Source organism: Cupressus sempervirens, chromosome 11 (genome assembly GCF_028749045.1).
Source record: "Cupressus sempervirens isolate cs-2001-9-10 chromosome 11, ASM2874904v1, whole genome shotgun sequence".
Classification (NCBI taxonomy): Eukaryota; Viridiplantae; Streptophyta; class Pinopsida; order Cupressales; family Cupressaceae; genus Cupressus; species Cupressus sempervirens.
The window spans coordinates 617,083,370-617,155,458 of NC_143128.1; positions in this window are offsets into that span (position 1 = coordinate 617,083,370).

Here is a 72,089-nt window from a genome sequence, read left to right on the forward strand (position 1 = left end):
GAGATGGGTGAAAAATGAACAACTACATTGGAGTATATGGCTAAACATTAGTCTTTTATGAAAAGATGGTTCAACAAGAGAGCCACGATTAAATCATTTAGGATTTATGACCTTGTTCTACTCTAAGAAAAGGCGAAAGAAAAGCCAAGAAACTATACCAAGTTTCAATGTTTGTGGATAGGTCATTATAAAATCATAGAAATTTTGGGAGAAAACACTTTTAGGCTCAATTCATTATAGGGGGAGTTTCTTCCCTTGTCCATAAATGGGTAGTTTTTGAAGCATTATTTTGAAGCCTAAAAGACAAAAAAAAAAAACAAAAAAAAAAAATTAGTTAGATTTTATTTCTGCATTTAGCATAGATTTTTATTCCTACAAGTGTGTTTATTTTATGCAAGTGTGATTTCTTTCATGTTGCATATTTGCTTTTAGCCGTGTGTTTCTTTTTAGAGTTGTGTCAATCCTTGGGGGGGTAAGGTGTACTTGAGATTTTCTCTTAAGATTTCACTAACTGATCATTAGTTTCAATTTTAGGAAGAGGTATTTCTTAGTCAAAACATTTTGGATGATTGTGTGCCTTATATCAATTGAGCAATGAACATTTCTTGTGGAAATAGGTGATCGTCAGTCTGGAAATTAGAAGCCTAGACCAACAAGTTCTCAACACTATGCAAATTTAAAAATTTGACTATTTTAGGTGTTATTTAATTAAAGTGAAAATGACGAGAGATGATCCAAGATTCAACTAGTTCAAATAGGAGGGGTCTCCTTGAAAGGTTACTAAGGTCATTATTTGGCGTGAGAGTTTCTAAAAGTTCTAAAAGAGGAATGCAAGGGATGTACAAAAGAGATCAAATTCAAGAAATGACACTGATGTCCTAAATACATAGTCTAAGCATAGTCAAGTTACAAAAAAAGAAGAAGAAGAAGAAGAGAAAATGCGGTGTTAAGACTGAAGGATTCTAAAGATCCAAAATGGCAAAAGATACCTTGTCAAAACAAAGTATCTTGTCTTCCAAGTATTGTTTTAACAAAAGTAACATTTTGAATGACAAGGAGCAATTATTTAAATGACCAAAAAAATTAAAAGAACTTGGCATCCTGCCAAGAGCCCTTGAACTGATTCTCTCATCTGGTGAACCAATTGATTGATGAAAAGCCTTTGTGGAGATTCTGAATGAATGAGTTGGAGGAGTGGAAGATTATGTCAAGTTGTTGGAAACTCTAATAGACAACATCCTGAGGAATTAAAGGGAATGAATACATAATGCACACACTAAGTTTGAAGGTTTCAAATTCTAAGATTTTGGTTGCTAAGTCACCCAAAAGATGCTTGAGGTGTTTGAAGTTTGGTTGGTGTTTGACACATGTTGGAGGGGGTGTTTGCTAATGAAGAAATACCTTGGTCATTTCTTCCTTTTTTTGGGGCTATTTGTTGTGGTGTCCAGAACACACATCCCATTCCTCACTAGGAATGGGGGACCCCCTACTTTTTTCAACAACTCCCAAACTCACAATTCGAGACTTAGGATAAAATTGTTAAAGTTAAAGTCTTAGAGTTGTAAAAAATTGGAAAAACACAAAAATATTAGAAAAATTTGGAAAAACACAAAAAAATTAGAAATTTTGAAAAAAAAAACAAAAAATACAAAAATAAATAAATAAAATCATAATAATAATGCACATAACTCCACGCGCACAGGCATAGTGTGCACTGAGGTGCTCCGTGGGGGATTATGAAACCCCCAAGTTCCCCCAAACCCTTTGCACATTGTTTCATTTTCATTGCAAGAAGTGTTGAAGCCACCAAGGTAAAATACCACATAACACCCGCACCATTAATATACATCATGTGGTGGTGCTAACATAGTGCTTGCACCATTAATATACACCTGCACGGTGGTGCTAACACTGTGCCTGCACCATTAGTATCCCTTGTGTGGCAGTGCTAACACTGCACCCATGCCATTAACCATCTCAAGCGAGATGGTGCTAACACTGCACCCACACTAGTCCTGATGCATATATGTATTACACTACATACATGGTGTTATGGTGCTTTGCGCCCATAGCCGTGCATCATGACACACACCCACAACTTGCCACCACTACATGGCTTCCATAAGTGCAAGCTCACTCAATCATATCCTAGCCTCCATGCCATAATAACAAAACTTGTGGCCCAGACCTAGTGCAGCTTGCATGTGGCATGCAGCCTGTGCCCAACTCAAGAAGTTTCCCACATGCATATCCACATGGGTGTGCCATAAAGTGGTGCCACTGCTAGCCCTCTCATACCTCAGTGCCACATCAAACCCTAATCAACCATTGCGCACCTCCTAGTCACACTGTGTGGTGTGCTCTTCAATACCCCACACATTTCTTTCATATATATATATTTTAATGAATTGATTTAATTTAAAAAATAATAATAATTAAAAAATATTTTTAAAAAAAATGAAAAGGGATAAAATAAAAATAAATAAATAAATAAAATGCCCAAATAGAATTTTTTTTTCATAGCTTCTACATTGTCTTTGGACTAATAACATTTTTTTTCTCATGACGTGTAGGTGATCAAATGGCATCCACATCTAGAGTAGCACCCAAATTTGTAGTCTTCAAATTCCAAGGCGTACCCTCAAAGTGAAGATTTCATGATGAACACAGAGATCAGAGATACTGACCTTGAACACACAAACTTAGGAGGATTCTTGAGAATTTGCAACAAGCCAATAGAGAGGTCAGCCATGATGTCTGCATTGATCCATTCCAGATTGGTGAATGCAATGTCACATCCCATGTTAGTACAATTAGCTAAACTAATCATGGCCTTATCAAAACATTTTGGTCCTGATGAAAGAATAGTCAAGAGTGTAACTGGAGAGGTTGTGTTGGACCTACGATTTGACAATATTGAGAAGGTCTTCCATCTCCTAAAAGTGGATCAGTTCATCAGATTTTCTTATGAAGCAATTGAGAGGTGGTATAGGGAACACTAGCAGGAGACCATAGACATCATACAATCTTCTTATCTCATTGAGAAGCCTTTGAAGGGAAAGATAATAGGAAAAGTGGATATGACCAGAGGATACATGAAGAAGGATATCAGGTACTCCATTATTCTCCTGAGCAAAGTCATGGGCTTACCCACAGTGGGTCACCTCAGTACATTTATGGTCAAGCTTATTGAGACCATCAGACAGGAAAAAATACCACTAGATTGGGCCATCACACTAAGTGAAAATTTGTGTGAGCAGTTGAGGATAGTAAAGGACAAGAAGAGGTTTTACATGACTTATCACATGGTACACCTGCTTGTAGCAAGGGCAAAAAACTATCCCAATTTGTACAGGAAAGGTAGTATGTAGGACCCCAATGCTTGGCCATACATAGTCTATCCCTAGTTGGTGAAGAAGAAGCTCTTAGCGCAAAGTAAGGAATACAAAATAGTGAATGATGCATTCATCTTTGTGATCATTTGATTCATTGAGGGAGACTATGGGAAGAGGTTATTCAATGAATCCAAAACAAAGGTCGCAACTCTCAGAACCTACTTCATACAATTCTAGATGTTCACATATCTATGGGTAGCCAATGCATCCATCAATCGTAGGAAGTTCCCAAGATACCCAAGTGATGTACTCATACTGTTGGAGATTTCCTAGCAAATTGAGTTTGCCTATGAGAAGATAAAGAGGCAATGGAGCCCTTATTGGGCATGGCCAGTTGTCATAGGACCATATCAGGTGAAGAGAAAATAGGATATTTCATCCTTCGAATGGGAGTGGGAGAACTATCCTCTTGAAGAATACAACTCTCCCTGGCCATATTTTGACAATGTTGGGAAAGTGGAGAGTTTGGAAGGAACAAACTTCCATCACGAGGATGCTATTGAAGATCATTGGATGAATGCCACAAATGACTACAATGTCCACATTAGGGACTATTGTAGGATGACTTTATATCTAGCAGAAAAGGCTCGCTAGTTGAACATCCTTGATGAGATAAGGCAACAAGATTCTAAGGAGATACTGGACCCCTTGTTCAATGTAGAAAAAATTGGTGAAAGGCCTATTTTGAATGTAAAAGTTGATAGGGAGGAGGCCAATGATATTAATCATCAAGCAAGGCATGTCATCAAAATGATGAAGGATTAGATCAAGAAACCTTTTTCACTTGATCCAATTCCTGATACTGTAATCTTCCATGCACATGCTCACCTAGAAAGAGGTAGAGGAAGGAAAGTAAGAATTCCTACCTTCATAGCTTAGTCTCTTATTAGGCCAGAAATAATATACCATCTTGATCACCTAGTTGGATATTATCACTATCCTAAAAGGAAGGGAAAGAACAAAAGAAAGAAGACCTCTCCTTAGAGGATTTAGATAGAACAGGTGCCTCCCCAGTGGTAGGAATAGAATCCATAAAGGTCTCAAGATACTAGAGCTATCCAAGTCCAGGATGAATCATAGTTGCCTCTTAATGTGTCTTCTCAACTAGAAGAGGAAGAGATTCTGCAAGTCTCCATTCCTCCTACGCAAGATGAGCCAACTTCTCCTTCTACCTCCAAGAAAAAAAAGAAGAGGATTAAGATTTAGATAAAAAAAAGACAAAGGATTAGTAGAAGATTAGTGCCTAATCCATCTATTCTTGAAAGTATTCTGGAGGGAGAAAAAGAGGAGGAAGAAGAAGAATTAGAAAGGAAGAGGAACAAGTGCCCCTATAGGGAAGTACTCAGTTAGCTAGAGCCACAGAGTTGCAAAGGAGAAAGGGTTCCACGGGTACCCTGCCATCCACTCAAGTACAACCCTTAGAGCTCTCCTCTTTAGAAGATGAGGTACAACAATGGGTAAATGAGAAGAGTGAAGAAAGTGATGATGTTTTCTCAATGTAAGATTTTGATGTCATGCCCATAGGTACAGAGTTGATCAAGGATAAGATCACAGATACCCCTACAAGTGAACCTCAGCAAGAAGACTAGATGCAAAAGCCACCAGATACATAGGCTCCTTATTTGACTCCTCCATCTCCACCATGAGTTATAGTGGTAGAATAGGGCTCGGTGACTCCTCCACCTTAGAGTTTGGGGGAAGAACAAGTTCATAAGGAGTCATTATCAGAGGAGAGACCAAAATAAATGGCAATCAGTGAAGTGGCAAAAGGAAAAATGGTCAAATATTCTCAACCACTTTCCCATGACATCGAGGTTTAGGCTAGAGGGTCTACTGAGACTAAGGCTATGGAAGAAGAACCCTCCCAATAGGAGACAACACCTAGTAGTAGCCACAAAGGGAAGGAAGTAGTAGAACATACCCTGTCGTCATCAAGAGCCAGGTCCTTAGAACGACACATCCCTAGATGCATCCAGAAGGAGATAATGAGGAGTACTAAGTTTCAATTCCATGCTTCAGAGGAAGACATTTATGACATTACAGAGATCTTGAACAAACTTGAGTCTCCATCACATGAGATAGCACCATTGGTGTTTGTCACCACCATATAGAACCATGATTTATTTGTACAAGTGGCTCTCCCTCCTAAAGGCACAAATGAAGATGGCCTTAGCCTTGAAGACTATGAGTTAAAGGATGTTCTATTGGGAAGGCCTACATGGGATTTGACTTGACAAATGATGACTATGGGATTCAAAGAGGTCCTCACATACATGGAACAAGAGGAGATTGAACTCCAAGTACTTCAAAGGCAAGTTGAGATCCTAAAGGGATATCTAGCTGAAGTTATTGGTCCTCTTTATCCTGAACACCCTGAGCAAGCTTTAAACACTGTACTTAGAAAAGGGGGAGGTGTACAAGTTGACCCATTTTTGAAGGCTTATCAAGAGTGGTGTGAAATTTTTGAGGAGAACGATGTTACAATTATCACAGGGAATTTGAAGTTATTACATGCTACGTAGGGGAACATGAATAAGATCATAGCAATCTTGAGGTAGGACTTCAGTATAATTGATGAGGTACATTCATGGAGTAAGGATTTTTAGAATCTACAAGCCATTAAAGGCCAAAGATATTGGGTTTTGATTGATGTATATACAAGAGAAGAATTGGATTTGATTAATGATTGGATAGAGAAAATAGTGGATAGTAATAAAGTAATGGAGACATTACATGAGGAGATTCATCGGCTTAAGGACCAAGCCCAAGAGTGAATTTTGGAAGTAGAGAGACACTACAATGATGAATGCTTGAAGATTATGAACAAGAGAAGTTGTTACCTATAGAGATAGTAGTGGAGAATTTCAAGAAGAATTTTGTAGAGGTTATTGATGATGAGGACATCTGACAAGCCTTTAGGATAGAAGAAGCCTTGTTGGAATTGGATACCAAACTTAGAGATTTTGTAGAGACTTGAGTTGGGGTGGACAACTATAAACAAAAGGTCAAGGATAAATATGAGGCTTTTGATCTTCTAGATGAAACTAAGATAACTGAGATGATAGAGAAATTCAAGGGAAAACATTCAAACATAGCTTTGGGATGAAGAAGAACAAAACCTAGATGCCAGAATTTCAATTTTGAAACTTAGTAAAATTTTGAGATTTTGACCCTCTTGAGGTCTACAACTCCACAGCTCTATAGGAGGGTAGGTCCCAAGGTACATAGATCTGTATCTCCAAAATTTCGATGTACGCTGAAAGAAAACTACTAGTTCCAAAAATAGTGCTTTCCATGCAATGGGAATGTATTTTGATGGTAGTTTAACTTTGACACATGCCTAGTAAAGGACTAGCTTCTATTTTTGGCACCTCCAGATGCTCCTACTTCGATTGAAGGCTTCCTCCTACATTTTCTCTCATGCCTTCTTTTTTTTTGACATGTAAAGGGCACATGCATCCAATTAATGAATAAAATATTGATGGAATCCCTCTAAGCACAAGATTAATTGTTAATCTGTATATATTTAGTTTGTTTTAATGTTTTAAAAGCATTTTATTGCATGAAGATATCTCTCACTCTCAACACAAATTGAGGAGATGATTTCTTATAAATACCCCATTGTAAAATGTAACAAGGGTCACCATTATTATGAAATAAAATTATGCTTTTGGCGCTCGCATTTGGAGTGTAGTGATTCTTGCCTAACTGTGTTATTATTTTGTGAATTTTATTCATGAAATTGTGATTGAGCCAAAGGTTTATTGTGTTGTTTCTGGTTGTGCAATCTTTTAGTTCTAGTGTTTGCTATAGATTTATGAATTCCACTGACATATCAAGCTTGAGAAGAGAACGTTAAATTGTGTCTGCATAGGTTTTTGTCTCACATGAGCACACTTTCTATGGCCTTGCGATTTGATGAAGAGTGAAATATCATATGATTATTAAAATTTCTCACTGATGATTGCATTAGTGGATTCTAGGAAGCATTGCTCCTATTTTCATTGGTTTCCTACCGATTTCTTCAAAAGTTTAACTCATAACGTGTTGTTTTTTGTAGCTTATGTCCATTTAGGATTTCAATTTCATGTTATTTGATTTCTATTTTGTTATTTTCTTTGCTAACACCTTGTTAGAATAGGAACTCATTTTAGTTGCACTGTTAAAATTGCATTCATTAAAAAACTAGAAAATACAAAAATATTTTTCTTTTGTGTGTGATTATGAGACAAAAAATAGATTTACTTCATTTTGAGATCATAATAGAACTAGTAAAGGCCTCCTTGTGAACAATCACATTTATCTTCAACTAAGTAGATTTTGGTACGTCACAAGACAAACACTAAACCTTGGAGTTGATCCCAAAAGATTAGCTTTTCAAGAGAGAAATTGTGCAATTTATTCTTACCATTGACCTCATGCAAAATGACTGCCCAACATAACTGATTCACCACTCCCCTCTCAATTACTTCTCTTATATTTTCAATAATATCTATGTCATTAGGTAACTCAACTTCATAAGCATTACCACTATCAAACTTCTTCATGATTTTACAAGGTTCAAACTTCTTCATCTTTAAAAATACTATTTGTTCCAACAAGAAACATTCCTTTCTTAAAATGAACCATCACCTCATCACCAACCTCAAAAATATGATTTTCTTCTAGAATCATCAACATTCTCCTAATACTTCAGATTACTTTCTTCTAATCTTAATTTTACTTCTTCATGTAAAGACTTCATAAAATTAGAAAAATATTCTCCTGCAACACTTCTCTTCTTGTCACCATCAAAATCCCTTAAATTTGATATCCCTTTAGGCTGCATTCCAATAATAATCACAAAAGGTGTTTTTCATGTACTCCCATTTACAGAACTGTTATATGAAAACTCATCTTGTGCTAATACTAGCTCCCAATTACTTGGCTTGTCTCCAACTAAACATCTTAACAAATTACCCAAGCTTCTATTCATAACCTCTATTTGTCCATCTATCTGTGGATGGAAAGTAGAACTAAACTTCAACTCAGTACCCATCTTCTTTTAAAAAGTGTTCCAAATAACCAAAAAACTTACTATCTCTATTAGCAATAATACTTTTTTGTAATCCATGCAATCTAACAATCTCTTTGAAGAAAATTTCAGCAACATTCTCACCATTGATGTCTTCTTATAAGGTATGAAATGAGTAATCTTAGAAAATCTATCCACAACAACAAATATAGAATCATACCCTTTCACTATCTTAAGCAATCCAAGAACAAAATTCATACTGATGTCACTCCAAGGTTTATCAAGAACATAAATAGGTGTATACAAACCAATATTTTGACTTACTCCTTTTGCAACTCAACACACTCCATAATTCTTTAGAAACTTCTAAACATCCTTATGCATTTTAGGCCAATAATACTTATCCTTTAGCAAACTCAATGTCTTATCAATTCCAAAATGTCCAACAAATCCATCACTAGGCTTTTTCTTGATCAAATTTATTCTCATAGAACTTTTAGGAATACAAATTTGAATACCTTTAAACAATATACCTTCTTGAATAAAATTTTCATCAAATTTACTTGGTCATTCTATCAAACTAGGTGCTTTGCACTCTCTCCACATCTTAGAAAAATTAGGATCAATATCATACAACTCCTTTATCTCATCAAAACCAAGAACTTCAACCTTCATCTCGGTCAACAAAGAACATATTCTACTCAGTGTATCATCAACTCAATTAGTGACTCCACTCTTATGGTTAATCATAAATGCAAAACTTTTTAAGTACTCAAACCACTTCATATGTCTCTAATTCAACTTATGTTGGCTTTCCAAATGTTGTAAGCCTTTATGATCAATATACAACAAAAACTTCTTAGGAATCAAATAATCTCTCCACTTCTCCAAGGCTTCAACAATAACATGAAACTCTTGATTATACACAAAATACTTCCTTTTAGCATCATTTAATTTCTCACTAAAGAAAGAAACAAGTTTACCTTCTTAACTTAATACAACTTCTACTACATGACCTCTTGCATCACATTCAACTTGAAATACCTTATTGAAATCATGCAAAGCCAATAGATGCAAATCAACAACCTTTTGTTTCAAAGTCTCAAAACTATTATCAGCTCCATGTGTCCACTTGAATTCCTTTTTATCTCCTCTCATTGTCTCAGTCATAGCATTACAAACTGAACTAAAATTCCTTATAAACTTCCTATAAAAAACTAGCCAAACCATGAAATGATCTTACCTCACCCACATTCTCTGGTGCAAGTTACTCCAAAATTTCTTTAACCTTCTTAGGATCCATCTTCAAACCATCAAATAAAATCAAGAATCCCAAATACACAATCTCCTTTGCATAAGAGAATATTTCTATAGATTAATCATCAAATTTTCCTTCTTCAATCTCTACAATATTTGTCTAACATGCTCAAGATGTTCTTTCTTAGTCTTAATGAATATCAAAATATCATCCAAATAAATAATCACAAACTTACCCAAGAATCTTTTGAGAACCTCATTTATCAACCTTGTGAAAGTACTAGGTGCATTAGTCAAACCAAAAAGCATAACCAACCATTCATATAAACCATCTTTTGTCTTGAAAGAAGTCTTCCATTCATCACCTTCTCTCATTCTGATCTAATGATAGCCACTCTTCAAATCAATTTTGGTAAAATACTTTACTCCACTCAAACAATCCATTATGTCATCCATCCTTGACATAGGAAACCTATATTTCATCATGATCTTGTTAATAGCTCTAGAATCGATACACATGATCCATTCTCCATTCTTCTTAGGTGCTAATATAACAGGTACAACACATGGTCTCAAACTTTCTCTAATCAAATATTTCTACAAAAAATCACATACTTTTCTATTAAGTTCTTCATTTTTACTAGGTGTCAATCTATATGGTGCTTTATTCGACACACTAGTTCTAGGAATTAGCTACATGCAATGACTTATAGTTCTCATTAGAGGTAAACCATCAGGTTTGTCATCTACAACAATATCCTTATACTCATTCAATAATTTTGTAATTTCCACTGGCACTCATTTAATACTGCCAGTTTCTGTTGTCACTCAGTTATCACTACCTTCTGTCACTCAGTTGATACTAACTGACTCTCGTTTAACACTATTTTATGATGCTCAACTACTATTGGCACACCTCAGTCTCTTAGGAATTATGAAAAAATAGACTTCATTCTTCTTCATTTTCTTTTCAAATTACTTCCCATTAACCATGCAAATGTTTACAATAGTACAATTAACCTCATATGGACTTTCAATTAAAGGCATCAATATTTTCTTTTTCCCATTCACCCAAAGAGTATATTGATTCAATCTTTCATCATGTCTAGCATATCTATCATATTGAAAAAGTCTTCTCAATAGAATATGACAACATTCCATAGGCATAATTTTTAGAATATATAGTCGATTGATATGACTAAGAGGGGGAGGGGGATGAATTAGTTATCCAACTAATATCACAAATAACAACTTTAAAAAATATTAACCATATGAGTAATGTTTATTGAAACCACAACAAAATACTCATATACAATAACACCAGATATGTTAACTAGGGAAACCCTTCATCAGAGGGAAAACCCTAGTGGGGATGGTACCCATAAGATGATGTACTAATATAATTATTCCTTATTAGAGGATAGACCTTGTTAAGAGTCTATTACAAAATTTAGTACATATGAGTCCCTATTAGGAGACTTTGAATCCTTGTTAGAAGATTCCAACCCTATTAGGAGTTATGGAAGATAGCTAGACCCACTGCTCAAATAAATTCAAGGTTAAGATCAATAAACCCACTATCCAAATGATCTCTATATTATTCTTTGCAAAATAATAGAACTAAATTGTACTTCCTTCCTCTATCTCTATCCTATCAACCAGACTTCTACTCCTAATCTTGCAACCAGATCACAAACTTTGCATCCAATAATCCCTTGGATTGCTTACATGCATTCAATCAATACTCTTCTCCTTTTCACATGTCACAAATACAATGCACAATGGATACTTGATACACAAAATTTCCTTTTACAATCAAGGAAACCATGTTTACTTTATATCATATCTTCATAATAATTCCTTGAGTCCACCTTAAGGCTTTTCCACTTAATTAAATTAGATATATAAATTACAATTACAATAGCACTGTCAGCTCACAATCTGTACAAAACTTTACACATGTGACTCCAGGTCTTACACACTCATTGACATCATTACCTCATTTTCTTGAGTCAATAATTGACTGCACATCACCTTAATATATCTTGGCTAAAAGATATAATGAAAACATCATAAACCACTGAAAAAATGCTTTGTTTCTACATTTCTCATGGTAAATTAAACATAACTCCCATACATCTTTGACTCAGACTTCATCCTCTTGACCACGTCATCAGGACACACTCAAGAGCATGTCCTAAAATAAACATCACCTAACTCTTAATTAGTTATGTTGTACCATAAGTTCTTAGACTGCTAATCTTCTACTCTCTACAAAAACCATACTATGTTGTCATCAATGACAAAGAGAGTCATGAATGCAATATGTCAATGTTCTCCAATGCTTAGGATACTCTTCCAAAGTAGTATCATCAACATTCATGCTAACAATTTCCCCCTTTGGCATTCATGGAAACATAGATGAAAAACTTCTAAGTTCCAAGAATACCAAACTAAACTCTGTTGTTGTTGTTGCTCCTCATCTTCTTTAGGATCAGAAATAGTTGTTCATAGTGAACAACTTACAATACTTTCTGGCTGCATATCTCCCTCATAAAGATATTTTACTATACCCTTACACTTGCTTTTGTAAACTTACAGGAAGCTTTCTATAACTCTCTCCCATTGCTATTTTAACAACTGCTTCTCTCCCAATTTCTTAGGAAATGTTTTTCATCTACACTTTCTCCCCCATTGACATCAATGTCAAAGGTGTCAAACTCAATACCAACTGTTACTTACCAAATGCTAACCTGCTACTCCAAGTTGTTAACTAGCTTGAGTGTCCAAAGACACTATTCATTACCAAATATCAAATAGAAAAAGCCTTTAATGACTCAGTACATACAAGATACCTCATCATATAGGAAGCATCATCATATAGTCCAGTAAAATAATAGTGCTCTATACCACTAGACTGATGCATTGTCTACATCAACTATTCAAAAGTAGGAAAGGGCATAACCCCAAGCATACCTTTCAAGTAATCAAAAGTATCTTTAGGAAAATTCTTCATAAAGACACCTACAATCTGATCCTTAGTACTTACATACTCTAATATGATCTCCTTTTCTATTACCTTTTCTCTCAACACATGATACTTAATAGATATATGATTTTTCTTAGAATGCAAGACATGATTCTTAGACATACTCACTATAATTGTGTTATCAAAGAAAATGATAATAGGTTATTTGATCTCAATTCTGATGTTCTTCAATATTTTCTTCATCCACATAACCTAATTATAGTTGTTTTCTATTGCAATATATTCTATCTTAGTAGTACTATGTGAAATACAATCTTGCTTCTTGTTTAATGAAGAAACTAATCTTCCTCTAAGAAAGAATGCTCCACCATTGGTGATCTTTCTATCATCCATGATGCTTTCTCAATCAACATCAGTAAATGCAGACAAAGTGAAATTATTTGATCTATCATACCAAATTCTATAGTTAGATGTCCCTTTTAGATATCTAAATATTCTCTTTACTGATGCAAAATGATATTCTTGAGGATCATCTTGGAATCTAGGTACAATCATGACTACATTTTCTATATATGTTCTAGTGTGAGTCAGATACTGCAAACCTCCAATCATTGATCTATACTTATTCTGCTCCACTATAGGTGTTTCATCTTTGTTGGATAACGTGTGACGAGTTATCATAGGTTTGTAACTTTCCAAACTAGACCTTTTCAAAAAATCTTTTAGGTACTTAGTTTGTAAAATGAATATAGCATAATTGTTCTACACAATCTATAATCCTAGGAAAAACTTCATTTCTCCTATCACTCTCATTTCAAATTCATTCTTCATCTTGTCAACAAATTTATCACTAACATCATCATTGCCTCCAAAAATGATGTCATCAATAAATATTATAATGATTAATAGACCATCTTCAATTTATTTTAGATACAAGTTACTATCTACCATACCTTTAGCAAATCCAAGCTTTTACAAGTAACTATCCAACCTTGCATACTAGGTTCTTGGTGCTTGCTTGAGACCATTAAGAGATTTCTTCAATCTACATACCGTGTCCTTATCTTTTGATAAAAGAAATCCTTTAGGCTTCTCAATATAAACCTCCTCTTCTAATTCTCCATTTAGAAATATTGATTTAACATCCATCTAATATACCTTGAACTTGTTGTTTTCTACATATGCCAAGAAAATCCTTACTACTTCCATTCTTGCTACAAGTGCATATGTTGTTGGAAATGATTTAAAATCTCATGAATGAAGAGTAATGGAACTAGTAAAGAATGTTTTCAATCATTTTTTTGTCATTGATGTCAAACTTGCTACTTGCAGGAATGAGAATTTCTTTAGTAATCCAAATATTATCAATTGGTTGATTGACAAAGAGGTGGCAATCAAAAAGATGTAACTAAAGTACCTAGAGAAAGGTTGAAGTTATGATGTTATAATGAAGTATAAGGATCAGCTAAAGCCAATGATGAAATAGTGTATTGATGACATACTCTAAGACAAAGAGGATGGACACACCAAGACATATCAAAGATGCAAGGATTAACTAAATCCTAGTTAGTGCCGAATAGATTCTCAGTTGAAGCTAAGAAAGTTCAACTTAGTCTGTGCCAAGTGATCTTTAGGTGCTGAGCAATCTTTAGGTGTTGAGTGAAGATCAAGTGCCGAGTTATTTTCAAGTGCCCAACAGTCTTTAGGTGCCGAGCAAGAAATAGGTGCCGAGCAAAGATATAGGTGCTGAGCAAGATACAAGTGCCGAGTAACATAGAAGAAGCTGAGCTTTAGTAAACCAATAATGCTGAGTTGCTGCATTATTTTGAAAATTGAAGATTCACCAAATCTAAGCTAACATGGTAGTTATCTAGAATTTTGTGAATCAGATAAAAGATAAGAATAATGAGCTTGTGGCATAGAACACTATGTTAAACATTTTTGGTGAATACAATTAGATCCTAGACAAAGTTTCTAGATAAGAGCAAGATATGGGACAAATACATGTATCCTACCTAATCTATTGAAACCCTAAAGTTGGAAAGGGAAAGTTGAGCAGGAAAGGTATCCTAGATTTCTATTTAAGAAGTCATAAGGTCACGAAGCAAAAGAGATGGTCAAGCATGAAAGCATGAAGTGCTAAAGAAGGTGCTAGGGTGGAAGAGAGCATAGATACTCTACTTCGATAGGTGACCATAGATATGATTGCATTGGTATGATGAGTAAGAAGACTCAAGGTGATGAAGCTTGACATGACAATCTGATAGATCTGAAGTGATTAAAGCCAAGCAAAGGATTGAATTGAAGTGTGATCTATAATCTGCAAGATATGTTGTAAGTTGTATCAGATCAAAAGTCATTATTGTTACTCTATAGCAATTGTAACAGTTAAAATAAATCCTATGGACTTAGGTTGGTTTAATAGCCATGCTGTAAATCCTTTAATAGGGTGACATTCCAAGTGAATGTTCCAAAGTCCTTTAACCAGGCCCATTCCTAACAGTATGGTGAAATCCTCTAACAAGGTCACATTTAACAATGGGTTGTAGCCTTTAATAGGGCAGGCCTTTAATAGGGCATACCATCAGAAGTGGTTGAAATCAATTGTGTAGTTATTTTGTGGGTATCATCCCCACTCCAATTTTACCTTCTTATTCCTAGAGGATTTCTGGGTTATCAAATCCTTAGTGTTATGGTGTGATGCATGTTTACTTTTCATGTTTGTTTAATGTTCAATTGCATGCATGATGATTTTAGTTATGTGCCATTAAGGATTTGTAGAAAAGTTTCATTGCACATCATTAGACCTTGAATAACTCATTCACCCCCCCTGCTCTCAGTTATTCTAAAGAATTATAACAATTGGTATCAGAGCCTTGCTGCTGACTTAGTTTAAAGGGACTAGAAGCAGAAAAGATCAAAATGCCTAAGAGAGAAGTTCCCAAGCTCAACAAAGACAACTTTGTTGCATGGCAAAGCTTGATGAAGATACATCTTGGATCCATAGGAGATTATGCCCAAAATTCAATTGTTACTGAACATGTTGATCCAACTGGTACTCTTACTATAGAAAATTTGAAAAACAAATAGGAGCACAATTAGAAAATGCTAAAAATTGCTTCTGCACTCAACTATGCTGAATTTGATGATATCAAAGGATGTGACACTGCATTCAAGATGTGGAAAGCCCTATCAGACATTTATGGAGTAGATCAGAATGTCCAAAGAGCAAAAAGAGAAAGCCTCAGAGGAAAGTTTGATGATATGAAAATGGAGGAAAGTGAAAATGCTTCTCAGTATGCCACTAGAATAAAGGAAGTGGTAAGTGCAATAAGATTTTTGAGTGGTCAATTAGATGATGATACTATTAACAGTAAGTTCTTAAGAACCTTGCTCCCTATCTATGCTATTAGAGTATTAGTTATACAAGAGCTACGATGTGTGCCAGGAAAAAATCTAAGTTTTGAAGGTATAGTGGGTAGACTCACTGCATTTGAGTTATCTAACTTTGACAACTACATACTTGAGAATGTTGAATCTGCTTTCAAGGCCAAGCTATCACTGAAGGATTTTGAACAGGTGAAATCAAAGAAGGGAAGAAAGATGAAATATGTATCCAATGATAGTAGCACTCATGAGGAAGAGGTGGAACAATTGGAAGCATTTCTATCTAGAAGATTTCATAGAGGCAAAGGAAAATTCAAAGGTAAGATGCCTATCATTTTTTTTAATTGCAATGAAGTAGGACATATTGTTGCAAGGTGTACATAGAAAAAGGAATACAAGGAAGGCAACAAATACAAGTATAGAAGAGAAGAGAAAGATTACAAAGACAAAGGCAAGAAGTGTTATATTGTTGAAGAGGATTCTGATGATAATGATGATGAAGTTGTTTATATGGCCATGAAGGACCAATCTGATGAAGAAGAGCCTACAACACTGGTAACATGCATGAACAAGAATGACAGATCGATCATAGACAGTGGATGTTCACATCACATGATAGGAGACAAAGGTAAGTTTGTTAACTTTACTTAGTATGATGGAAATAGTGTTAGATTTGGTAATGATGCTCCATGTCAAATCAAAGGAAAAGGTTCCATTAAGCTTACAGAGAAAATTTCATGTGATAATGCATACTATGTTGAAGGACTAAACTACAATTTGCTAAGTGTCTCACAGTTAGGCAATGTAGGGTGCAAAGTAGAATTTGGAAATAAAACTATAAAAATCTATGATATTGATGGTAAATTGATAGGAAAAGGAGATCAAACAAGAAGTAATCTATTTTATCTTGATATGGAAAATGCTTCTTGTCTTGTTGCAAAATTTGATGATGTGTGGTTATGGCATAGAAGGCTATGTCATGTCAACTTTGATAATCTGGTCAATATCAGTAAAATGAAGAAAGTCAGAGGTTTACCTAAACTAAAGAAGCCTGACAATATCATGTGCAAACAATGTCAGCTAGGAAAGATGACCAAGTCAAGTTTCAAGAGTAAAAACTATACATCTAAAGAAGTACTTGAGTTAGTCCATACTAACTTATGTGGTCCAATAGAAGCAAAAAGCTACAAAGGGGATAAATATATAATTTTGTTTGTTGATGACTATTCCAAGATAATTATTGTTATGTTCTTAAAGTAAAAATTTGATGCTTTTCAAATGTTTAAGTGGTATGTGGCTAGAGTTGAAAAGGAAACAGGAAAGAGTTTGAAATTCCTGAGATCAGACAGAGGTGGTGAATTCACATCAAATAAATTTGAGACATTTTGCAATGACAAAGGAATCAAGAGACAAACACCAACTCTTAGAACTCCCCCACAGAATGGAATTGCTGAGAGAAGAAATAGATCTTTGATTGATTGTGCCAGAACATTAATGATGGAAAAGACTACTGCTCTAAAATATTGGAGATAAGTTGTAAGTGTGGTTGTTCATACACTGAACCAAGTCCAAGTCAAGAAAGGTACAAGTGCAACACCTTTTGAATTATGGTATGGTCACTCACCCAATGTAAAGCATTGCAAAGTATTTGGTTGTAAATAATTCATCCTTAAAGATGCTAGAAATGGAAAATTTGATGCAAAAAGTGATGAAGGCATATTCCTTGGTTACTCCACTAGAAGTAAAGCATATAAGTGTTTAAATTCTAACACTGACAAAATTGTGGAAAGTGAAAATGTAAACTTTGATGAGCATGCAGATGTCCAAGTTGAAAAACCAAAGAGAATGGATGACTACAGAACCTTTGTGTATTCTTATGAAGGAATGCTTGTTGACGAGGATGTTATCAATCAAATTGGGATTCAACAACAAGTTTCAGTTTTAGCCAAGTCACAACCAGTAAATGTTGAGCTACATTCAGAAGCCGAGTTGCAGAATGAAGGAAATGCATATTCTGACTCTAAAGTCAGTACACATGAAAGAGATATAGAACTACCTCGCAACGAAGTGCATAGTGACCCTAAACCTGAAAGATCAAACATGGAAAGAAGGACAGAACCAAGATTATCCAACTATGTGAAGAGACATCACCCTGCTGAACAGATAATTGGTGACAAAGATGCAAGGCCAATGACAAGGAATAGACTAAGAAATGAATCATGTATGTTAAGAAAATTTGAACCTAAAATAGTATATGATGCATTACAAGATGGTGACTGGTATAAAGCTATGGAAGAAGAGATTGATCAAATAAAGAATAAAAAAACCTGGAGTTTAGTTCTTAGACCAGTTGACAAGAATGTGATTGGTACCAAGTGGGTATTCAGAAACAAGCTAGATGAGAATGGTGAGATTACTAGAAACAAAGCCAGACTAGTATGTAAGGGTTATGCTCAAGAAGAAGGATTAGACTATGGGAAAATATTTTCCCCTATTGCGAGAATGGAAGGAGTAAGAACTTTACTTGCATATGCTACATATAAAGGTTTTAAAGTCTATCAGATGGATGTAAAGTCTTCTTTTCTAAATGGTATATTGGAAGAGGAAGTCTATATTGAACAACCAGAGGGATTTGTTGATGAGAACAATAGGGATATTGTTTGTAAACTACATAAAGCACTCTATCATTTGAAACAAGCACCTAGAGCATGGTATGAGAGACTTCACAAGTATCTAGTGCAAATAGGATTTGAAAGAACTGATGATAATAGCAACAAGTACATCAAATCAGAAGAAGGTAGTGATATTATTGTATTTGAAATCTTTGTGGATGACATAGTGTTTGGAGGAAAGGAAGTGCTTTGCAAAAGTTTTGCTGACAAAATGAAACATAAGTTTGAGAAGTCTATGTTTGGAGAAATCAAATTTTTTGTTAGTTGCAAGTACATCAACTAAAATATGGCATATTTATGACACAATCAAAGTACATCAAAGAGATACTTAAAATATTTGGATTCAAAGACTCCAAACCAATCAGCACAACAATGGCAATAGGACATAAGCTATCCAAAAATGATGTATCAGCTGAAGTTAATCAAAAAATGTATAGATCCATGATTGGAAAACTACAATATGTTGTACATAGAAGACTAGACATAGCACTAGCAGTCAGAATAGTGGCTAGATTTTTTGCTAATCCTAAAGAAAATCATCTCATAGCAGTAAAAAGAATAATGAGGTATCTCAAAGGAACTGATGATTTTGGCCTATATTATAAAAAGAATGAAAAGTTTGAGCTCAATGCATACACAGATGTAGATTGGGGAGGCAACATTGATGATAGGAAAAACACAAGTGGAGGAGCATTATTTTTAGGTAATAGACTAGCTATTTGGACTAGCAAGAAACAAACATGCACATCTCAGTCCACTGCAGAATTAGAATATGTGGCAGTAGTAGTCAATTGCACAAACATTGTGTGGCTCACACATCTATTGAAAGGAATGAAAGAAGAGGTAACGAAACCTATGATATTGTATTGTGATAATAAAAGTGCTATAAACATATCTAAGAATCCAGTAATGCATGCAAAAACCAAGCATATTGCAATCAAGTATCACTATGTCAGAGAATTGGTAGAAGACAAACAAGTAAAGATGGAGTGCATTCACACAAAGGAACAACTATAGATATCTTAAACAAACCATTGCCCAGGAATGCTTATGAATATCTTAGAGGCAAGTTGGGGGTAATGCCCCCAACTCAAGCAGTTTAAAGCAACCAAGAAGCTGCCCTGCATCAATAAGAAAAAATCATTGAAATATCAGAAGAATTATGTAGAGGATGACAATAAGAGTAGGAACTCCAAATCAGTCACAAGCATGGTGATAGAGGGAGAAAATATGAGATGCAAAGCTATATTTTGCATGTTAAAGATGCTACATCTTTGGCATTTATGTCAAAGAGGGAGATATATGCAAAAAATTGATCAATACAAAGCAATAGGGAGATATATATGAAAGAGGGTGATTGATGAGAAACTGAAAGGTAAAGATATGAAGATATATGAGATCAATAGTAAGGATGTAGTAGTCAAGAGGGAGAAGCAAAAAGTAGCAAAAAATGTATATAATTTTGGTGGTAACTCAGTTGATCAATTGATCAATTTGGTTTGCCATCAATGCCAAAGAGGGAGATTGTTGGAAATGATTGAAAAGCTCATGAATGAAGAGTAATGGAACTGTTAAAGAATATTTTCAATCATTTTTTTGTCATTGATGTCAAACTTGCTACTTGTAGGAATGACAATTGCTTTAGTAATCCAAATACTATCAATTAGTTGATTGACAAAGAGGTGGCAATCAAAAAAATGTAACTAGAGTACCTAGAGAAAGGTTGAAGTTATGATGTTGTAATGAAGTATAAGGATCAGCTAAAGCCATTGATGAAATAGTGTATTGATGACATACTCTAAGACATAGAGGATGGAGACACCAAGAAATATCAAAGATGCAAGGATTAACTAAATCCTAGTTAGTGCCGAACAGATTCTTAGTTGAAGCTGAGCAAGTTCAACTTAGTGTGTGCCGAGTGATCTTCAGGTGTCAAGCATTCTTCAGGTGCCAAGTGAAGATCAAGTGCCGAGTGATTTTCAAGTGCCCAACAGTCTTCAGGTGCCGAGCAAGAAACAAGTGCTAAGTAAAGATACAGGTGCCGACCAAGATACAAGTGTTGAGTAACACAGAAGAAGCCAAGCATCAGTAAACCAATAATGCTGAGTTGCTGCATTATTTTGAAAATCAAAGATTTGCCAGATTTGAGCCGACATGGTAGTTATCTAGAATTTTGTGAATTAGATAGAAGATAAGAATAATGAGCTGGTGGCATAGAACACTATGTAAAATGTTTTTGGTGAATACAATTGGATTTTAGATGAAGTTTCTAGATAAGAGCAAGATATGGGAAAAATACATTGTATCCTACCTAATCTATTGAAACCCTAAAGTTGGAAAGGGAAAATTGAGTAGGAAAGGTATCCCAAATTTCTATTTAAGAAGTCATAAGGTCACGAAGCAAAAGAGATGGTCAAGCATGAAAGCATGAAGTGCTGAAGAAGGTGCTAGGGTGGAAGAGAGCATAGATACTTTGCTTCGATAGGTGACCATAGATATGATTGCATTGGTATGATGAGTAAGAAGACTCAAGGTGATGAAGCTTGAGGTGACAAGCTGACAGGTCTAAAGTGATTAAAGCCAAGCAAATGATTGAACTGAAGTGTGATCTATAATCTACAAGATATGTTGTAAGTTGTATCAGATCAAAAGTCATTATTGTTACTCTTTAGCAATTGTAATAGTTAAAATAAATCCTATGGACTTAGGTTGGTTTAATAGCCATGTTGTAAATCCTTTAACAGGGTGACATTCCAAGTGAATGTTTCAAAGTCCTTTAACTAGGCCCATTCCTAATAGTATGGTGAAATCCTCTAACAAGATCACATTTAACAATGTGTTGTAGCCTTTAATAGGGAAAGCTTTTAATAGGGCAAGCCTTTAACAGGCCAGACCATCAGAAGTGGTTAAAATCAATTGCGCAGTTATTTTGTGGGTATCATTCCCACTCCAGCTTTACCTTCTTATTCCTAGAGGGTTTCTAGGTTATCAAATCCTTAGTGTTATGGTGCGATGCATGTTTACTTTTCATGTTTTATTAATGTTCAATTGCATGCATGATGATTTCATTTATGTGCCATTAAGAATTTGTAGAAAAGTTTCATTAGACATCATTGGACCTTGAATAACTGATTCACCCCCCCCCCTTTTCAATTATTATAAAAAATTATAACATATGTCTCCTCATAATGAATGTCTTCTTGCTATGAATAACCTTTACAAACAAGTCTGGCTTTGTTTCTCACAACTTCTCCTTTCTTGTTCATCTTATTCCTAAAAACCCATTTAGTTCTTATCCCATGTATCATTCTTTATTATCTAATCCAATTCTTCCTTCATTTCTTGGGTCCAATGATTATCTTTGACTACTTCATCTATGTACTCAGGTTCAACTTTAGATATCAAGCATATCTCCTCATTTACTTTATTTCTTGTCATATTGCCTTTGTCTTTACTTCCAATTATCTACTTAGGTGGGTGATTCCTTGGTAGATTTTTATTAGAAGTAGGAGTTGACATTTCAACTCTTATCTCTTCTCTAGGTTTAGATCTCTATTCTCCTCTATGCTCAAAAGTTAGCACATCACTCTGCAAGTCATTGTTAGTCTTAAACAAAACTTCAACATTTTGTATAACAATTCTAGAGTTATCCATTTTTTCATCTGAATTATAATCTACCATCTCTTCTTTGGTTCCAAACTTCTCATCAATCCTGACATTTGTACATTCAAATATTGTCTTATTTCTATAGTTGAAACATCTATAAGCCTTACTTTTCAAAGAGTATCCAAGAAACATACCTTCATCACTTCCTGGATCAAACTTGGCAATGTCATTGTCTCTCTTAATATAACATTTTCAGAATAATGTTATTTGGAAATGTTATTTGAGAATAATGTTTCTAAGAATTCTCAAATAACATTTCTCTAGCTACTTCTGCTATAGATTTATTTCCTTTGTCAGCAATCCCTTTTTACATAGGTTTCCTAGGTGTATATAGTTGTCTTTTGATTCTAGTTTCTTCACAGAATATATTAAATTCTCTAGAGGTGAATTCTCCTCCTATATCAGATCTCAAACACTTAATCTTGACATCAGATTCATTCTCAACTCTATTCTTAAATATCTTAAACTTCTCAAAAGCTTCAAATTTCTCTTTAAGAAATGCTACCCACATCATTCTAGTAAAATCATCAATAGAAATCATAAAATACCTTTCATCGTAGAATCCTCTAGTTCTTGTAGAACCACTTAGATCTATATAAACAATCTCCAATTTCTCTTTGGTAGAGAACTTCTTGCTAGAAAAAGACACTTTCCTCTGCTTAGCAAAAATACATTCCTTGCATACAATGTTAGTAGGGTTAACAATCTTAGGAAGATCTCTCACTGCAAATGTACTACTAACCTTCATAATATTATCAAAGTTTATATGACAAAATATTCTATGCCATAACCAATTGTTATCAACTTTTTCTACCAAACATGTCATCCTAGTAGGATTCAACTGAAATACACTACCTCTAGATCTAGTGCTAATTCCAATCATCTTACCATCTCTATCTTTGATAGAGTAGGTCTTCTAAGTAAACTGCAATTGATAACCTTTATCCACTAATTGTCCAATAAATGATAAGTTATGCTTCAATCCAGTAGCAAAATAGACATCATTAGTGTTATTTTTACCATCAAGAGTAATGGATCCAATTCCTGTTATATGATAGGTTATATTGTTACCAACTCTAACAATACCTCCATCATGATTCTTGAACTTAATAAACTTATTCATATAACCAGTCATGTGATGTGAACAAACACTATCTATTATCCAATCAAATTTCTTTTCTACTTGGGTAACTAGAGCTCTTTCTTCTCTAATTTATCTATCAAGATCATCTTCCTTGATAGCTACAAATCCTAATTCATCATCACTATCACTTTGACCTTTCTCATCAGATTCTTCATCTTCATTTGCATACAAATAATTTCCATCTCTATCTCTTCTAGGGTTAAACCTTCCCTTATACTTCTTTTCTCTTTTAGGGCATTTAGATGCATAATGACCAAATTCATTACAAGTCCAACATTTATATACTTTCCTACCATCTTTTTATCTTCTCACCACAAGGGCTATTCCTTTCGAGCAATCTTCTTGTCCTCATCAGCTTTGCCACTGCCAACAAATCTCCATGGGTGCTTTCACTTCTTGTAAAATTAGGTTGAATGTTTAGGAACTAAAGGGTGTTTTGACTCTTGCAAGTTCACTAGACTATCTTAGATCTTCTTCTACCAATTCTAATCTTCCAAGTAATATTTCCTTAGTGAGCTCCTTAGTACAAGGCATCACTAGATAAATCATCTATGCTATTGGCTTGAAAGGTGGTGTCAAACTTTTCAAGATCTTCCAAATGTCTTCATATTCTTTCTTAGTTCCACCATGAGACCAAATACTTGCAACCATTTTTGATACTCTAATAATATAACTTCTTATAGATTCATCTTCCATCATTCTAGCATCTTGAAATGCACATATCCAATTTTATAATCTCAATCTTTTTGCATGATCACCACCTTCACAAGTAGATTCTAATGCTTTCTAAATTTCATGAGATGTAGCAAATGAATTTACCTAACTATACTCATTCTTTGGAATAGAAATTGGTAGGGATTCCCTTTCTCTCATGTTATACATGAATATATCTCTCTCTTCTTCATTGTAACTTTCAAGATTTTCTTCTTTAATGATTATCTTCAAACTTTTTGTTAAGAATTAATATCTTGGACCCATGCACAATAAATGAGTCTTCATCTTCTCCTTCCAACTATCATAGTTGGGCCCATAAAATCTAGGGCTATCCTTCCTAAAAATATTCACCATCAATCTCCTAAAGTTATTAAGCTTATCCTTTAAGGAATTGAAGCTCTTATACCAATTGTTAGAATATATAGTCCACTGATATAACTGGGTGCGGGGGAGGTGGTGAATTAGTTATCTAACTAGTATCACAAATAAAAATCTTAACCATATGAGTAATGTAAACTAAAACCACAACAAGATACTCATACACAATAAAATTAGATATGTTAACTAGGGAAACCCTTGATCAGAGGGAAAAATCTAGTGGGGAGGGTACCCATAAGATGATGTACTAATATAAATATTCCTTGTTAGAGGATAGACCCTATTAGGAGTCTATTACAACATTCAATACATATGAATCCTTGTTAGGAGACTTTGAATCCCTATTAGGAAATTCCAACCCTATTAGGAGTTGTGGAAGACAACTAGAGCCACTACCCAAACAACTTCAAGTTTAAGACCAATGAACTCATTGTCCAAATGATCTATATAATATTCCTTGATGAATAATAGATCTAAATTTTACTTCCTTCCTCTATATCTATCCTATCAACCAAACTTCTTCTCCTACTAATCTTGTAACTAGATCAAAAAATATGCATCTAATAATCCATTGGATTGCTTACACCCATTCAATCAATACTCTTCTCCTTTTTTTCACTTCACAAATACAATACACAATAGATATTTGATACACATAATGGCCTTTTAAAATCAAGGAAAAAATCTTTCCTTTATACCATATCTTCATAATAATTCCTTGAGTCAGCCTTTAGGCTTTCCCAGTTAATTAAAGTTAGATATATAATAAATTACAATTACAATAGCACTATCAGCTCACAGTCTACACAAAACTTTACACGTGTGACTCTAGGTCTTGTGCACTTGCTAAAATCATCACCTAACTTTAATTATTCATTGGTTGATTGCACAATACCTCATTATATCTTGGCTAAAAGATATAATGCAAACATCAGAAATTGCCAAACAGATGCTCTATTTCTATGCTGCTCATAGTAAATCAAACATAAATACCATACATCTTTGACTTAAACTCCATCCTCTTGACCATGTCATTAGGAAACACTTAGGAACATGTTATTAACTATGCATCACCTAACCCTTAATTAGTTACTGTAGACCATAATATCTCAGACTGCTATTCTTTCAATCTCTACAAAAACCATACTATGTTGTCATCAATGACAAACACTATCATGAATGCAATATTTCAATGTTCTCCAATGCTCAAGATAATCCTCCAAATTAGTATCATTAAAATTCATGCTAATAATAATATCACACATAACTTCATCAAAATAATGTCCAATCTTGAACTTTAGAATACATTTTTCACTTACCAATATTTTATACTCATCTTTGATCCATGAAACATGATAAGATTTAGGATGCTCCAACCTCTACAAATGAAATTTTGTAACCAATTATTTTGATGTAAAATTTGTATAACTTCCACTATCAATGATCACCTTGAAATATTTTCTAGCCATCTTACATCTGGTCTTGAAAAGACTTCTCCTTAAGATAGGTTCCTCATCACTTCCCTTATTACATAAGGTTCTTCTTACCATCATATTTCCTCCAACCTTAGGTCCACTTGGTGAACCCTTAGTGTCTCCTTGAATCACATCATTTATGTTACCTTTCTTTCTTTCATAAGATCTACACTTAAAAATATCTATACCCTTCTTCACCACATCTTAAAAAATAAAAATGAAAACCACCTCTAGAATAAGAATTACCTCTTCCTCGGTAAGAACCAATACCTCCTTGGTAAGACACCACCTTTCCACTTGGTCTTGATTTTATCTATTACCAATATGGTTAGATATATGTCTTTGATGATTTCCATTTATGGAAACATACATTCAACATTTCATTTATGCTTTTAGAGATAGAAAATTTTCTAAGTATTAGACAGTTTGCAGCAACACAGAGTAACAAATCTTAAGAGTACATAAGATGCATAGAGAGTTAGCTTATGTGTAGTTGAGGAAAGGTTTGTGACACTATTATGATGATGTGTACTAGTGTCCATGTGTGTACAAATAGTATGACACAGGTTATAATAAGATCAATAGTGTGGGTATTTAATAGTGCAAAACATAGCACAATAGTAAACAAAGTTGTACGACTTTAGCAATTATTTTGTTTATAAAATAATTACTAAGTTATGTTGAGCTAACTATGTGGATATTATTCCATAAGTTATTTTATACTATGTCAAGCATGTGATGACATGAAGGCTGACAGTGCAAAGTTTTGTGATTGTGCAAGGTATAAGTAAAGATCTTATCTTGTGTGGATAAGGGGGAAGTTGCCTGATTAGATGTGTCATGCAAACTATTGTGAGAACTATCTATGATCCTTATGTGATGTGAAATCTAATGTAAGATTAGAGCAAGTGTGAGATACAATAGAAAAATAAGTATTGTATGTATACCTATCTTATGAAGGAATTGAATTGTATAATTTCATGTTAGGGAAGTGGGCTCTTCTTGCGTATATTATAATTGTTCTACCAACTCTTAACAATGTTGTAGAAACTTCTAATAAGGTTGATGCTTCTAAAAAAGCCTAGTCCTTTGTACTTCATAGACTCCTAACATGATCAATATCATTAATAGGATCCTATTGTTTAGTAAATCATCTAGTGGGTATCATCCCCACCAGGGTTTTCTCTTGGCTAAGGTTTCCTTATTTAACAAACAATGGTGTTATGAGTTCTCTATGTTCACGGTTATATTTACTATTCAACGTTGTTGGTTTACTTTCATATGCAAGTTATAAAGTAATTAACAATATTCAGTTGTGGGAAAAAATTTGTAAAATATTGACTCACCCCCCCCCACCCCTGCCCTCTCAATATTATATATTTATAAAAATTGGTATTAGAGCATAGTTACTTTAAAGAGTCTTGAAAGCTTAAGTAAGATCCTAGTGAATATGGAACAATTGAAGAAGAATCTTGAAGAAGCCCTTGAATAGATTGACCTTCATATTGAAGAGAGAGATAACTTAAAAGATGGATCTACAAATATGCAAAAGTTTACATTGGAAAAATAAAAGATGAAATTGATGATCTTAAATCTAGAAAAAATAATTTTGAACAAGTCAATGATAAATATGATACATAAAATCTCAAGAAAGAGAATGAGATCTTCAAACATGAGTTGAAAATTATTGAACTAAAGTTGAGTCTTAAGATTAATGACAACAAGAGTTAACCTGATCTAAAATATGAGAATGTAGACCTTAGATCCTAGTTAATTGAAGTGACATATAAATTAGATTCTATTAAGATAGCACATGTAGAGTTAAAAAAATACAATATCATTGTGAAAGGAGAGTTGACACAAGCAAAACAATAGTTAGAGAAACTTTACACAAGTTTTGAGAAAATTGATGATCAAATATTTCATCAAAGACCTTCTTATGACAAGATAGGCCTTGGATATCTTCTTGGAGAGAAGTCAACAATGAAAGATGAGATTAGGATAGAACCAAATTCTATAATAGAAATCTCTAAAGAAAAGTTTAAATGGTCTAATCAAGTTGAGAGAATTAAATTGACAGAGAAATTTTATGAACCTAAAACAATGGAGCAAGTTGAAAAACCTAAGCAAGATGATTTATCTAAAGAGGTAAGACATGAATTCGAGGTAGATGCTATATATGTAATGAAGTTGGACATATGAAGAAAGATTGCATAGGTAAGTATTTTAAACCTATTACTAATTTATATTGTTATAATTGTCATCGTTATGGACATAAGGTAGTATAATGTAAGAAACCTAAGTTTATTGATGATAATAAGAATAATAGAATGTTTAGGAGTACTAAACCTATAGGTAATGGAAGAAGTAGATCTTAGAGTAGATTTGATGATGGAGAGAAACCTAATGGTGAGAAAAAATAGTTTGTTCATTACAAATGTAACAATCCTAGACACATTGCAAGAAATTATAGAGCACCTAAAAATTAGAATGGAAGCAATCAGAGGATAAATGCACTTGTATGTTAGTTATGCAATAAATTTGGAGACACAAAAAGATTCTATAGAATGGACAAAATGAACTTCAATGGAAATCTTAATCATAGAAGGAACAATAGCATGAATGATAGAAGGAATGATTATTGAAGTAACAACAGTCAGAAAGAAGTAGTCAAAGAACATGTTGAGGAATTCAAAGAAGCATTTGTGAAGGCTTTTGATCTAGAGAGTTCACATACAATATTGGAAGAGCGATTCTTTGATGCACCTGATGGAAAGTTGAAGTCACAGATTGTTTATGGCTCAACTACCTGAATTAAGATATTGCAAAAGAAATAGAGCACGAGTGGTCAAAACTAATGTCAGAGAGTGAGTTAGTGATTATATAGATAACAGAAGGTAGAAGACATAGAGATAAAGCTCTGGTTCAATGCACAAGTCTTGATATGATGGCAATAAGTGAGAATTGTAAGAACAAGGTCACTAGTAAACATAACTAGTATTTTGAGTTTGTGGTAGATACACATTTATTGCAAAGTCAATTTTGAAATGATTTAAGGATCATGAGCAAGATTTTATGTACCATTTGTCCATGCAAAGTGTCTTGAGAAAATTGAAGAGTGATTTGACAACAATTGAAGTGCCCAATAAAGCCTACAAAGCCAAAAGTTACAAAAGCCTATAAAGCCAAAAGTTGCAAAAGCCCTAAAATCATGAATTTGAGGTATTTTACTAAGTATTGAATCTAGTTTATTGTAGTATTTATAGATATTGAGCAATGGCTATTTAAAGAGTGCATGATGTTAGTGACAGACCAAGGTATGAGTTCAAGAAACACCCATTTGTTTATTTATTAGATGATCCTATAGGCGCATTTTCACAAGTTCTGGAAAATGTGTTACACGTAGAAGATATAAAGAGTTATATACATTGAAAAATTGAGAGCATAGGAGATAAGGAGATTCACAAAGATTTAGGAAAGATGTGCAACAATGACTTATCCCTAAAGTCTAAATATGTGTTCATTGAAGATTTGGATTTGGTGAAGTATATATTCTACAAGGAATTTTATAATCATGAGTGACCCCAAATTATTTTGAGTAGAATACATGATGATATGTTCTTGTTGCATGATGTGCAGATTGTCATTGACAATGACCTAATTCACAAGGTCACATGATTAATAATGAGGGTTGTAATCTTGTCAATGAAAGAAATGTTAGGAAAATGGTGGAGACAAACCTAAAAACCAAGTTTGACAAAAGGAATATGAAGGTTGATCCTATTCAGGATAGAGGAGTCAAATTACTGACTAAGATCTTAGGGTACAAGTTAAATCATGGATCAAGGGTTAACTCTATACTAGCTCAATTTCTTCATACAACATATGTGATGGCTATTGAAAGGAGGAAAGTGAATTTTTGTGACATTATCAGATTGCAACTATTTGATAATATTGCAAAGATCAAGAAAACAAAGAGCATAATGTTTAGATTTGAGTCCCTATTGAATCATTTGTTCTTTTATGTTACAATAAAGTTTCCACGAGTAATCAATTAGGATAGCAATGAGTATGGAATGAAGATGATAACTCAATGCTATACATCCAAACCTGAGAATGTCAGAGACATTAATATTGATAGAATGATGAAGAACTTTCAATCTGCGATGAAACTGAGGTATAAGATACCTCCCTCTATGGTGGAAAAATATAAGGATGATTTGTGCTTCATAGTGGATACTGAAAACACCTACATGGAAGAAGTGATACCTAGAGTAAAGTTCATTGAGCCTATGGGCTATGAAATGAGCACATAATTATTAGAAGGGTATGCATAGATTATACTTGAATATAAGCAAGACAAAATGTTCTAGATGGGGAACATATGATGAAAGGTTAAGGATAGTAGAATATAAGCTCCATAGCAAAGAGAGAAAGAAGAAAGTAGAGGAAGAGATAGATTCCATCCTCAAGAAATATGGCATGTCAATGAAGTAATTCAATGACCTAAATGGAATTACACTAGAAATGAAGGCTAGTGGGTGGCAATTTGTATTGTTAGTAGCAACTCCTATTGCAGTAGCAGGATCCTCAAAAGAAGTAACAGTGGCACAACCATGGGCACAAGCTCCTATTGCACTGTATGTAGCAGTTGTGCAAATGCAACTAGTAAGTGCTAGCTATGAATAATCAAGAAGGAAGCTAGAGGTAGTAGTACCTTCTACGCAAAGGAAGTCAGGAAGACTAGTAAAGGTTAAACAAGAACCTACAAAGAAAAGAGTCAAACATACCACTACCCGACCAAGAAAGAGAAGAATAACCATGCAAGTGAGTAGTTCTGAAAGATCAAAAGATGATACTGAAGACAAACTTATTGAACAAGATGCATGTAGATTATAAATGATGACAATTTTGTACAATTAAATAAATTTTGTAGCATGTATAGTCGTATGGATAGGAGGCAATTAGAGAATGCCATAATAAGAAATATGATTATGAGGAACAAGAGATTTGATAGCATTTAGAATAAAATTCCTAAAGACCTATAGAATAGGTTGATTAATAGGAAGAGAAGAGTAGTACAAGAAGATTTGAACATGAGGATCACATCCATAAACAAGTTATGTAATGTTGGATCAAAAGAAGAATCTAACAAAATTTTGAAGGGTATTGAGAGCTTGTTGAGGAACAAAATAAGAGAAATAATTCTGATGAGAGGCAATTATAAAGAGGTTAGGAAAGAAATAGAGTAGGCAATAGAAAAGTACATGTCATCAGTGCCTAAGGAGAGTGCACAACCTAAAGATGATAGCCAAGTGTATGTGGAAGTCCATACACCTTCTAGGGAAGAGGAAGAAGCAGAGGAAACACAACAAGCTCTATCACCACCTCATATTATTATGGGTACTAAATCCATACAAGTGGATAGTATGCACATAAATATGGACACTAAGGAGAACCCATTTGCAAGGTATGGAGCAAATATTGTTGGCAATATCAACAATATCACTAACTATTCTATTTCTAATGATGAGGAAGAAGAGAATTAAAAGAAGAAGGAAGAATAAGAAAAGACTAGGGAACATGATCCAATACAAAAGAAAAAAAAAAGAGGAAAATAAGAAGAGAGATGAAAAGGTAAAGAAGAGAAAAGAAAAAGAGGAAAAGATGAAGAAAGTAGAAGAAGAAAGGAAGAAGAAAGAACAAGATGAGAAGAAAGAGGCTAAAAAAAAGAAGAAAGCAAAGGAACAAAAGATAAGGCATAATGTACTTTTAGTAGTGTCAGTAATTGGAACATCTACAACAACATCTATTCCATCTTATGATGAAGATTATAAATAATTAATGGGTACCTTGAGCAAGGTATTCAAGAAGAATACAATTGTTAAGTCTTTGGAGAAGACTCTTGTTGAAGTTTTAGAGTGCATGTAGAAGACAATTTGCACAACTATAGCGAATCCAAACTTGCAAGCCAAGGAAAAAGAGTTGGTGAAGACCTTTGATGGAGAATTCACAACTTTGGCTGAAGTAGCAATAGCACAAGCACAAACAAATCATGAAGGAGCCCTATTTAACATAGTGTGCACCAATGTGCACAATGATTTGAAGGAACTTGATGGAAACATCAAGAAATTGAGAAAATGTATTGTTGAAGGTAAGAAGTTGTATGGATAATGTGCAATGTCTTACACTTACCTATCAAATTTTGATGCAAACATCAAAGGCCATATGAGTAAGCTTTAGACACTCACTACAAGATTGTAGCAACCTAAGATCAAAATTGAAGATTCTAAGATTGAGAAGATCCATAATGCTATAATAAGCACTGAATGTGACAAGGAGAAGGTAATAAGAAGATTCTCTATTCTTAGAGAATATCTAGCACCTAAAGTTGTAATTTTGTAGAGGCAATTGGAGAAATGTCTTTTAGCAAAGAATTCCTATGAAAAATTTGCCTATATTGACCTGAGAATAGTTGAAGTGACATCTTATGCACTTTTCACACTCATTAATATATTAGATATAGTCAAAGGAAATCATACAAAATTTTTTTTATAGACTAAAGATTGATTTTGTAGATTCTATATCCAAAATGATGAGTTGATTAATAACAAGCAACAAGTTTTTGTGATACAGTTTTGGCACCTTTGTAATTGATGTCAAAGGGTGAGTATTATGTAGAGAAAAAATTGTATAGATGTAAATGTATATGTAAGAGAGAACCTATTTATGTATCAATGTAAAGGAGTGATAATGAATATAATGATCCATCAAAACATGATTAAAATTGTTATGTTTTGAAGGCAATTTCTATGTGGTTACTTTTATTTGTTTTTGTTATGTATGACATCATTTTCAAACTTAGAAAATTTTCCCAAATGTTTCCATCAATGCCAAAGGGAGATATTGCTGGAAATATGGTCAAATATATGTCTTGATGATTTTCATTTATGGCAACATACATTCAACATTTCATTTATACATTTAGAGATAGAAAATTGTCTAAGTATTAGATAGTTTGCAACAACAAAAAGTAATAGATGTTAAGAGTATGAACGATGCATAGAGAGTTAGCTTATGTGTAGTTGAGGAAAGGTTTGTGACACTATCATGATGACATGTACTAGTGTGCATGTGTGTATGAAAAGTACGATGCAAGTTATACTAAGATCAATAGTGCAGGTATTTAATAGTGCAAAATAGATCACAATAGTAAATAGAGTTGTATGGCTTTAGAAATTATTTTCGTTACAAAATAAATACTAAGTTATGTTGAGCTGACTATGTGGTTATTATTCCATTATTTATTCTATATTATGTCAAGTGTGTGATAACATGAAGGTCGACAGTGTAGAGTTTTGTGATTGTGCAAGGTATAAGTAAAGATCTTATCTTGTGCGAATAAGGGAGGAGTTACGTGATTAGATGTGACATGTGAACTATTGTGAGAACTATTTGAAATCCTTATGTCATGAATACACTAATGTAAGATCAAAGAAAGTCTGAGTTATAGCACCAAAACAAGTATTATACGTATACCTATCTTGTGAAGGAATTGAATTGTATAATTGCATGTTATGGTAGTGGGCTCTTCTTGCATACATTGTAATTTTTCTACCAACTCGTAATAGAGTTGTAGTAATTCCTAATAGGTTTGAGGCTTCCAAAAAGACCTAGTCCTCTAACAAGGACTTGAGACACTATATTTACTTCATAGACTCCTAAAAAGGTCGATATCCTTAACAAGATCCTATTGTTTAGTGAATCATCTAGTGGGTATCATCCCCACTAGGGTTTTCCATTAGCAAAGGTTTCCCTAGTTATAAAACAATTGTGTTATGAGTTCTCTATGTGCATGGTTATATTTTTTGTTCAACTTTTTTGGATTACTTTCATATGCAAGTTATGAAGTAATTAACAATATTCAATTATGGGAAAAATTTTGTAAAATATTGATTCACCCCCCACCCCTCTTAATATTATCTATTTCTAACATTATCATCATTCTTCCATTTAGAATTTTCCTTATCTTGCACAAAAATATCAAATTTACCACCTTCTCCATAAGATCTACCTCTTCCTCTCTAGAATATACCACCTCTACCTCTTTGTCTTTGTTCATGCTTCTTTGTCAATATTTTCCCAACTTTTAATGCATATTGGTATGCTTCCTCCACCCTTTCCAATTTCACAAAAATTATTTCATCTTGAATTATAGATCTCAAACAATTTAAATACCTTGCAATTTTCTCAACATCATCATCCATAGTTCCAAATCTAATATCCAATCTATAGAATTTCTTCGTATAGTACTTCACAGTCATGTCTCTTTTTCTCAAAATTTGCATCTTTGTCAACAAGCTAACTTGGTAATCAACAAGAAGGAATTTTTTCTTTAACTTATTCACCATCTTTGACCAAGCCTTGATCTTCTCCTTTCCTCTCCTCTATCTATCAGTTTGCAAATTCTCCAACTACAGTAAGGCATGTCCTTTCAACCTAGTAGCCACAATCTTAACCTTCCTATTATTAGGAGTGTTTTCATACTCAAATAACTTCTCCATTTAAGAGATCCAATCCAACACAACATTGGTATCTAATTTTCCATTTAAGGAACAAATTCTACAATAGATTTTGAAATTTCCCTAAACAATACTCTCAACAACTTTGGCACATCTTGATAGGTTCTGGATTAGGATTTGGTGCTTTTGCTTCATCATCACTCGCATCATCAAGATGCACTCCTCTTACCCAAGCTATCTCTAAAACATCTAATCTAGCTATAATTTGTCTCAATGTATCTAATATGACATTATCAATATTTCCTCTACCTCAAACCATCTTTACAATCAATTTCTTGAAAGATCGTAATTCTTTACAAGTTATAGGTCAAATCTACACATCAGCTACCCATGAACCAAATTCACTTAGGGTTTTACATGATCCAATCTGTACAAGGATGATCCTTCTCTAATACCACATGATGTAGGGAGAGATGAGATAACTAGGGCCAAAGGCACTCCTAGCTATCCAAACTACCTATAAGAGTAAACACAATGGAAACAACACAATAAAAAAAATAACCAAAGGAAATAGAAGAGCCAAAAATGCCTTATAGATTCACCAAAATAATAAATACATGCCCATTTCTAAGGCCTTTTGGGTTAAAACCAACAGTACAATTCAAATTCAATTCACAATGATAAACTTCACATTGTCAACTTTCTTCTTCTCTTTCTACCTCACTTCTATACCCTAAGACTCTACCCAAAACCTTATTAAATAAACACATGACCACATGACCTATTGCAAATAATAATAATTAAACTTCTACATTAAATGCAAAATAGGCCACAAGTTAGATCTTAGCAAATACCTATCACAAAATTAAATACAAAGTTTGGCTTCCAACAAGAAACCACACATAGACAACTCGACATAGGAAGGACCAAACAAAATGTAGCACCTCAATGATCTTGACAACTAAAGGAACTTGGAAATACTCAACAACCAAAGAAACTTGACAACACTTAGCAACCAATGGAACTTGACAATACTCGACAACTAAAGGAACTTGATAACACTCAACAACCAAAGGAACTCAAGAACACTCGAGAACCAAAGGAACATGACAAAACTCGATGACAACTATGAGCTTGGAAAATGAAGAGAACTCAACAATGCAAGACATTGCAACTCAATAGCAACAAAGAAACTCGAAAACCATGCAAGATAGTAAAGCAACCTTAAATGCTCCTACATAATAATGTGATAGTCTCTTTCTATTCACACTAAATGACTAGTTGATGAATCTCCTCCTTAGTGAACTTGGCCACTTCTTGTTTGTATTTAACTTTAAATTATATTGCATCTCAGCCTTCCCTCACGTCCATATATGGAGTAATCAATCCAAATGCTTCTTTCCATATCTGAATAATGTCTTGCTCAACTTCATGAGTTTTATTTTTCAAAACCTTATCTTCCTTGTCTCTTGGCATAAACTTCTTTACAAAATATGTAAGGGCTATAGACATATGAGTCTTCCCCAAACTTGGCATAGCTTCTGCTAGTGTTGTCTCTCTTATTTTTTTTTTAGTGGATGATGCCCATTTCCACTTTTCATGCATTCTTTTGTATAATCCCACTGGAAATCTAGTTCCCAATTCCAAGGGTGTGCACCTAAACTTGGCCATTATGTCAATCATGGCACCTTTAACCTTAACTTGATCATCAATATTCAAAGAATCATACTATATATCCTTGAATCCCATAATGCTTTTAGATTCTATCAATTTTGGACATACCTAATCCATAGTAATTGGAGGGAGTTTGTTCACTATTTGAAGTTTTTTGGGTTCATCAGCCTTGGTCTTTTCATCATCTTCCTCATCTAATTGTGCCATGATCAATTGTCTCTTTGGCTTTTCTTGTGTTGGTTTCTTTTGTGTTCCAACTAGTTTCCTCTTCTTAGATGGACTTCCTATTAATTTCTTGGCAAGGGGCTGAGTAGTCATGTTCCTAGTGATGATCACCTTGGCCTCTAAGGTGTCAACATTTATTTCATATATTTTTTCAGTTTGGCATTTACCATAGGCACAATCATAATAATATTTTTTCTATTTGATGGCCTTTGGCTTTACAACAACAAGTTCTTTTCCTTTTCCTTCCTCAACTTCTATAGGTTGTCCAAAACCTTCTTATTGTTCCTTATTACCACCTTTGACAATCTTTCTCTTTCTTTCCTTTCCTACTTTTGGTGTGCTAGATTCAGTAGTCAGATCGACAATTACAATTTTATATGTGCCAAATTTCTCAATAATCAAATCTACGTCCTCTGCTAAAAGTGTAGTAATTGTTGTAGTTACCTCATCTACATTTACTTCATAGGGAATTGGCCTTAGTCATGCTACCCTCATAAAAACTATTTTTTCATATAGAAAACCTATATCCACAGTAGAACATATTTCATCATAGTATTTTTCCACAACTGATTTAGGAATTCTCATTCTATTCCTCATCTTTACCTTAAATTCTTCAAAGTAGTTATTCATTATTGCTTCAAAGTTTTATTCCAATCTATTGATTAAATCACTAATTTTCTCTATAGCTATTCTATTCCTATCCCACACAATTGTTCCAATAGTAGGAAAAGAGTTTTGTACATAAAAAAATATACAAACTAACAAGGATCCAAATGTACAAGAGGTATTCTTCAGTTTCCTCATTTCCTTAAAGTTCTCTATAAGTTAGTGAAGTTGCAGCTCGACAAGATCATATGAATGATCATTCTTCACAATTTTGTAGCCCAAATCCACTACTATATAGGGTACATTGTTCAACCTGATAGATTGATAAAAAAATGTGATATCACACAAACAAGAGATTCAATTAATGGGTCCTCAATTCCATTAATTAACATACCATGACCATTCAACTTTTCCTAGGTCATATTTTCAATTTCATTCTTCATTTTGGTTCCTATACTCTTTGGTTGATCTAAGGTAGGGTATCTAGTTACCTTGTGAATGATAGCCTTATTTATTTTTATTGTCCCACCTTCTAACCATATATCCATATCATGAATGACATGGAGAACACTATTTATCCATTCAACTTTAAATGATGAAGGGTGATCCCCTTAAAACCATAAACTCATAATGGATGATGTGATGAACTAAACTTAAACTCTATCTATAAATTATTTCATAATGTATGCTAGAAATACCCAACAAATTTGGTACCTTGATTTGAAAATCTACTCTTTGGAACACCATGTAGTCTCACCACTTCTCTGAAAAAACAACTCTGCCACATGAACAACATCACTAGTCTTCTTGTAGGGAATAAAATGTGCCATCTTTAAAAACTTGTCAACCACCACAAAAATAGAATCATGTCCATTCTGTGTCCTCGATAATCCAAGAACAAAATATATGCTAACATCCTCCCATGGCTTCTCTGGTACATGTAATGGTTGATACAATCCTATATTTTTATTCACTCCTTTCACCATCTGACATACTTTGCAACTTTGTACAAACTTATTCACATCTAGCTGCAACTATGGCCACTAATAATTCTCAGCAACCAAAGCTATGGTTTTATCTTTGCCAAAATGTCCATCCAATCTTCCACTATGCTCCTCCTTGATGAGATTCTCTCTCATTGAACTTCTAGGATTGCACAACTGGCTTCCTTTGAACAACATACTATCCTAGATCATGAATTCCAACCACTTTGTCCTATCATGTGTAACAAGTTTTGTACAAGCCTTCCATGCTTCACCAAAATTAGGATCATTTGGATATAAGGAACTGAGTTCCTTGAACCTAGCCACTCTATCTACATTTTTTTCAGTAAAAGTTGTCTTCTACTAAGAGCATTTGCAACTTTGTTAGACTTCCCACTCCTGTGTTTCAAAACAAATGTATAACTTTTCAAAAACTAAACCCACTTCAAATGCCTTTAGTTCAATGTTCCTTGACTATTTAAATATTAAAAAGCTTCATGATTAGTATACAAAATACACTCCTTAGGAAGAAGATAGTGTCACCACTTCTTCAATGCTTGAGCAATAGCATAAAATTCCTAATCATAAACAAAATATTTTCTTTTGGCATCATTCAATTTCTCACTAAAGTAAGTAACAAGTCTACCTTCTTAGCTCATAATAGCTCCTATTGTAGTACCACTAACATCATAGTTTACTTGAAATACCTTGTTAAAATTAGGAAATGCTAAATAGGCTAGTTAGTAACTTTCTCTTTCAATAGATTAAAACTCTTATCTACCCCTACAGTCCACTTAATTTTTTTCCTATCCCCTCTCATTGTTTTAGTCAAGGGTCCATAAATACTGCTAAAACCTCTTATGAACTTTTTGTAAAAACTAGCTGACCATGAAAAGATCTTACCTCTATCATACTTCTTGGAGTAGGCCATTCAAGGATAGCCTTCACTTTCTCTAGGTCCATTTTCAAACCTTCTGCTAAAACTACAAATCCTAGGTACAGCAACTCCTTTACAAAATTGCACTTCTTTAGGTTTATCATCAACTTTTCTTCCCTCAACTTATGAAACACCTTGTGAATATGAATCAAATGCTTCTCCAATGTCTTACTTAAGATCAAAATATGATCTAGCTAAAAAATAGCAAGCTTACCCAAAAACTCCTTTAGTACCTCATTCATAAGCCACATGAAAGTGCTCGGTGCATTGGTTAACCCAAAATGCATGACTAACCACTCATACAATCCTTCTTTTGTCTTAAAAGTAGTCTTCCAATCATCACCTTCTCTAATATGAATTTGATGGTATCCACTCATTAGATCTATCTTTGTGAAATACTTAGCTCCACTCAAATAGTCCATAATATCATCCATCCTTAGCAATGGAAATTTATACTTGATTGTGAACTTGTTGATAGCATGAGAATCTGTACACATCCTCCATTCACCATTATTGTTTGGTGCTAATACAGTTGGTAAATCACATGGACTCAGACTCTCCCAAATCAACCCCTTCTACAACAACTCATGAACTTGTCTGTTCAACTCTTCACTTTCTAATGGTGTCATTTTTTGTGCCACCTCATTAGAGGTAGTCTGTTAGGAATATTATCTAATACAATATCAAAAAACTCTCCCAACATATCTGCAACTTTTGCAAGTACCTCCTGTACTTCTTCTTTATTATCTTTTGAAATTGTAGAAAAACACATATGCTCATGCTTCATAGCTTTGAGAAACTCTTTTCCATTAACAAAACATATTGTGGCAACACTACATACCTTTTCTTCTTTCTCCTTCAATGACTTCAACTTATGTTTCACTCCATCCTTGGTTAAAGTGTAGGTATTTGGTCACCCATCATATAAAACATGCATATAAAATTGCCATATCCTACCCAACACCATATGGCATATGTCCATAGGTACGATATCACATAGTACCTTATCCTAGTAGCTTCCAATCTTGAACTTTAAGGAGCACTCCTCATTGACCATGACCTTGTTGTCATCTTGCACCCAAGGAATACAGTATGGATGCTAATGCTTTTGTCTCTTCATCTTCAACTTGGTGACCATCATTTCTAACACCAGATTGTCAGTACTTCCACCATCAATGATCACATCACAACACTTATCTTCACATCTGCACCTTGTGTGAAACAAGCTCCTTCTTTGATCAGGTTCATTCTCACCACTCAGAAGGACTCTTCATTTAACTAGGACTTCTCCTCTTTCAACATCTTCAGTATATGAGGATCAGGCATCTTCATTAACATGTAAACATCTATCCTAGCTTTTTTTTCTTCGATCTATCCTTCCTTGGCACTAGGAACATTCAAACTCTCTATGCCCTTCTTCTCCATAGTGAAAACATTTCCCATGGAAGCCTCCTCTAACAAATCCTTTTCCTCTACCTCTTCCTCTCTAATATCTATTGTTCTAATCATGGAATTGTTTGGAATTGTTTCCCCTTTGGTTCTAATGGCTACTTCTAGCCTCATCCTTGTTCTTATGACCATCCACTAGATCTTCCATTGTGACCTCTTTTGCTATTCTTGTTGTCAAACTTCTTGCTCAATTTCACCTCAACTTTTAGGGAAAAATGGTATGCCTCCTCAATACTTTGCATTCAAGCCAGACTTGGCTCATCCTAAATGCTTGGCCTTAACCCATAAATATAATGGGTCACTTTCTCCTTATCAACTTTTTCATGATCAGTTCTAATGAGAACTTGGTAGAACTCTTTGGTATACTCTTGAATAGATTTTCCTACTTGCTTCAACCCTTGCATTTTCTTCAACAAATCAAGCTCATAATCCATGGGAATGAATTGTCACTTTAGTTTAGCTATCATCCATTTGCATTTAGTAATTTTGTCCTTTCCCTTTCTATTTCACTCTAACTGAACCTCTTGCCACTAGATCTTCACATGTCCCTTCTATTTTGCCTTTGTAAACTTGATCCTATCAAGATCCTCAATATCTTCATACTCAAAGTACTCCTCCAGTTCATTGATCCAATCAATCATATCCTCTGGGTTAAGATTTCTTGAAAATGTGGGAACTTCAAACTTAGGTCTTTTTCCAATCTTAGAGATGGCCCTAAAAAGCCTCTCTTCCTCTGGGTTTAGAACTGCCTCTACTTTAGCATTTTCTTCTACTTCATCCTTATCCTCTCTTTTATCTCTTACATGAAGATTTATTCCTTTGCACATTTTTTCTTCCAATACTTGCATTTGTCTTTTGAGGGCTAGAAAACCCTCAGTTGTAATAGCTATAGCTCTTCTGCCACACTCTCTTCCTGGAGGCATTTTCACACTTCTGCTAAAACCCTAGTGCAAACTACCTCACAATCGGTGATCTATCTACACACCTAGCCCAAACCATGGTCCTAGTGTGAACTACCTCACAGTCAGTGATTTTTCCACATACATAAGAAATCTATCTCTAATAGCACTTGATGAAGGGTGCTCCCCTTAAAAAAAACAACAACAAATGTGATAATAAAATATGGACTTCTTATTTGCACCACAAATGTGGAATTATAGAATTCACAAGTAAAAAATGCGAACCCACATGGGTGCCTTCATTATAATAATCTACAAGACTAAGCTACAAACTACCACCCAGAGCTATCCTAGGAAATGTTTGAGCCTTTCTTAAATATGCAATTTTATGTCACCCGAGAAGGTTCTAGACATTAAAATTTAATACCTAGGGCTAACAAACCCTAACAATACATATAGAGTCGACCAAATATATCTATGAAAATTATTTTAGATATTTCAAGTAGCCCAACTTTAAAAGGCCATAACTCATGAATCGTTGCTCCAATTGGCTATTATAGCCATTTTTTTAGAAATGCCAAGTCTTAATCTACAGGCTTGAAACTACGTAAGTTCCCTTTTGTCATGTTTTTAGACTTCATCCAAGCACTCTAAGGCCTCCACTGGTGAGCTTGGAGATTTTTCTACAAATATTTCTACTAAAAATCTAAAATAAATTCTCCAATAATTAAGCTAGAGAAATGAGATTTTTATGGTAGGGTTATAACTCTAAAATGAACCTTCATGTAGAAAATGAGAACATTTTGAGCTTGTATGGAAAACTTACTAAAAGTAGCAAGTTCCCACAAATAGTAACCACCCTATCTACTAGTCCTTTTTAAAATAGAAAAGATTAAAAATAAAATATTTTTAGGTGATGCAAAATTGCTCTTACACCCAAGATGCTCCTACATCATTAAACCTTTAGAAATCATTGGGCATGGGTAAGCCCTTTCTCAAAAGTGATCTTGTATTCATCCTTTAGGATTCCATCAATGCATAGCTTGTCATAGGTTGCTCTAATCTCAAAATCTTTGATTTCCCCAACCTTGGATAAATACCATGATATTAAATCTTGAATAGTCAAGACTTTTGCTAGAATTGATGATAAAGCTCCAATATCATCAACATTATTTTTGTGGTTCACTAAATTTTTGAAGTTTGGTGGCCTTTGATCATTTCTTATGATTCGTACAATATTCTCCTTCATCATTTCAATTCCAGATGTCATTCTAAACTAGGGTCTAAAATTAAAAATCTTTTGCAAACATCTTCATTGAATATTTAGCTTGGCACTAAGAGTAAGACTTACTTTGTTTCAAAAATTTGGTGGTAAACTACTATGATTCTTTTCTCTGGTCACTAAAATCACTTTGATTGCCTTGAAATATTCTTATAATATATTTGATCACTTGGTGAATGAAAATGAATGTCCAAATTTGATAAATACCTTCAAATTTCCATTTTAGGTCTGCAATTAATGTCTTCATACTTGGTGTATGACAGCTAGCTTGATCTCTAGTTCAGCTCAATCAAGGTTACTCACTCAACCATAACTAGTTTATTTGGTTACTATATTATCTTCCTTGATCACTTGGTCTTAAGGTCTATACTTCAAATCTTGGTTGATATAGACTATACCACTAATGTTTGATACTTTATGATTTTCTTTTTCTAATAGTTCTTGATGAATCTTTACTTATGCATATATGAACTTTTATCACTTCTATGTTAGGAATTGATGTACAATATAAAATTTAGTATATAGTTCATGTATACCTTCTTTCTTTAGTGAGATGTGGTGTGAGCACTTGATCCATCAGATTAGGTGATCACAGTTTTGTCTACTCTACTACTTCCAACTCTTACTATCTCTATCCATGTTTTCTTTCCTTTAGGTTTGTCGCTTCCACTACTTGCTGCTAATGCTAGTGTTTAGTTTTGTAGTTTCTACTAATGTCTCCAACTTTGAAACAACTAAAACATATTATCTCTCCATTTATCCATTTATTGTAATTTCCTCTAAAATGAGTCTTGATGCAATTCTCTAGAATGTGTCCATATTCTTCACAATAGTGACAACTGTACCATGTAGTGTAATGCCAATTATAGGGATTTCCTTTCCTTGATGTATGAGTTTATTTTTCAAGTAAATACTTTGAATTTTTCTTGAATATGTACTCCTAATCTCTATGTCCATACTTTTGATAATTCTAGCAATGAACTTGGAATTTAGATCCCTTTTTAGTTGTGTCATTGTTCTTTGATCTACATTTATGTGCTTGATGTCCTCCTTTCTTGTAATTAAAACAACTACCACTTGGTTTAGGTTTAGGAGTGTGCATACCATTTTTGCTTTCACAAATGTTGGCAATGTGACCAATTTTCCCATATGATAACATATATGTTTTCCTTTGTATTTTGCATTTATTTGTTCTCAACTTTTGGATGAGTCTCCTTCTTTAGTAGATGAAGAGTGCTTCTTGTATCCAAGTCCAAAGGTGTCTTTTTTTCTAGGTGACCTAAACATTTCTTCAAAGTGTTTGATTCCTTCATTTGGTTTACTCGTTCTCTCCATGAGTTCCTTTTCATGCCTTAAATCACTTTTCAATTTCTCATTCTGTAGCTTTAGATTTGTGATCTCCAAATCCTTTTTGTTTGCTTCTTGATTTCTAATTACTAGTTGATTTATCATATCTAGCTGATTATTAGTAAGCTTTTGCACTTCAAATTACCTCTTTTCAAGTATGCTAGCCATCTATCTTTTTTCTTCTTCATCCATGAGCTTGTCTTCCATTGCTTAATTCTTTTCATTGATCACTTCACATAGCATAACTAATTGAATTTCTTGTTTTCTCTTGAGATATTTTTCTTTTTCTCTAGGGTACTATTTTTCTCTAGCAATTATTTCAATGCTTCATCATTTTTTACCAATCTTTACACTATCAAGAATTTTTTCTATGTCAACTTCTTTGTATTCAATGTCATTTAGTTGAATATATATCTTTTTTCTTTTTTCAAGGGTTTTCCTTAACTCCTCTTTTGCAATTTTTAATTATTGCAATATGATCTAGATTTCAATCATCTAATTCTCAATGATTTTTCCCATCTTATACACTTCCATCTCCATTATTTGACCCTCTCATGTTGTTAGGCTTCCTAATACGAGAACTAAGCTCTGATAACAATTGTTGGAATGAGCATATGGTAAAAAAGATATTGTGAGGGGTGGTGGGGGTGAATCAAGATCTTATTTTAACTTCAAAACCAATTTCATAAATCCACACCTTATTCATCTCACATAGTAGATCTACATTAAAATTTTAATGCTAAAATATAAATGAAATACATCACATCCATAAAAAAAATTGAACACATAACACAATGATTTGGTTACCTAGAAACACTTCAAGATGAACGCAAAACCAGGGTTGGGATGAAACCCACAAATCTTCACGATTGCAAAAATAAAGTTAACTTTTTAGGGTTGCAATGTTTGATCATAAGATACAATCTACCCTATGAGGGTTTTGTCCTATTAAAAGCTTAAGAGACTATTAGGTCTCACCTTGTTAAAGGATTTTACACTCACAATGAAGTAAGGACTCTATTAGGAGGTTTACATAGGTTTGTTCAGAGATTTACCCTTACTTAATTAACAATATCTAATTCAGTACCTAATCCTTGGTTTGATCCTTAACCTAATCTTGGGTCTCCTCTTTGTTGCATCTCTCATCTGATCTCCTAATCTGGTAACTCTATTCAGTCCTTTGCTGCTTTGACTTCTCTTTGATTTGCTTTCAAACTTAGTCTTCACTCGATCACATGCAAATACACTCATATGCATCTCTACACACACTTATGAATACTCCTCCTCCTTGTTTTTCTCTCATTTTGATTCTAAGGTTAGAATCCTCCTTAAATAGATTCTTTGTAAAGGATCTAGATCTTGATCGATGACTTACACTTCATCATCTTTTCCCATTTCCATACCATTTTTTGATTGGTTGAATTGCATGCCTTGGGATCATTACCTTATGAAATGATGTGTGATTGTATTCTTACCTAGCTCTAGAAATATTAAATATCATAGAAAATTCAACCAAAATATTTTACATATGTGTTTGTGCCATTATAAACTTATATGTCAAAACAAAACCACTTGATACTTGAATGCTCTAATGCTTCGTCATGTATACTTCTTCATTTTATGACTTAGCTTCTGTATTCCTATTTTCTTGGAACTTTTAATAACTTTTCAACATGCTCGGTCTCAACTATATTTCTCAACTCCAACTATATTGCTTGGTGCATACATCTTCTCGATCACTACTGTATACTTCACAATCTCTATTCTTCTCAGTATAAGCATTATATACTCAACCTTTACTAGATGACTCAGTCACAATGATGACCTTGAAATCTTGCCTAGTAAATGACTAAATTTTTGGACACTAATTGATAATATAGGGTTAGAGATCAACACATTTATTTGATGAGTAGCTAGTCTATTCCTATCCCATGTAACTATGCCGGCTATAGGAAATGCATTTTGTATATAGAAAAATATACAAACTAGAAATGATCCAAAATTAAAATTATTGTTCTTTTCCTTCCTAATTACTCCAATATTTTCTCATAGTTTCTATAGTTGTAGCTTGGCCAAGTCATAACTATGATCTTCCTTCACAATCTTATAGCCTAGATTGAATGCCACACAAGGAACACTATTCAATTGTCTTGACTGATAAAATTTATGTGCAATTACATGAAAAACAAGCTCAATAATTGGATCTTCAATCCCATCAATTGAAACTCCTTGACTATTCCTCTTGGCCTTTGTTTGTTGTTGAACAATGTCTTTCGTGAGACATCTCATTGTCTTTGGTCTATCCAAGGTGGAATAACCAGTAACTCAACAAATGATTTTTTTATTAATCCTTATTGGTCCACCTTCAAACCATATTTTCATGTCATATACTCGATTAAGTCTACTCTTGATCCATTTTACCTTGAATACTTTCAGAAACACTAGGGAATGAGTAAGCCCTTTCTTGGCAACAATCTTATTCTCATCCTTAAAAATTGCATTATCACATAGCTTATCATAAGCTGCTCTCAATTCATAGTCTCCAATTTCTACAAATTTATATACATATAACATGATAAAAAATTGTGAACCATTAACACTCTTAGTGGAATTGATGATAGGGAACCAGATACATCACATGTCATAGCAATGTTAGGGTATGCTATAAATCTTGGTGGTGGACATTGATCATTCCTTAGAATATGTACATTTCTCTCTTTCAACATCTTCATCCCATATAAAAATGTAATGGATGTAATTTTTTGAAACTAGGATTTTAATCAACTTTACTTCAACAATTTTGGAATCAACTTAACTCGAAATTGTGAAGCCTTACTTACTAAATTCTTCAAATCTTGCTAATGACACACTGTGATTATCTGAAATCACTTTGATCACCTTTGAATCATCTGTATGCACTGAAATCCCTTAGTAAATCAAAATAAATTTGGAAATTAGATATATACCTTTAGGATGTTCATTTAGGTCTACAATAAATGCATTTTATTGAAGTAGGTGCATAACAATTGTCTTGGCCTTTACATATTGTGTTCGCACTTCTTTTCATTCAAATACTCAATCACTATTACTTAGCTTCATCTATACTACTTAGTTCAGCCAATACATTAGCTCGATCATTGTAACTTTTGATCTATATTACAATGCTCAGTCAATATAGATAGTTTTATTGATGCTCAACACTTGATAATGTAATTGATTTTGTTGCCCAATTATTCTCTTAGATCTATCCTAGTGCATCTTGATTCATGTTGATATGGAATTTTAATCTCATTTCTTGTTAGGAATTAGTATGTAATGTATCATTGAAGTGTATAATTCCTTAGATACATTCTTTACTTAGTTGGATGTGGTGTGATCACTTGATCCAAGTGATTGGGTGATCTTAGCTTCACTTGATCCATTACCTCCTACATCTACTATCTTTTTCCAAGTTGATTTCATCTCAATCTTTCCTTTTCCTTTATTGTGTTCATTATTTGGTGTTGGTGCTTAGGTCCTACAATTCTTACTAACATGTCCAACCTTGAGAAAATTTTAAAAAATAGGTTTCCATTCAACCATTTCTTGTAGTTACCTCTGAAATTTCTAATGCAATTTTCTGGAATGTTTCCATACTCTCCAAAATAATGGTAATTATACCATGTGTTGTATTCCTAATTTTAAGAGTCACCTTTCTTAGGTGCATGTGCTTGCCTTTTAGATTTCTAGTTGGATTTTTCTTTGGATCTCTATTCTTGAGCTCTATGTCCATATTACTGACAGATATAATAATGTCCTTGAAATCTAGGTGTAGTAGGTGTATCACTTGCCTTTGACTTTCATTCATATTCTTGGCATCCCTAATTCTTTCAATTAAAATAATTCCTAGTAAACTTGGGTTTAGAGTTTTGCATATCATTCTTGCTTCTACAAATAGTTGTAGTGTGTCCCACTTTTCCATAATGATAGCATGGTAGTTTTCCTTTAGGCTTTGTATTTCTTTGCTCTCCACTCTTGGATGAATCTCCTTCCTTAGAAGATGAAGATTATTTGATATGTCCTAGACCATAATTATCACTAGATGGCCTTGGTGATCTTATTATTTCTTCATAGTATCTTATAGCTTCATTTATCTTATTCATTCTTTCCAAAAGTTCTTTCTCAAATCTCAACTCATCACTTAGTTGGTGACTCTATGATCTCGGATTTTTAATCTCCATGTTCTTTCTATTCAGCTCTAGATTTTCAAGTAACAACTATTTCATCATGTCTAGCTAAGTATTTGTAAGCTTTTTCACATCAAATAACATTTCTTCAAGTGTGGTAGCTATTTGTTTTTTGTCTTTTTCATCCACAATTTTTTCTTCCTCAACTTTTTTCTTTTGTTTGGTTATTTCACAAAGTCTTATTGATTGAATTTTATGTTCTTTCTTTAATCCTTTGAGTTCTTCATTCAAAATAGTATTCTTCCCCAATAGATCTACTATTGCTACATCATTGTCACTAGAATTTCCATTGTTTAGCAATCCTTTGGTATAAAATTCCTTATATAGTGTATCATTCTATTGAATTCCTTTTCTTTAATGATTTCCTTAACTCTTCTTTTGGTCCATCAAGTTACTACAATATGATATGTATTTCAATCATCTAATTCATAATGACCTTTCCCAATTTATAAGCCTCCATATCCAAGATCTAAATACTCAAACTATGAGACCATTTCCAAGAGAACTAAGCTCTAATATCAATTGTTGTATCCTTCAAACTTAGTCTCAATTTTCATGTCCAATGCTATGGACCTACTCCAGTCAGCATTGTGGTTGGAAATTATTGTTGTTAAGGTGGTCTATCCAAAATTTTGGGTTCAAAACAAACTGAAATGGGTGATGTAGAAATACTACTTGTGGGCTAGAAATGCCCTATGGATGGCTTGTTTTCAAGATCATTACTCATGCAGAAACATGACGCTATGGAAACCTTTGAGGCATTGAAAAAGTCCTTCAAAAAGCACAATCCATGACTCTTGACAAAGACCTTGCAAATCACAGCATGGGTTCTAGGCCACCAACTCATTGAGGGTGTGAAGAAAATAGGATCAGCATTTTTGGATATTTTGGGGCTACCCATTTTTCATGCCCAAGAAATTACTACTCATATGATGGTGTCATTGATCCCCCAAACCCAATTTGTATTGGGTGTTTGTTCTATCCTAGTTCCTAGTGCTCTTGGCTTAGACCATCCTACTACACAAGAAAGTAGTTGGCACTCTCAGTCAAATTATACCAAAACCCTAATTTGGGGTGTGCCTTCTTCTATAGGTATTTTTGATGTCATTGCTGAAGGGTCAGGTTCGGGCTTAGAGGCTGCTCCTTTACCATGCTTGGAATATGGTTGGGGTTATTATTTGTAAACTAGTATGGCTTCCACTTCTACTAATGGTGTCTTTTGTGAGGATATGGAAGAATGATTGTAGAAAGCTTACCTTCTTTTTTTGTTTTTCTCACTTCAAGCATGATTTTTAAAAGAAAATGTTTTTATTTACTTGGCTTTGAGCCCTTCATGTCTGTTGTTCAATCTACTTTTGAAAATGTAAAAATCTAATAAATCTCAAAATTTGGTGGGAATAATCTTAGATTTTTTAATTTAGATTATGCTCATCAATATAATATGTTGTAAATATTGATGTTTGACATTTGTACATATTGCGACCATGTTGGGTTTTCTTTTTGGTTCTTTCCCAGTTGAGCTCTTGAACCAGTTTGTATTAATATATTTATATTCAGTGGCTCATCCACTTTTGATGAGGAAAAAAAAAACACTTACATTTAACTATTAGTATTAGATATTTGTTATACAAAGGGAAGCCTAACAACTTGAGAGCAGATGTGGGATATGGAAAGGTGCGTGAAGGAAAAATAATTGGAAGAAGCCCTAGATGAAGCACTTGCACACAATTAGGATCTAAAGAAAAACATGAGAGCCTCATTTACAAAATGAAAGGAATTATCAGAGTGCTTACATACAATTCTTGAAGTTCTAGAGTAACTATCGAGAAAGAGTACAAAATTGTAAAAAAGCTTATGCCATTGATCTAATAGAAATGATCACAAATCTAGAGGAAAATCTTAATGAATCCCAAAAGGAACTTTAAATAAAATCCCTAAGGATGTCCAAAATAATCAAAATAATGAGAACTACTGAGGAAACAAAGGAAATCATTGAAGTTGATAAGAGAAATATGAGAAAACTTATTAGAGATAAAGAAAGCATCATTCTCTAGTTAAAATAGGAAAATGGCACATCAAAGGAACACACAAATGAGACAAATAAAGAGAACAAACAAATACTTGCCAAAACTAAAAAAATGAGAAAACAAGTTGAATATTTGAAAAATAGTCTAAAGGTTGAAAAGTAAGTTAATGAGACACTTACAAAATTTGATATATGCACCAAATGATTGTTGAATATTTGAAAAATAATCTAAAGGTTGAAAAGTAATTTAATGAGACACTTAAAAAATTTGATATAAGCATCAAATGATTGTTGAATTGTTAAAGAATTAAAGAATATCAAGTGACACAATCGGTCTTGGTTACATTCATAATAGAAAATTCAAAATTGTTGAATCATCCAAACTTGTGGTAGAGGATCCAATGCAAACAATCAACAAATCGATCATCATGCAAGGTAAGAAACCTACAAAACCTACTTGTTGCAAATGCATAAAGTTTGTTCATACATCAAATATGTGTAGAAGAAATTTGACGAACATTGAAAAGCACACATTTTAATGGATATTGTTACAATTGAAACAAACATGAACATAAAGCAAAAGAGTGCATGCCAAGAAAATATAACACCTCACAAGAAGGAAAATTTGTAGGATATAGTTATGCATGCAACCAATTTGTTCACCAAGTTTAACATTGTAGATCTAGAGATTCACTAACAAGGAAACCAATAAGCACCATATGCAAAAATTATGGATACTTTGGACATATAGCAACACATTGCAAATTCATAGACTCAAGTGGTAATATAAGAACATGGAGACCAATAGGAATGTCATGTTATATTTACTATAAGTATGGTCATATAGCACAGAATTGTAGGTATTGATAGGTCAATAATGGCCATCATGAAGGAAAAGAAAAAGTGAATTGGGAACCAAAAAAAACCTATATGAAGAAAATTTGGGTTAAAAAGGAAGGTGGGAAGACATCCGTGAGAAATTCTTCAAATTCAAGTCAAGAAGATATGTCAACAAACTAAGAAAGTAAATATTTCTTAGGGAACTTTGAGGAATGGCTAAATTTATTTTGTCCCTTATGAGAAGAATAAGATAAACATTAGATTATGCATTAGTTATTGAAATGAATAAAAAGATAGTATCAAACACTATTGTTTTGCTAAGGTTTGAAGTAAACATCTATTGGTGTGAAAGAATGATTATCAAAAGTTAAGTTGTACTATCTATAAAGGAAACTATTATTGGATAGATAGAATGTCTATCTAAAGAAAAATTACTTTTAAGGATAATTTATTGCCCAATTAGTCATTTTTATACTTTTTAGTTAATAAAATACATATCGAGTCCATTTATTTGACACCTTACTTTTCGAAGCAATTGATTGAGCAAGAAAACCTAAAGGAGCTTAGAGAAATTAGTTGTGAAGATCTATCAGTGAAATTTTCATAGGAAATCAAAAGAAAATTTGTGCCCTATTTAGTAGAAGCTACAAAAAATTTCTTTATGAAAGAACATGTAAGAGTGTCAAAGTTGAACAAAATCTTTTGAGAAAAATGGCATCTATAGTGAAAATTAACCCTAGTAGTTGTAAGAATTAACAAGGAATCAAAACCAAAATTTAAGTTATGCCCTTTGAAGGCTATAGACAAAGATGAAGAAAGAGAACTATTCTCATTACCACCGAGGCTATTATTGATTGAAGATATCATGACATTTATTGACAACAAAATACTCATATTGGAAGACCTGAATATAGAAAAGTTGTATAAAAAAGAACTGTGTGAGAATGGAATACTAAAGATAAAATTCAAGAACCTAGAAGCTCAAGGTCTTGTTGGTGTTTGAAAACACTGGAGGGTTTTCAATTATCCCACTGAGAAACTGACATATCTAGGCACAACTAACTCCCATTTTCAACATGCCATTTCTGACAATAGGCCAACTATAAGGCATGACCCTTCTTCTACTTCAGGCTCTGCTAAACCTAGGCGGGTAGACCTCAGATTCAATCGACATCGTACCAGTGCAAAACATATCCCTAAATCTATTTACTGTAGATGAGAACACATTATTTCTCCTAAAGACATATGAAATGACATGGACCTATAGTAGCTAGGTGCAGATCTATGGATCTCAGAAGTTGAGTGAGGGTTCAACTTTTACGCCCACTTCAAACATGAACAACTGAATTAATATGAATAAAAGATTTGTGCAAATGTCATTCATATTAGTTTGCATCTAATTTAGTGATCAGTGCCTTATCCATCAAAACATAGAGTCATTACTAGCAAGATGACCTAACTTGCTTGCATTACAATCAAGTTTATCAACTAAAATTCCCTAATCCCATTCTTATGCAATATACCCTTCATACACCCAAAAAATGTATCAAAACTATGAAGCATTTACTTAACTTCTTGAGTCAAAAAGCAACAAAGATCTGATACACACTTCATCCAAAATGTCTTAAACCAAATGAACATTATCCATTCAATTATAAAGTTAATGACACATGAAGAATTAGGAGATAGAATTAGAAAACTTAGATGATTCATGTAAATCCCCTTTTGTATTTATCCTTGGAAAGATTAAATACAGTAACTGGTAACACAAAATGAAACTAAAGATAATTCATATGATCTAGCATCAATATCTAGTACTTCATAATAACAATGCATAACATGAAATGAAAATTTGCATAGGATGGATGTGTGGCCTTCACTGCTAGAGCTCAGCTCAAAGTCAAGAAGTAAAGCCATCTACAATCCTGGTTTCAATAGTAGAACTAGAACCCTGCTATTATTACCTAGAACAAACTGCCAACCAATTGGTTTCTCAATAACAAAAAACTAGAACCCTTATAATGAGAAAGAAAGAGATTGATATAGGAAAAAGGAATTCTCAGATTTTCTCTGCATCTGACATCTGTCCACTCAGAATCCCTTCCCAAGAAGCAGAAAAAGCCTCTCTCTACCTTCTCTCTGTAACTGAAAATCAAATCCCATCATTTGGCCTCTACAAGGCAGAAATATCTGAGATATTTTATTCATCATTGTAACTGATTTTTGACGTTAAAGATGAGTTTATGGTAAAAGGTGAAAAACCAGTTACAAAGTGACTTCAAGAATACAAGAAAACATCTTAGAATTGATTTTCTCCACATTCAGATCCTAACAAACCTTTGAATCTATCCTCTTACCAATTCTGATGATCCATGATGAAAATTGCTTATTTTGTTGCCAATACCCTGGGAAATGAAAATTGGCTTATAACATGAACTAGTGAAGACCTGTGCACAAACCGACTTCATATTTGGAAAATTTTGGTTGTCCTAGTTCTGGTGGTATATTGGAGTGTCTATTTTTGATTAAAAAATGCCCTAGATATGGCCCTTTGAAGTTCTCATTCCTGTTCATGGCTTCCATTTAAAATTTGAAAAATTTATTTATTTTATAAAGTTTGGACTATACAAAATTTCAAACCTTATTTAAATGCCCTGCACGTGAGTTTGAGGGAAAATAAATAAAATACTTTAAATTTGCAATTTCCCAAATTCCCCACCATTCTTTATCTTGGTCAAACCTGTTAACCAGCCCAATGACACATGTCAAGACATGATTGGCTCGAACCTACACTGTTGGTGCCACATGGCATCACCTCATTCATTCTTGTCACTACCACATCATTGCACCACCCGAATGCCATGTCATACTTGCTATGTTGCTATATTAACTTCCTTGCAACTCTCCCATAGCAAGTTAACTAGAACCCTTAGATCTGCCATGTGGCATGATCTGGTGCACCTTAGAAATATAATCGCCACATCACTACTCAGTTACACTATACACCCTTGCTAAGCACCACTTGCCACTATGATTATCCACCTATACTCAAGTGAGACACACATTTCTATCACAAACTTTGCCAAATTTTGGAGATTTTCTTGCTACTCACCATGTCGCTACCTAGAATTTCACAACTTTTCCAGTGGCGACTTGGTGACCACCAGATTCTGGCCATCTTTTCTAGCATCTTACTCTAACCACTCAAGGGGTGTCACTTGGCAGCTTTTGGTTTTTCAAAGACATCTAGGTAGGACCCACATGAGCACCTGCTAGATTCCAAGGTTTTTCGTTGGGTCGCTAAGTCGCTTGCCAGATTTTCTTTGGTTTTTCAGTAAGCGCTATAGCGACTTGTCAGATTCTTCAACTTTTTGATGCATCCAATGTCAGCACATTCATTCATTGGTTCAAAATTATGTTTTCATACTGCCGACTATCTTCCACATCCAGTGTGCATGGGGGCCCACACATGCATTGCGACCTTTCAAAAGGCCTTGTCTTGTAGACAACCCACAATATGAGTGGGTTTATATTTAAATTACTTAAAAATTCCTAACCCACTCAATGTGGGACAAAAGGTTTTTAGTAGATTTCTTTGTTCTATGGTGTGGAAATCTTCTTTTTACTACGGTTTTGGCTTCTAAGCTAGCTCCTCTCTACTTTCTCATGGAGTTTCCCCTACTATTTGCTTGGAGCTCTTCCCTTCACTATGCAAGAAAACAACCTAATGGATATCGCCCCTATCATGGATGTATCTGCTACTGGAGCACCTTTCCCATTGTGTGAGGCATATCTCTCCATTTTTTGTTTGTTTGTTTGGCACCTTTCTTTTCTCATACAATGCCTAGGCTCTTCACTCTGCAACCTGCCATGTGGTTTGCTCTTTTTTGCTGGGGCTTGGTTCTTTTTCATGGCGTGGGTTCTACTTGTATTGGCGTGATCCTACTGCTTGCTCATGGCTTTGACTGTGAGTTCTGGTTATGGTCCTTTTAACATGCCGAGCTTCCTTTATCTAATGTGGTTTGACCTTCTATTGCTACGTGGGATGAGACTATAGGCTGTGGCTCTTTAATTTTCATTGACTTTGTTGGGTGTTCCATCATTTTTGTATGCCATGGATCCCTATTGCATGTCGCTAGCTGCATATTACATGAGCTCTTTTTCATGTGTTCCTTTTAATACCTTTACCCTATTCCTTCCTTTTAAAATGTGATCTTCTTATAGCATGAGCTCCTTTATTCATGCTACATCCCCTACTCTTGTCTATTTTCTATGGGTTCCTGCTCTTTGAATGTGTGGATGCCCATTTCCCTTTTGGCTATGTTTCACATTGACTATGGCTTGTATTTAAATTTTTAGCACTTGTGCTCTTAATAGGACTACAAAGAGCAAATTTTGAAAGATTACTCATCAACCCATAAGTGAAAAACATCCGCAATCCTACAACAAATCCTAGGATATGCTCTGCAAGGGAGCCTCTAGGATCGGACAACACCAACTTCCTTAGGACCTCAACTATTTCTTTCCATGTTTCTTTTGACACCATAGACCCGACATAAGAAAAAATGTTGCCCAAGCCAAAAAAGGCTAATATCTAAATCTCATTTTCATCATCCAAAATCTGAGAACGATTTTTTGCAGTTTTAGTTGTTTTAGAACTCATGCATGAAATGGGTGATGTATTAAGTTTGTGACAAGGTATGAGTTAAGAACTTGCAATGCCTCCACCACTATTTCACTTCCATCATAACTAATATTATCTTCCTGAACAAATCTAGCTTTCCTGAATATTTCCTAGAAAGATCTATCCAGAATCTTCTAAAGAAAATTGACCAAACTAATAAAAGATGATACTTTTAACTCAAGTTGTGACTGGCTACTCAGATCAAGAATTAGATGACACACACTACTAATTGTGTTGCTCCAATCATCATCTTCAAGAAACATACCCTCCTTGGAAACCAAAGCCATCAAAAGCATTATATCCCCAACCAACTTTTAATCAAGTGAAAGGATCATAACATTGCAATATGGCTTTATTTAATTGCGATGTCCTTGCCTTAATTGGCATCTCGATCTACAAATTGACATGGATACTCTTTAACTAACATGCCTATTGTTAGGATAAACCATGGACAAAAATAAAAACAACATGCAAATATAACCAATAATAGAAAATAATGGATCACATAGAAATGAACACAAGGCACCAAGATTTAACATGGTTCACCCAATCCCTGGGCTACATCCACCAAATAGCAAGTTCAATCTTATTACAATCTAGTGATTACAACTTGATTACAATCCGTAATCCCTTACAACTCAATACCGCCACAAGAATCAATTTCACATCACAACATAATGAAAATACCTAACCCTAAACCCTTTTATAGAAGTATTTTATTCATTTTAGGGTTACAACATGCCGACCATATGTCAGCCAAAATATGTCGACTACAGCGTCACCATAATCTAATTGTGAAGTATGTATAGTAATTTCTTGATCAGTCACCATAATCTAACAATCTCCCACTTAGGGACTAATCAGGCTCCATACTAAACAACAATGTCCCACTTAGAGACTGATCCTATAGCAATACCACTACCACATGGGGCTCCCACTAGATCAAACTACCCTAGACACTACTATTCTTTTATTTATGTTTAGTCTAGAAGACCAATCAAAGCTGAAGAGGAGTTCAACTTCTCCCTTGTTACAACCTTTGTCAACATATCTATTGGATTGTCATTGGTATGTATCTTCTCCAGCTTTAACTGTCCATCCTCCAAAACTGACCAAATGAAATGGTACAACAACTGTATGTGTTTAGTCTTAGAATGCAAAGCTGAATTCTTTTTAAGATGAATGGCACTTTGACTATCTATAAACAAATAATTATCCTTCTAAGGATGTCCCAATTATTCCAAGAAGAACTGAAGCCATATCATCTCCTTGGCTACCTCTATAGCAGTAACATGCTCTGCCTCTGTAGTAGATAGAGCATTAATCTTTTGTAACCTAGAAACCCAGCTCACGGCTGCCCTACCAATAGTAAAGACATAACCTGTAGTACTCTGCCTAGTATCGATATCCCCTGCCAAATTTGAGTCAACATAGCCCTATAAATCAGTAGTAGATCCCCCAAAATGTAAGCACTTATTGGATGTTCCTCTCAAATATCTGAGAATCCACTTGACAACATTCCAATGCTCAAATCTTGGATGACTCATATACCTACTAATGACTCCCACTGCATGTGCAATATCTAGCCTAGTACATACCATAGCATACATTAAGCTTCTTACAGCTGAAGCATAGGGTACCTTGGACATCTTATCCTCCTTTTCTTGTGTTTTAGGACACATCTCCTTAGTCAACTTCAAATGACCAGGTAAAAGTGTGTTGACAACTTTAGCATTCTCCATAGAGAAACATTGCAACACCTTCTCAACTTAATCAGCCTAAGATAGCATTAATTTTTTGTTCTTCCTATCTCTACAAATCTTCATACTAATGATTTTTTTTGCTGCCCCCAAATCCTTCATAGCAAATGCATGTTCTAATTGGCATTTTAGCCCCTTAATATGATCCATGATAGACCCAGCTACAAGCATATCATCAACATATAAACATAAAATAATGTAGCTATCATCATCCAACCTCTTAAAATAAACATAGTAATCTGAATGACACCTATTATATCCATGCTCATGCATAAAACTATCAAATTTTAGATACCATTGCCGAGGTGCTTGCTTCAAGCCATATAATTTTTTCTTCAATTTGCACACTAAGTTCTCCTTAACTTTGACCTGAAAACCCTATGGCTGAGCCATATATATTTCTTCATCCAAATCACCATGAAGAAAGGTTTTTTTTAAATCCAACTACTCTAAATGCAAATATTCAGTAGCCACAAGACTTCAAATAGTACGAATAGAAGTCATTTTAACAACAGGAGAAAATATCTCATCAAAATCAATTCCCCTTTTTCTATGCAAATCCTTTTACAACTAACCTAGCCTTAAATCTTTTCTGACCTCCTATTCTATAAAGCCTTCTTACCTGCAAGCAACTTGCATAGATCCCATGTCTTATTCTTTAGCAAAGATTCCATTTCATCTTTCATTGTAGACTCCCACTGAATCTTAGTATCCACCTGCACAACTTCATCATAACTTTCAGGTTCACCAGCATCAGTAAGTAAAATAAAATACAAAGAGGGACAAAATCTTTGTGGAGGTCTAATTTGCCTTGTTGACCATCTAACATTCATTGGTGTGTGTGGTAATTGTTGTTGCAGTTATTGCACATCATGAGGAATGGCTGGAACATCAGCTTTTGGAGTATCATCCAACACTACATAATCATCTTCTTTCTTCTCATGTTACTGCAACAGATCTTTGTACAACACTTTCCCATTGAATATGACATCCTGACTTCTTACAATTTTATGATTTTCAAAATCCCAAACCTATAACCAAATTCATTAATGCCATATCCAACAAAGACACATTTCTTTGATTTAGCTTCTACCTTGGTTCTATTTACAGAGTCTATATGAGAAAAAGCTTCACAACCGAAGGTCTTGAGAAAAGAATAACTCACTTTCTTACCAGTCCATGCTTCCTCTGGAATACCACAGGCCCAAGGAGTAGAGGGACCTCTATTAATCAAATATATTTCAATATTGACAACCTCCACCCACATGTGTAAGGGCAACCAAGCATGCAACCTCATGCTCCTTGCACGCTCCATTATAGTCCTGTTCATACATTTAGCCACTCCATTTTCTTGTGGAGTCCTTGGAACAGTTTTCTATCCACAAATACCATTAGTGGAGCAATAATCTTCAAATTCATGACTGCAATACTCACCACCATTATCAGATCTGAGACATTTTAATTTCTTACCAGTCTCATTTTCAACCAAGCATTTCCATTTCTTAAAAGTTTGAAATACATTAGATTTCTGTCTAAGGAAATAAACCCATACTATTCTAGTTGCATCATCAATAAATGTAACATAATAATGAGAGCCACCAAGTGAAAATACCTGAGCTGGTCCCCATACATTTGTATGCACAAGCTCTAATTTCTCCTTTTTATTTTCCTTCCCAATCTTTACAAAACTCACTCTCTTTTGTTTTCCATACACACAACTTTCACAGAAATCCATATTAACACATTTCAGACCTGGTAAAACTTTCTTTGAATGGAGTACTTTCATACCTTTCTCACTCATGTGCCCAAGTCTATTGTGCCATAGTGTTGTATTAGAATCTATAGCAAGTATTTTTTCTCCTTGCTCAACTGCAGCCATTGTTCCTGAACATTCATTTTTCTCTGAAACAATCAAAGTAGAAGGAACAATATGACCTGTACAAAGATATAAGTTGCCTACTTTCACACCTTTTGAAACCTTCCAATTTTTATCATTAAAAGTAACTATACATCCCTCATCACCGAGTTGCCCCACTAAAACTAAATTCTTACTCAGCCTTGGAACATGTCTTACCTCATGTAGTAGCCAATGATTCCCATTATACAACTTAATCTTAATTTTTCCCTTTCCAAAAATCTAACAGGGTTCATTATCCCCCAAATAAACAAGCCCAAAATCCCCTTGGACATAATCAATGAAATAAACTCTATGAGGTGTAGCATGAAACGAAGCACTAGAATCTAAAACCCATGAATCATCAACACTTTCTAAAGATTGAAGCAAAGCATCCTCTTTGGATTTGTTACTTACTGCATTTGCCTCCTTGTCTCCATCTAATTTATCTCCTTCATTTTTCTTTCAATTCCAACAATCTTTTTTTTTGTGCCCTGGTTTCTCACAGTACCAGTAGTCGTTCGGTCCTCTTGATTGAGACCTCTTCCCTTTTGACTTTCCTCTTGATTTCCCATGATTTCCAGAGTTACTTCCTCTCTCAGTCATTATGCCCCTGCTTTGTGCATTCAAAGCACTTCTTGATGTAGATCCACCTAAGGATTTCCTACGAGTTTTCTCACTCAAAACAACACCAATCACATCATCATATTTTAGGGTACTAGATCCAGGAACAAAATTACGCACAGCCATTACCAAGGCATTCAAGCTTTTAGGAAAAGAACACAAAATCAAGAGAGCCCTAATTTCTTCATCAAAATTGATACCCACAAAAGATAACTAACTAGTAATTGTATTAAACTCATTTAAATGATCTGCAATAGATCCACCTTCTGCCATTTTCATATGAAATAAATGCTTCATGAGAAATACCTTGTTTGAAGTGGAGGGCTTTTCATACACTGTCGCTAGGGTTTTCATCAACTCTTCTTTCGTCTTTACTTTTGTAATATTAAATGCCACTAATGGTGCCAAGCATAACCAAATGCTTCTAAGTGCCTTTTTGTCCAAAAGATCTCATTCAACATCTGACATAGTTCCCTGATTCTTGGCTTTGCCTTCCAATGGCTTCCATAAATCCTTCTGATACATATAGTCTTCCATTTGCATCTTCCATAACTAGAAGTTCTTCCCATTAAAACTATCAACCCTCAACTTACCCTCATCTGCCATTGCTCTCACTCAACCATGAGACTCCCACTCAACCATGAAACTTTCTTGCAGAGGATAATTGAAAAAAAACTAGGCTCTGATACCACTTGTTAGGATAAACCACGGACAGGAATAAAAACTACATGCAAATAAAACCAATAACAGAAAATAATGGATCACATAGAAATGAACACAAGGAACCAAGATTTAACATGGTTCACCCAATCCTTGGGCTACGTCCACCAAACAACAAGTCCGATCTTATTACAATCTAGTGATTACAAGTTGATTACAGTCTGTAATCCCTTATAGCTCAATACCGCCACAAGAAGCAATTTCACATCAAAACATAATGAAAATACCTAACCCTAAACCCTTTTATACAAGTATTTTATCCATTTTAGGGTTACAACATGTCGGCCATATGTTGGCCAAAATATGTCAGCTACAACATCACCATAATCTAATTATGAAGTATGTACAGTACTTTCCTGATTAGTCACCATAATCTAACACCTATAACCTTTGATCTTTGTTGTTTGTTCCTCTTTCATAAACTTCAAACCTCTCCATTTGATGTCTACCTCTTTGTATTGTTGATAGGGTCATATTTACTCTATGGTGATTGAACTCGAGATGCTTCTCATATTTTGTATGCATTTGATCCATATAGATAAGAAAAATGCCTTAAGCCTATCAACCTGATGGAATTAGTTGGGCCCCCAGTGGGTCCGGCTATAAAAAAATTTGTTTCTTGGCAACTGTTTCTGCAACTTATCATTTTTGTGCTAGGAGGTCTCTTGACTAACCTTAAAAACTGATCCAAACACCTTACCAAGCTCTGAAAACTGACCCACTAGTTCTCTGTTCCAAATTCTTGCACCTTGTCGAATCTCATCCCATGAAAAATTTGGGTTCAAAAGATATTCTCTATCAAAGTCAACCTCCCAAAACTACCTACAAGAAACATGTCAGAAAACAATAAATTAGGTTTGGATTTGGCTAAAAAAACTGAGCAAATGGACAATTGGGCAGACAAAACTTAGGGTGTTGGTTCTCTGTCATGAGGACATTATTTATCTATGATTTGGGCTTATCACAAATCACAGGAGGCATATGGCGAGTGGTCGAAGTGGGCTACCCAGATTTTGCAAATTGAGATAATGGCAGAAAAGTGATTTTGGCAAACATAATTGACCTAGAAAAGTATGCATATGGATTCGTTAAGACTTGCAAACTAACACAATTGGAGTATTTTTAGAGGACAACACAGTGGTACAATTCATTTGACTTGACCTATCACAGATTAGGAGATATGACGTCCCGAACAGGGCTACCAAATAATCTGCAAATACTAACACCAGTAAAAAGTTACAAATTGCGTTTGGAATCGCATTTGAAAACTAATCAAATGAATTTTTCATATGCTGAAACTTGAAACATAACAAGTCTCTGAGATCTAAAATGCAACACAAAAGGAATTTCATCATTCAATTCAGCTGGTCAAAAGTTATAACATGTCAAACAAGGCTTCCCAGAAATGTGTGCAATTTGCAAATGTGTGAAAACAATAAACTACCAACTTTGAGGGATTCAAAACCTAGTCAAACGGACTCAAAATGACTCAAAATCTAAAACATAGGTTCTTAGATATGGAAATTAAAAACTCCCAAAGAAAAAAATCTTGAAACATTTTTGGGTGCAAGATATTTGATTGCAAACACAGCCTCTTGTCGCTATTTGACACGGGTGAAAATGCAGATTTGACACTAGCTTAAAATGGGACTTCGCCAAATGACTCAGAATGATGATTTGACTTTATGGAAAAGGTAGACAGGCTGAATGGAAGGTGTTAGAAACATTGAACACCTCTGGGGCTCAAGGGTACAACCAGGTACACATGCATTTATGGGCATTTAAAGGGGCTCAATTTGACTCAAAATTTTAAATGGATGCTCAAAATGGGAACAATATTTTTAGTGCCAACAGGTCTAACACACATGGTCCAAATGCCTAAAGTCTATAAGGTGGAATGTATAAGATATGTTTTGAGTCGTGTGTATGATGGGTCTTTATGGATTGATAAGAGGAAACCAATAAAAATCACAAAGAAAATTATTCATAAGGTCACTGGATTATTGACACAAGGGAGATAATGATCCCTATGTGTGAATAACATGGAGGAGCTAAAGAAAATCAATGAAACCACCTTAGAAAAAAGAGAATATGAGTTGATAAATTCAAGGAAAATGACAATCATTTTTCTATGATGATTATTAGATATAAGGTGTGCTAGTCTAGCCAACCTAACAATGTGCTTGACACTAGAGTATGGTCAACACATGAAATAACCAAGCTTTAAAAACTCAATGATTTATTAGGTATGGTTATTACTCAATTGTCTATAAATACAAAGCATCTAAAACAAGATTTTCATTATGATATAAAGTTTGGTTCATTACTTGTTTGCATATAACATTATGTTAAAAAAAAAATCTTTGACATGTGAAATGGAATTATAATAGATCAATAATCTATCAAATTAATTATTATAATTGGAAATTATGAGGAAATTGTATATGTCACATGCGGTTAATTTAAGGAAATCCAACTTAGAATGCAAGAACACTATTAGATTCACATATCAGTTGTGAAAAAAATACAAGGATTATATATGTTTCTTGCTCAATAATGATTATTGTAGAATTCAACCAGTGGAACCCAAAACGTCATGCATGCTAGCCTTTGGTTATGAAGTAACTGAGAAGAATGCCATTGGTTGTGTTGATTATATTTTGAGACCATCTAAAGAAGTAACTGTTAAGAGATATGAAACCTATGAATATGTGAGGCCTCACCTTGATCCATCATAACACATCTGATACATTTTATTTTGACACATTATGACTCATTATGTTGAGACATTGTCTAATGGACTAGACATTATTATATTGTTTTATGTCGTGTGATGCTTTAGTTTAAAAAGAAATGCTTAATCATGTTATTTGATGTTTTATAAGCATGCATAATGATGTGTATTATAGTAGATGAATTCAAGATTATGAATATGTTAAATACTTTAATTATGCAAATTTGTAATAATTAAATATGTGTGTAGAGATGAGATAAAGGTTATTTAAATGTAAGTTTGATGTTGTGATAAATGTGATTATCCAAATGAGTTTTAAATATATACATGTGATTTTTCTCAAGATTCTAATGTGGAAATTTAGTGTGCAAGATTATTAAACATGGAATCTAATGAAGAATCAATAATCGACCCTATGTACAATCTATGAAACCCAGGGTTGAGTCTAATGAAGAGATGCATACCTCATTGTTTTGTATTTTATTTGTATCATAGTCTAAATGTGTGTATCATTCTATAATTGTAAGGTGTCACTTGACACTCATAATTTGTATATATGTATCAACATGTTAATTAGGTTAGAAGAGTAAACTGATAATCTAAGATTGATTAAGTTAGTAACCTAAGACTAATTAGTTGGTAACTTAGATTAATTACCCTAATTAGGGTTTAGTGGAAAGTTTCCATTCCTAGGGTTTTTAGAAATTTCAAATAATTCAAGCCAATTTATAGGTCCTAAAAATGATCCTAGAGGCCAAAATTAATGCAATCCAAGTGCCTAGGGGGTTTGTATGGGTTGGGGACATTTTCCACCCTTCTAGATCCTTATGTTGAATTTTATGACCTCCTAAATATCTCATTTTCATCTTAGTGCACAAATTGAACATCTCCTTGAGTTTTCCAATTTTACACATCACCATAAAGGTTTTCTTAATGGTAGTGTTGGGACTAAAAATCACCTTCCTAATTTGAGTACCATTCTAAGCTTTTGAGTCCAAGTGAGTGCATTTAAGGCATGTTTACTCGGCTATCCATTTGAGGTCTAAGAGGTGTTTGATGTTTCTAACACCTTGAATTTATTATATCCACTCATCCCATGTAGATAAATTTGCATTCTGAGTCATTCTGTGAAGTTATGTTTTGAGCATTGTTCAATTCTACATTTTTGCAATGTTAAAAAGTGACAGAAGGCCTAGTTTGAAATTGAATATCTTGTACCTAGTAATGTTTCATGATTTTCTGCTTTGGGATTATTTAGTACACATATCAAAGAACCTATCTTTCAAAATTCAAGTCATTTCAACATGTTTTGACTAGCTTTTGAATCTCTCAAAGTTGGTTATTTACTATTGTCATGCAGATGTAAATTGTATAGAATTCTAGGAGGCCTTGTTTGATTAGTTATAACTTTGACATAGTTGACCTAAATGAGAATATTCTTTTTGAATCACATTCTAGAGGTCAAAAACTTGTTATGTTTCAGGTTTGAGCTTATGATGAATCAGTTTGGTCAGTTTTTGAATGTGATTCCAAATGCAATTTCTAAAGTTTTATTGGTGTTGTAAGGTGTAGATTGATCAATAACCCTATTCGGGATGTCATATCTCTGAATTCATGATTGGCTAAACCAAATGGATTGTACCATTGTGTTCTACTATGAAAATTCTTTAAATGTGTCATTTTGCAAGTCTTGACGAATCTATCTACACACTTTCCCGGGTCCTTTCCATTTGTGAGAATCACTTTTCTACAAGTGTTCCCAGTTCTGTAAATCCAAGTAGTGCACTTTTACCATTCACCAAATGTGCCTAGTTATTTTTCATGAGCCCAAATCAGAGAATTATACTCTCCTCGTGCTAGTAAACTAATGCCCCAATTTTCAAGCCCCCATGTGTTAGTTTGACCTACTTCCAAAGCCAAAACCAAAATGTGATTTTTGGTTTTCTGACATGTTTTCTTGTACACAGTTCTAAGAAGGCAACTTTGATAGTCAATATCTTTTGACCCTAAAGTTGTCATGACATGAGATCTGATAGGGTAATAGAAGGCAAAACAAAGAATTAGTATGTGATCTATATAGGCCCAGTTATCTGTTTCAATCAAATTTTAAGGCTAGTCAAAGGACCCCTTGGCATAAAACTAGCAGTTTGCAGGAAAGGTTGAAAGTTAGTTTTAGTGATCAATCAGCGATCAATTTGAATCCAATCAGTAAAATGAAATCAATGGATCAGATTAAGGAGTTAGGTGCTTGAAATGCAAAAGAAATTTAGCCAGACCCACTTTGGGGCCCAATTAATCCCAAAAGATTAATTATATGCCATAGGTATTAAGTTGTTTTAAGAGATGAGTAATGAATTCTAACTATGTGTATCTCATAGTTTGATATTGAATGGATATGAGGGATCCTCTCATGACTTGTAAGATACACTAGAATTAAATTCCTTAGTGGAAGGGAAAATCAGACATCTGTCAATTGGTGAAAGGGCATGCTCATGATTGCATCAGTATTTTGATTATTTTACATGTCTTGTTTGTTGTTCATATAGACTAAGAATTAATCATCCACACTGAGGTACCTATTTGTAATCTTTTTAATAGTGGAATGCCATTTATTATACTTGTATTTTAGAGCGGTAGTTAAATTTTTGGTATGGGAAGAGATGAACATGATAGGGATGTTATTTTGAAGCCATGATGACATTTCTCCTATTTCAAACTATGGCTCAATGTCATGTTGCACCAATTTATCTCAGTGACCATTGACTGAAAAACATAGGATGATTATATAACAAATTATGTTGAAGAAGCTACACTAGAGGGCATAGAGTTTTGACCCACAAATCATGGATCAAATGCATTTGAAGAAACCAACGCTATCTACGTTGTAGGGGAGATCACAAATGTCATTAAAAAGAATATGTATAAAGCCAAGAGCTAGGGACAATATCCAAGTGAGGGATGTATGGTGGCACCCACCAAAAGCTAGGAAAGTTGCCTCTTACATCATAAGTGTTGATGTGAAAAATGAGCCATAGCTGTTAGAAGGATGAAGTGCTAGTGGTTGAGGGTGGACAAATCTAGACTATAGCTCCACATGTAATGAAGTGGGGTAGAGCACCCATGTTGTAAGTGACAAGAATCACCCACTCCACTTGAGGACTTATGATTGAGTTACGTCTTGAGGGAGTGTTCAAAAAAAATTCAAATGCCATTTGGGAGGTGCCGACACCTGCACAAATTTGTTATTGTAGGGAGGGAATGATGACTAGTTTTAATGCTATTGTAGAGTTCCACATGCAAGGAGAAGGGGGGCAACTACAAACAAGAGATCCATGAAAAAAAGGAACAGTCCATGAGAAAGAGAGGAGTGTGTATCAAGAAGAGATGTGCTTATTCAATCATAAGAATTATAGTCTCCATAGAGAATGTTATAAGAGGCGCCAACTAGGAGATTAACCAAGCTTTTTTTTAATTCCTCCTCTATGGCCTTGCTTTATTTTGATGTACTAAGAGCACAGATGTGAAGTTTGAGCAACCCATGGCATTAGGAAAGGAATCTATTGATGATGATATTTTGGTGGAGATTTACAATGAATTCCCCTTCTAGCCCACTTTTCCAAGACGTAATTACAATACCATTCAGTGACAAGTCAGAAGATAGATGGAATGTAGTATTAATGAGAAGATTTTAATCCCAGATTGGGGAAATACAAACATTTTCAATTGTTTAAATATAAGAATACCCACTTTATATGTTTTCTATTAATACACGCTACTTTTAGGAAACCAAAGAATACTTGTGGAGGGCCCACCTTGGAAGCATGGAGTAAATTTTGACCAAGCAAGCATGCAAATTTGGATGATGATGTGGTAGCTCGACCAACCAGGAGGTGACAAATAGAAGTATGTGGATGAACTGGATAGTGACACATGGCAAGGCACTCTGGACATAGCACAAATTACAAGGTCTCCATGTGGCAAAGAGCTACAAGTGTCATGGTGTTGCTATGTTGCTAGTGACATAATAGACCCAAGATTTCAATGTGATATAGTGATAAGCCACCATGTGGTATGGGCCTATGATGTGGCATCAGTGACATGGCACATATTTTGAGGTCAGTAGCAAAGCAGTCACATGGATGGAGGTGCCATGTGTCTCTACGTCACAATGATGTGGCAAAGTGTTGACGAGGATAGTGACATGGTGACATAATCATAGCATGACACATGGCATCTAGGTGGTGATGTGGTAGTGAGTAGATCAATGATCATGCCACATGGTAGATCATATGGTTGTTGCTATGTCACGAAGGAAAGATGCATGGTGGTTAAGTATGATGAGATGGCAACCCAATTAGAGGCCACCATGTGGTAGTAGGCTCAATCAGATGCAATAGAATGAGGACCAATTTGATGGTTCCACATGGCATCTAACTGGCACAAGTACTAACTAAATAACTAACTGAGTAGAATGAGAAATTTAGAATGTGACATTTGTCACTGCATGGTCAAACCCAGTTTCATCCAAATGAAATTTTGGAGGGAAATTTTTAAATTTAGAAAATAATAATTTTTTATTATTGTTGTTGATTCTAAATGGGCATAAAGTTTTAAATCTTTTTAGATTATAACTTAAAGTTTTGATCTTGGGGAATATTAAATACTTACAAAGAAATGCAGACCTGCAAGTCAATACCAAGGGCCTAATTTTCAAATTAATCCCCTAGGCATTCCTGATAAGAAAATATAGCACCATTATATATTGTCAAAATTGGGAGAGATAAATTTTTTTGTTTTTGTGGTTTGATTTTGCATAGGAAGCCACTTATTAGAGTTATGCAAGGTTTTGTACCAGGTACTCAGTTTTCAACCTCATCCAAGTATAACAATTTAGATTTGATTTCTGATGAAATGGTGAAATGGGTGAATACCAGAGGTAGTAGGGATCTAGTTGGGAATAAATTTTCTCACCTCCAAGTCAACTAAATGAAGATATTATCAGCATTTCAGATGTATATTTGATAATTTTGTCAATGATAAGGTTTCTCATCAGTTAGAGGAGATATTTTCAAGTTTGTTATAGAACAATGATGAGAATCATATTAGATTTTGGTTATAGAAAGATGAGAGATGTGTTGCAACAATAGGGAATAAAGACTCAAGTGGAAACATGTCACTTTCAGATTAGATCTAGGATTTCATTCCTTTCCTATATATTTCTCTTTTTGAATCTTTGTAAGGGTTTCAATTTTTGATATGTTTCATTATTGTGATACCATGTTGGTTCTAGTTAGTCTATGATGCCACAAGGTTGGATCCAAAACTATATTTCCATCATTCTCTTTTCTATATTTCTCTTGTATGAACAATACTGAATAAAGCTAACATAAATAGTTCTAATCTATTTAGTGGTTTCAAAAGTTATTTACATGCATCTTGAATGTAAAGTTTCAAAGAAATAAATGGAATGAGCAAGAATCTTCTTAGTTTCATTCTGATTCTTGTCTCCTATCTTTATAATTTGCAATGTTGTGTGGTTTAGGGACAAAGAACTTAGACCCATTTCTTAAGGTTGTATGTCTAGTATGTTTTGTTGTTGGAACAAAGATCCAAGTAAATGCTTGATGTATTTGGTAGGGTTGCTAGTTATTTGAGAAGGATATTTCATAAGAATGAAGTTTTTATGAACACCAATGTTTGATTCACAAAGTGATAGAATAGTGTTAATGTTATAATGCTGTCAGATAATATGACTATGTTATGTATGGAATAATTAACTTATAGTAAGAGTGATATATATATATATATATATATATATATCATTATAATATATTGAGAGTATATTAATTGTGTTATAACTATAACTAATGTAAGTTAATATATTAAAGAGACATGTCTCTTCAAGAGGCATGCCTCTTTATATCATATATATATTCATTAGAATAGTAACTTGGAAAACACATAAAATATCCACAAGTGCTATTACAAGTTATAGATCCTATTTCACTAACATGGTATTAGAGCAAGTTCCCTACCTGCCTGCGAAGTTTAGAAGGACAATATAGTGAAGTGAAGGAATTTAACATTTGAGAGTGTTCAATTCAGATATCTGAAATGTTAAATGTTAAATTTAGATTGGCGTGAATATAAATAAAAGATTTTTTTTCAATATTCTTGAATACATTTAAAATGAGGCAATATCATCCTTAATATTATTCTCCATTGAAGATACATATATGACCCTACCAGTGTTCATTTAATAAGGAGGAAGGACCCTCATCAACATGGATTTGATTTGTTAAATCAATTACATATAGAGTAATATTTTGTTCACTCAAAAGACATGGTAGCATATCACAAACACTCCACGATCAGACATGCACATGTTCTCCTGTGCATGTCATTGATTGGTGGCTCTACTATGTGATGAAGGTTGGCCAAAGTAAACATGTGCAGAAGATATCTCAATCAAGGATGGATTATCAAATCAAGACCATGCACTTAAGCATGATAGAGCTCAGAGAATAAGAGATTAATATTTATCACGACTCGATTGCCTCTCCAAATGCATTATTATAGAGGTGAATACGTTATGTGGACAAATATTTCAAGTAAACCCTATGGACAATTTTTGATGGTTATCTATGAACCTTACAATATTAATAAGCCCGGTCTATTGTATTCTTTCATGAGGATAAGAATACCTTAGAAGTGTGAGTGACATTGTCAGCACACCACAACCTCTATACATTTGTCAACATCCCCCTATGCATATACTTTATCAAAGCTTGGTCATATTTTGTAATGATCTTATGGATGCTAATGGATCAAAATCATTTGTTGGAACTTGGTAGAGATGGAAAGATGGAGGCAACTCATCCAATGTTTGATTGGATTAGCACGTCAGATCGAATTCCTGATAGAACCACGTTAAGAGATTATGTGGATAAAAGCCACATTATATTGGGCTTGACGTGAGTCTTAAACATTTGATAAATATTACATTTTCCATTGTGAAATCACAGGGAATAGCCATAACTGAGAAAAGTAGAATATGAAGAGCACAAAGATTGTTATCCTAACAATAAACTCATGAAATATATGACATGGCATCCACATAATTAGTAGCTTGTTCAAAGATAGTCTAAAGAGTGTGGGTAAACATTCACATATTAGTGAATTTCATCACCAACAAGGATCAAAATTCTTGGACGTACTGCACGTGAGGTCAAACCCAAGCAAAATATCATTACATTTTCAGCCACCTCTAAATTTTAACAGTTGGAAGGGTAAATCACTGCCCGCAATTAAATGAGCACAAAATTTAAAAGTAGGAATTTTGTATTGTGGGGGAGAAATAATAAAAAATATTCCATTCCCACTTGAACCATAATGGAATTCTATCTAAATCTCGTAAGTTTCTGTAAACAAGAAATGAAGACAATTGACAGGAACGTCAAAAGTCAACTATCGTGTATTGGAAAGACAACACTCAAAACAATGAGCAGTTGATATGATAAGACAATGATTTATAGAGATGATGATATTTAGATACCAACCAGCTTCACGCCACAATTGTAATACTATATTATGTTGAGAGTGTTGAGATTAAATACTCCATTGTGAAGAATTGATATAGATGAGCATGGAATGGTGGAATTTGCAAATTTAAGAGGTATTTATGCGATGAAAACCAATCCAAAATGCCTTGGATCCAAATGAAGACAAGGTCTAAAATCACTTGGAACTATCCCAATGTGATTTAGAATAGTGAGATAAGTATTCTATCTCAAGACTAATATTCTTTATTGTTTATTTTGCAATCAAGCTCTTATATATATCCTTGTATGCATTAAAAGTGTTCTTTATTTCCTTATGCTCTTGTTCTTTTCTTTTGTCTCCGAGTATATTCAATAATATAAGAGTGGGAATCTAACATTGTAAGGGGGAATGATAACCAATGTTCTATTCCCATTTGAATCATCCTTATATGGAAGCAAAAAAGACGTACTCAAATTGTTTGACAAATTTTTACATGGAGGCATTTCCTGATTTGATGCATATGGACCTTCATTGGTCAAACTTATATTATTATTGCAGATAAGTATTTATTATCCTCAGGTATTGCATGTATCTACTCATTGTAGTCTCTCTCTTATTTTGTATTTATATAATTACTATAAAGAGCTATTTTCCTTGATCTCTTCCTTTTTCTCTGAGGATGTTCTTGTAGGAAAAGAAGATTGGTACATTAGGCATGCTACCAAATAGTGCGCAGACTCAATCTTATGATAGTAGCTCCAAAGAAGTTGTGATTTAGGATTCATGAATCATCTAATGATTAGGTTGGATAATGTGAGTTTGTTGAAGAAAATATTCTTGATGAGTGAAATTATGAGAGGGAGTCTGACATTTCACTAGAGGCAACCTTGGAAAAAGAGAGCGAGCAGAAAATAAAAATGTTTAAATCAAACTTTTGATGATATTGGTTCAGAAGGAGTAGACCTTGTTGATGGATTTAACACTAGTCAAAAACTATAACAGCTAAAGGACTATGATTCATGGG